This window comes from Aulonocara stuartgranti (genome assembly GCF_965226115.1).
Source record: "Aulonocara stuartgranti genome assembly, chromosome: 12".
In the NCBI taxonomy this organism is placed as follows: Eukaryota; Metazoa; Chordata; class Actinopteri; order Cichliformes; family Cichlidae; genus Aulonocara; species Aulonocara stuartgranti.
In genome coordinates, this window is record NC_138948.1 from 38976123 (window position 1) to 39047521 (window position 71399).

The following is a 71399-nucleotide window of genomic DNA, read 5'->3' on the forward strand; positions in this document are numbered from 1 at the left end:
CCTAATTATAGATTTTTTGATAAACAACAATTTGACAGATATTTGGAGAGTAAGAAATCCAGGATTTAAGAACTTTTCCTGGTTTAACCTCCTAGGACCTGTCGTCCACATATGTGGACATCATATTTTGGGTTATTTAGACCAAAATACTCAATTTTGCTCTACATGGGCCTGATATCCACTTACGAGTACATTATACTGCTACTGTTCTATCAAAATTTTAAATGAATATCCTCATATATGGCTCTTATTTTTCTTAAAAATAAAAATAAGGTTAAAAAAAATCTGGTAATTCTTTGTTTTTTACATTCATCGGGCCCCAATGTGCCCAAATATCAAAGAGAAATTAAAAATGCTGCCGTGGAAGAGTTTGGGTCTTAGGAGGTTAAACCAAATGGAGCTTGTAAGTCTAGAATAGACTATTGGCTAGGAAGTTTCTTTTTTTTCCTGTCCCGTTTGGCTCTTTTGCATCAGAATTGTTGTCTAAAGGCAAAGAAAGATGCCCAACGGATTTACTTTACCAAACTGACCATCCTAGCCTTGCCGTAATGGTCCATTTGATTCACCTTTTATTGTTTATTTTATTTTCACTTACTGAATACGGGACAGACTTGACTGGGGGAAAGAAGGGGAGAAAGAAAGAGGGAAAGAGAAACAGCTGAGAAGAGGGACGGGGGAGAAGGGCAAAAGACAAAAACCAACAGAATGAGCAGAGAAAAAAAAATGCATACATCAATCACCTGGATCACCTGCTGAGAAAGAAAAAAGAAAACAAGCAGAAGAGAACAAGAGTAATAGAATAAACAACATCACAATGATATATGGGAATATGACAGTAAATACTAAATGTTAAACATTATTGTGCAGCACATAAGATCAACAGAACACAGTGTGCTTATGGTAGGAGCCAAAAAGGGTGTAGTTTGTGGGTGTGATCACCCGTGTGTACACCTGTGAGCATGGACGCGCTTGTTTTTAAAAGGTTCCTTCATGTAATGATCTGCTAGAGGGTGTGGGGGGGCCACAGCCCCGTCCTCCAGGGCATGAAGCAGGTGTGGAGGAGATCAAAACTCCAGACATCCAGAGGCCCCCAGAACACAAGAGACCAAGGAAGACCAACAGAGGGGCAGCCGCGCCACTGTCCCAGAAAGAGCTGAGGAGAGTCCCAGATGAGGGCTCACTCAGCAGCCGCGGAGCAGAAGCCAGGGGGAGTTGCAGTGACGCGCCCGTGAGCTCCACCGGCAGCCAGCTGCGCCTGAGTGACCGAGCCCCAGGCTGAGAGGCCGGGGGCACCCCACCTCCGAAGTGGCCCGAGCGAGCCCCAGGCTCCAGGCCCCGATAAGCGGCCGCCAAGGAGTGAGCCGGTGTGTACCTGGACGCCCATCCCCGGACACAAAGAACCACCAACGCACCGATGTCTGAGGGGGTCTGCCACTGGCAGGGGAAGTGGTGGTGGGTGGAGATAGGCCTCCAAACCTTGGAGGGCCTGAGATGTCCCCAGAGAGGTGGCGCCTGACACCCAACCTGACATATAGACACAGACATACAGGCACACACAGATACAAACATCCATTCCCACCCTCATGCTCTCATATGCACTTACTCCACACTCAACCAACGTGGAGACAGACATAAAGAGACGCTGTACACACGATCACACTCCCCAAGCGTACTCTACAAACCGGGTCTAGGTACCCTTGCCCCTGGAGGGGGGAACTGCACCCAGACCCAGGTGGTGTTTCCCTTTTCCCTGCGGTGGGGGGAGGCAGACCGCCCCGACTCCGCAGCAGTAGGAAGGCTCCACACTCCAGACCGCAGTCGGACGGCCAACTCCTCCTCCTAGCCCCCCTGCTCCAGCAGGCCGCAGAGAATGGGGGTGAGAGAAGACTCCAAACCTCCCTCCACCCGCTCATTGTAGTGTTGATGCATGTGTGTTCTAAGGTGCATTTAAAACCCAGGAGGGCATGGAGCTACCTGCCAGAGAGCAGCAGGTAAGCGCATGGTCCCTCCTGCTAGCCCTCAATGTCTACGTGTATTTAACATTGAGAGGTGGGCAACGACGCCAGGGGTGAGGTGTACACCCTGATGGTAATTTGGACTCCGTGTATCGTGCCCACCCCCAAGATCCTATATGTATGTGTAATGAGAGTGTGAGTAATGTGAATGTCTAAGTTGTGGGATAAAATTGAGGCAGAGGCAGCCAGAAGGGGACAGAGGGGGGGGGGGGGGGGGGGGGGTAGCCTCCTCTGCACCCTGGTGACATACCCCTACTCCAAGGCCCTGCATGTGTGGGTGGTTGTGGTGGAGCGGGAAGAGGGAGGCAGCTGGAGATGGGGAGGGAAGGAAGGGAGGGGCAAGTGACCCCTCCCTGGGGCCAGCTCCCCCGCTGACCCCAGTAGGCACGCCCATACTCCGCGACCCGCCAGGGAAAGGGGGCCCAGGCCCATCCAGACCGGGGCCCAGTGCAGCAGCGCCGCCCGGCCCCACAGAGCCCGGGACAGTCCACCCAACCCCACCACAGAGAAAACTGCACCCACCCCACCATCCACTCATCTTCCAGACTACATAAGACAATAAACACCCAGGCTGAGATCTTCCTCCACCTCTCCTGTATCTCCCCCTCCTGCAGAGGGAGCTCCTGAGGAGAGGACAACATTCTTAACCGCACTGTAAACGTTGTGATGTCAAATGCACCTCTTTCTGATCATTGCTTTATTGAACGATGCTTAGAATTGGAAATTAGACAATCAAATAAAAGAACTTATTGGAAGTTCAATGCCAAACTTTTACAAAATGAAGACTACTGCAACATAGTCAAAAAAATTATAAAAGATATTATGGCTGATCATTTAATTGTAGGATATATCAGTAAATGGGAATTCATTAAATTCAAAATTAGAGAATTTAGTATTCAGTTCAGTAAAAACATAAGTCAAAAGCAAAGAGAATATGAATGTAAATTATTCCAAGAAATTACTTATTGCTGTAGTAAAGATGATCTAAATATCCTTTTGTGCGTTCACAGGCCAAGTGGATTGAGGAGGGGGAAAGAAATTCTTCATATTTTTTTAATTTAGAAAAGAGCAGACAGAAAAGAAATTTTATATCTTCCCTGTTAATTGATGGCATTGAATGTGACGACCCTAAAATTGTCATGGTCCTGAGTCTGAGGACTCAGTGTTTTGTGTTTCCTTATGCTTTTGTTCATTCCGAGTGTGTATTCTGTTGTGATTTTGCCATTTGTTAGGTTTCTGTTCTTTGCCTGCCTGCTCCCACTTCTCTGTGTTCCCTCTGTCTGTCCATGGTGTTATTGTGTCTGCTCATGAGTCTGCCTGTCATGTTCAGTGTCCTGTCTGATTCTCTGTGTCAGTTTCCTGTTTTATTCTGAAAGTTCATGTCTCATGTCAGTGTGTTCAGTTTTACCTCTCCCCTGTCTCGTTAGCCTTATTGCTCCCAGCTGTGTCTCCCTCCTGTGGCCCATTCCCTGATTACTCCCCGTGTACTTAAGCCCTGTGTTTTCCTGTGCTCTCTGTTGCGTCGTACCCTCAACTAGCTGTGTGTTCTGCTTCTATGTTCCCAGTGTTTGGTCTCCTGCTCCAGTTTAGTGTTTCTTTCCAGTGTTTCAGTCCTTGGTTCCTCTGTTCTGACTTTTGGTTTTCTTTTGGTGAGTTTAGTTTGTATGAGGTTTTTTCCAGCAATAAAGCTGCGCCTTAAGTTTCACTTCCGTGTCTGAGTTCTGCATTTTGGGTCCACCACTCCTGCTTGCCTGCCACACAGCGATTCATGACAGAACGACGCGACCAGTAATGGATCCAGCGGACTCACCGTGGAAGCGCAGCTCCCGTTTTGACGGGACTCGGCTAGCGCTTGGAGGGCCTCCGTGCTGCCGCTCCTCACTAGCTGCTTACCCTTCGGTCCACTCACCTGCTTCCTCTCCGCGGACGCCCAGGTCTCGCAGAAAACGCTCCAGCCGGTCCCGGGAGGATTACTACGAGCCTGCAAGCAATCAGCTCACGCCTGCACAAGCCTTCTACAAGATGTTAGGGATTATTATCGTGCCGCCCGACTCACCCAGCGTTTCCACTTCACAGCAGGAGCCTGGGACTCTTCTCGACCAACCGCCTAGGGTGAGTGACAAAGTCCCCCTACATTCGCCTTCTGTGTCGAGGGATAAACGTACCGTTTCCCCCAAGGCCGCTAACGTCGGCTTCATGAACTCTAGATCTTCTGTTCCTCCTGTTCCAGAAAATGACAGTATTCATTTTGAGAGCGATCGTTTCCGCTTTGGTTCAAAAGACTGTGCTTCTGATGCTCCTTCGGACCCAGGAGTTAAGACTGTTTCATCTGGAACTGTTTATTCTGGAGCTATGTTTATTCAGTCAGCTGCCCGTCCGCTTTCAGCTCAGTCCCCTGCTCAGCAGCCGTCTGTAGCTCAGTCTCCAGTGTCACCTGCTCAGCAGCCACCTGTAGCTCAGTGTCCTGTGTTTCCTGCTCAGAAGCCGCCTGTAGCCCAGACACCAACTCCACCACCACCATTTTCGCCCCAAGCTCTGTTAGCCGCCCGGCCCGAAGCTCTGTTAGCCGCCCGGCCCGAAGCTCTGTTAGCCGCCCGGCCCGAAGCTCAGTCGCCACCTCCACCACATTCAGCCTCGCTTCCCATAGCACAGTCACATCCACAGCCTGACTTACTACAAACCTTATTTCAATCCTTAGCCCAGTCAATAGCTCAGTTGGTAGAGGAATCATCAGCCTTATCGTCAGCTCGGTTTCAAACTTCACAACCATCATTTTCCCGACCTTTTCCTCAGTTGCCCTCAGCTCAGCCACCTATACAGCCATCATCTTCACCTACACCTCCGGTACAGCAAGCTATGTCTATCCAACCCTTACAGAACTGTTCCACAACCTTGAATTCTAATCAGAGAGACAAACCAAACAATATTGTTATCAGTCCTCAAAAGCTGGCCAGCTCTGAGACTGAGATTCACTCCAGGGCCTCCCCAGAGGCTGGGTTTCAGCCCCCAGCAGACTCTGGACCCCTGGCGGTTAAGAAGCCAGCTGAGGACCGCACCCGGCCGTTGCTGCCTGAGCAGACTCAATGCTCTGTGCAGCTGCAGTCTGCCATGTGTTTGCCAGAGGCCCGTGTGCCTGCTGGTCCTGTTCTGTCCCTGCCAGAGGCCCGTGTGCCTGCTGGTCCTGTTCTGTCCCTGCCAGAGGCCCCCGCGCCTGCTGGTCCTGTTGCGTTCCTGCCAGAGGCCCCCGCGCCTGCTGGTCCTGTTGCGTTCCTGCCAGAGGCCCCCGCGCCTGCTGGTCCTGTTGCGTTCCTGCCAGAGGCCCCCGCGCCTGCTGGTCCTGTTGCGTTCCTGCCAGAAGTCTCCGCACCTGCTGGTTCTGTTCTGTGTGTGCCAGGGGCTCCAGTGCCCACTGGTTCTGAGACTGTTTTTGCTGGGGGGCCCGAGGAGCCCGTCCAGCCTCCTTTCTCGTCAGCTGGGGGGCCCGAGGAGCCCATCCAGCCTCCAGCTGCTCCACCAGCAGCCTCATCCACGCTTGCAGCAGCAGTTTCATCCATGCCGCCACCTGCTGCAGCGCCTCCGTCTGCATCCTCCACGCCGTTGCCTGGCCCGGCCTCTGCTGCATCCTCCACGCCGTCGCCTGGTCCGGATTCAGCATCCTCAGCGTCGCCTGGTCCAGCGCATGCTTCGGCTTCATCCGCTTCACCTGGTCCAGCCCCCGTGTCTTCATCCTCGCCTGGTCCAGCCCCCGTGTCTTCATCCTCGCCTGGTCCAGCCCCCGTGTCTTCATCCTCGCCTGGTCCAGCCCCCGCATCACCTGCAGTGGCCTCCTCGTCAGCTGCTTTGCCTGGTCCAGCTTCAGCATCCTCGTCAGCTGCTTTGCCTGGTCCAGCTTCAGCATCCTCGTCAGCTGCTTTGCCTGGTCCAGCTTCAGCATCCTCGTCAGCTGCTTTGCCTGGTCCGGCTTCAGCATCCTCGTCAGCTGCTTTGCCTGGTCCGGCTTCAGCATCCTCGTCAGCTGCTTTGCCTGGTCCGGCCTCTGCTTCTGCTTCAGCCTCGCCTGGTCCGGCCTCTGCTTCTGCTTCAGCCTCGCCTGGTCCGGCCTCTGCTTCTGCTTCAGCCTCGCCTGGTCCGGCCTCTGCTTCTGCTTCAGCCTCCCCTGGTCCGGCCTCTGCTTCTGCTTCAGCCTCCCCTGGTCCGGCCTCTGCTTCTGCTTCAGCCTCCCCTGGTCCGGCCTCTGCTTGCGCCTCCCCTGGTCCGGCCTCTGCTTGCGCCTCCCCTGGTCCGGCCTCTGCTTGCGCCTCCCCTGGTCCGGCCTCTGCTTGCGCCTCCCCTGGTCCGGCCTCAGCTTGCGCCTCGTCTGGTCCGGCCTCAGCTTGCGCCTCGTCTGGTCCGGCCTCAGCTTGCGCCTCGCCTGGGGCTGCAGGGGCCACGCAGCCTTCAGGTCCCCTACTACCACCTCCACATCGTCGGTCATCTGCCAGGCCGCTTGTTGGGCATCTCCGCCACAGTGGACGCCCTCCTGAACGCCGCCACTGCCTTCCGCGTGGCCGGCCTCCGGACTTGTTTCCACGCCGCCGTGGCCGTCCGCACGGTCGGCCCCCAGAGCTGTTTCCACGCCGCCGTTGCCGTCCGCACGGTCGGCCCCCAGAGCTGTTTCCACGCCGTTGTTGCCGTCTGCACGGTCGGCCCCCAGAACTGTTTCCACACCACTGCCTACTGCGTGGCCGGCCTCCGGACCTGCCCCACTGCCGCTGCCTTTCACACGGTCGGCCCCCGGAACTGAACTGTTTTGGCCTCCGGGTCGGCCCCCTGACCTTGTCCGTCTGGGCCTTTTCGGACTGTGTCCCTCCGTCCTGGACCCCCACCGCCCGCCCTGGTCGGGTCGTTTTCTGTTTTTTGGTTCGTGGGGGGGTTTTTTGGTTTTGGTCCGTTTTTGTGTTTCTGTTGGGCTGTCTGGTGCCAGCCCTTGAGGGGGGGGTACTGTCATGGTCCTGAGTCTGAGGACTCAGTGTTTTGTGTTTCCTTATGCTTTTGTTCATTCCGAGTGTGTATTCTGTTGTGATTTTGCCATTTGTTAGGTTTCTGTTCTTTGCCTGCCTGCTCCCACTTCTCTGTGTTCCCTCTGTCTGTCCATGGTGTTATTGTGTCTGCTCATGAGTCTGCCTGTCATGTTCAGTGTCCTGTCTGATTCTCTGTGTCAGTTTCCTGTTTTATTCTGAAAGTTCATGTCTCATGTCAGTGTGTTCAGTTTTACCTCTCCCCTGTCTCGTTAGCCTTATTGCTCCCAGCTGTGTCTCCCTCCTGTGGCCCATTCCCTGATTACTCCCCGTGTACTTAAGCCCTGTGTTTTCCTGTGCTCTCTGTCGCGTCGTACCCTCAACTAGCTGTGTGTTCTGCTTCTATGTTCCCAGTGTTTGGTCTCCTGCTCCAGTTTAGTGTTTCTTTCCAGTGTTTCAGTCCTTGGTTCCTCTGTTCTGACTTTTGGTTTTCTTTTGGTGAGTTTAGTTTGTATGAGGTTTTTTCCAGCAATAAAGCTGCGCCTTAAGTTTCACTTCCGTGTCTGAGTTCTGCATTTTGGGTCCACCACTCCTGCTTACCTGCCACACAGCGATTCATGACAAAAATTTTGGAGAATGAAATTTATACATTCTATTCCAATTTATACTCCTCACAGTTCTCCCGAGCAGATTGTGATGTCTTTTTTGATCAAATAGATAATCTGATCCCTAAAATTGATGAATCATTTAAGGAATTTTGTGAATCTGACTTTAGAATTGAAGAGTTAGATGCATCTGTTAAGAAAATGGCGCTTAATAAATCCCCTGGTCCAGATGGGCTTATAGTTAATTTCTTCCAATTTTTTGGGGAAGACTCTTGATAGATTCAGAATAGAAACTGGTAATTGTGTATTTTGTGAAACAGAAGAGGATTTGAACCATCGATTCTTTTTGTGCAATTTTATACAAATATTCTGGTTGGATTTTCATACCTGGCTTTATTCCATTGGGATTCAAATTACCCCATTTACCTTAAATATGATATTGTTTGGAGTGTTTTTGAAAGAAAAGAAAGCTAATTATGGTGTTAATGTGTTATTAATCTTGTGCAAGCAATTTATACATAAATGTGGGTTTTTTAAGACCAAGCCAACACTAGCTTATTGGAGAAACCACCTAAACCTGTTGGTTAAATCTTTGACTTTAGTTAAAAAGAAAAAGGCTGCTTTTTTGTTTCCTTTTTGGAAGATTTTGATTTAGTGAGTTAATAATCTGTTAAATTATATGACCCCATCTTTATATCTTCTTTTTCCTAGGAATGAAAGTTGCTAATATGTAAGCAATGTCTATTCTCTGAATGTGTAATATATGGTGCATTTTGTTTGTATGTTGATTTTGCTAATAAAACAAAAAAAAAAACAAAAAAAGCTTCGTGGTGGTCCCATATATCCCAGACTTCATAGCGCGGCGGTGGGTGTGGATAATTTTGCCGCAGACGGCAGAAGCGGAGCAGCCAAAGAGTGAACTTTTTAAAGTAAGTACTGAATATTATGTCACTTATTTATGTGCGAATGTTTAATAATGAAGAACATTAAAACATTAATGTTGGCCACATGTCGGCAAAGTTACAAACATTAGTGATGTTTGTACTTACTTGGTTTTAAAGCCTTTACTTTCAAATATACGCCATTCAATAGTCGACCTTAATCCTACAGAGAATGTGATGATTTTATGGATAATTAAAGTCAGTCATATATCCACAAACACAACAAGCTGAAAGTCAGTGATGCTGCTCGGTTTGCAGTCCTGAATATCACGGCACAAGCAGGATCCACTGCACTGTTAATGTTAGAATAGAATAGAATTCAACTTTATTGTCACTGCACATGTCACAGGTACAGGGCAACTGTTATGGCCCTGGCCATAATCTGTTTTGGTGACTGTTTCTTTGTCCATGTCTTTAAGTCTTTGCAGGTCCCTGAGTGGATGAGCTGACGGCTGCTGATTGGTCCCCTGGTCATGTGGTCTCTGTCACGGCGAGTGAGGAGAGCTGTGTGAAAATAATAAATGAGGATCCAATCGCAGGCAGTAGTGGAGAAGTGAAGGTGGTTTATTGAACACGAAATAAATATGGACAAACAGCAAATGGAGCACGAACTAAACTAGACTGGAAACAACTAAACTACAGAGCACAAACCTGGACAAGAATGAGAACGAGCAGAGGAGATGGACAGCAGGGAGAACACACGAGCGAGACACGGTGGTTACACAGACAGACCAGCAACTACAATGACGGAGGACACGACTTAAATACACACAGAGAAACACGGGAATTACACACAGGTGGTGGACACAGCTGGGAACAATCAATAAGACGAGACAGAGGTAAAACTGAACACACTCACATGAGACGCAGACCTTCACAATAAAACATCACACGCAGGCTCGACATCGAGAGACAGACAGGAAATGACATATGAAACTAAACCCGCATCTTAAACCCAGATAAACAGAAACATGGAACTCTAATAATAAACATCATAATCATCATCATAAACACAACAAGAGAACAAGAAAACAATCCCCGATGCAAACTAAAACCAAAACATAATAAAACTCAAAATACTGGGTCCAACCTGACCCCGGCCTCCAAAACCTGTGACATTGGTGCCTGTGACTTTTGCGACTTTCTGAGTTCTGTATATAGTGTGTACATTAGTTTTCATTGTAAATAGCACTGGAACAGAAGGGGTGAGCTGCCTTATTGTTTTCCCTTGCACTGTTTTTCTCCTGTTTATCTCAGTAGGGAGTTAGGTGTAGCGCTTGTCTTTTGTTTGGTTTTTGATTTCACATAGGGTTTTAGATAGCACCTCCTCCTGACTTAGCTTGTTTTGTTTGTTATTTTGGCCTTTGTTCACCCCGGAGCTTCATTTTGCAGTGTAGAAAAATAAACCACCGTTCACTAAGAAATTGGTTTTCCCTCTGTGTATGGTTTTGGGGACCAGGGCGGGGCAATCTTTTCAAACTTATGTTGCGTTCCTGTACCCCTAGACTGGGGCGTAAAGTGGGGGCTCGTCCGCTCTTTTCTTTTTGGTCATTGTGTTTTTGGGTTGTCTGCAGTTTTTGGTTGGCAGTTTTCTTGTAGTGTTGGGGGTGATCTAGTCACAATGACTTTTGACGTGGATGATTTTGCACTGCAACCCACCATAGATAAGTTGGATCAATGCTCAAAGGCAGATTTGTTGTTGGTGGCAAAGTTGTTTAATGTTAGTGTGCCTTTACATGCTAAAAAGGCAGAAATTAAGCAGTGCCTAACAGCACAGCTGGTGGATAAGGGGGTATTTGCAAAGTCGAAACCTCGGCCGGTTGAGGCGACTGGAGGTTTGGTGGTGGATGCGGGGGCAGAAGCTGCTGCAACCATCCCACAAGCTGCCAGTGGACGGATGACGCCAGGGGCGGAGGCTCTTGCTGCCATTCAGATCCCAAACGTTAGCCCAGCCGGACAATTAACAGGATTGGTTAGTGAGGATCTTAGGCTCGCCCTTCGCCTGAAAGAGGTGGAGCTTGAGGCTAAAGCCAAAGAAGTTGAGCTTATGCATCTCCGCATAAGGGCTATGGAGCTGGATCCTTCCCGACAACGCAATGTTACCTCTACCCCGGTGAGTAAAATTGTGAGTAAACCTTCTGATTCATTCTCCTCTGACCAATTTGATGCAAGCAGGCAAATTGCTTTAGTGCCACCTTTCAGAGAAAGTGAGGTTGACTCTTACTTTAATGCCTTTGAACGCATCGCAACCACTTTGAAATGGCCCAAGGATGTGTGGAGTTTGTTGCTGCAGTGTAAATTGGTGGGGAAAGCACAGGAAGTGTGTGCAAGCTTATCCACTGATGACAGCCTGGATTATGAAATTGTGAAATCCACTATTTTAAGGGCTTATGAGCTAGTTCCAGAGGCATATCGCCAGAGGTTTCGGTCGTGTGAAAAGTCTGACAACCAAACACATGTAGAGTTTGCCAGGGAGAAGACTCTTGTTTGATAAGTGGATAGTTGCAAGTAAAGTGAAGGACTTTGCTCAGCTGAGAGAATTGGTCCTACTGGAGGAATTCAAAACGTGTCTTCCAGAGAATGTTGTTGTATATCTCAATGAGCAAAAGGTGGATTCGTTGTCTAAAGCTGCTGTTCTCGCAGATGAGTTTGTGTTGACCCATCGCGTTACGTTTCCAGCTGTGTGCCGTGAATGTGCTCCATTGTCTAAACCTGCGAGGAGTTTGAGGGTTTCTCCTAAGCGTCAAACACGCCCTGATCAGGTCCCCATGACTGTCCGAGAATGCTTTTATTGCCATGATACTGGCCATCTCATTGCCAATTGTCCGTCGCTCCAGAGCAAACTCACACATGGAAAAAGCCAAAAAGCATTGGTTTTGTTCAGTCGGTTTCTACTCCTAATCCCGTCAGTGATGAACCAGGAAATGACAGTCTTGACAGCAGTTACCGACCTTTCATTTCACAAGGGTTCGCCTCACTGACTGGAATAGAGGAGGATCGCGTGCCGATTGTAATTTTGCGCGACACTGGGGCTGCCCAGTCTCTCATTTTGGAAAGTGCGTTGCCTTTTTCAAGTAACTCGTTTTGTGGTGCTGATGCTCTCGTGTGGGGAGTGAAAATGAGTGTGTTACGAGCTCCGCTGCACAGAGTTTTCCTACAGTCGCCTCTCGTTTCGGGCCCGGTAACAGTTGGGGTGCGCGCTCGCTTGCCCGTGCAGGGGGTTACTATGATTCTGGGGAATGATCTAGCCAATGGAAAAGTTTTCCCAATCCTTGAAGTAATTGAAAACCCCATCGATGATTTTGTTTTTGTTTCTGAGCCTGCTGCTGACAGTCTGCCCTCTGTTTTTCCTGCCTGTGTTGTCACGTGCGCCCACAAGCGCAAATATGGTGATGTTGACTTGTCTGACTCTTTACTATGTTCTGAAGCTGTTCCTGAGAAAGCTGAACTGCCTGTGGAAAAAGCTGAAAAATGTGTGTCTGATAAAATGCTACCCGCTACACCTGACCTATCTTTTGAGGTAAACAAAACAGATTTTATTCATGCGCAACAGAATGACCCGACTTTGGCCAAATGTTTACTCGCCGCAAATTCCAGCAATCAGAATCCCCGTGTCTACAGCATTGAAAATGATGTGTTAATGCGCAAATGGCATCCTCCCTCATCTAGTGATCTTGGCTGGAACGTATTTCAACAAGTGGTTGTACCGCAAAAATTCCGACCCCAAGTACTCAGCCTCGCACATGACAGTTTCTCTGGACATTTAGGAATTAGGAAAACTTACCATCGTATTCTGCGTCACTTTTTTTTGGCCAGGTTTGAAGTCTGATGTGACCAAGTACTGCTGTTCTTGCCACATTTGCCAGGTCAGTGGAAAACCCAACCAGGTTATTCCTCCCGCTCCATTGCATCCAATCCCGGCTTTAGGGGAACCATCTGAGCACATAATCATTGATTGTGTAGGTCCACTTCCAAAAACAAAGTCAGGACATCAGTACATCTTGACTTTGATGTGCGCCGCCACACGCTTCCCTGAGGCTATTCCGTTACGCACTATCAAAGTCAAATCCATCGTCAGAGCATTAGTAAACTTTTTCTCCACTTTCGGTTTGCCTAAATCAGTTCAAACGGACCAAGGGTCTAACTTCATGTCCAAGATTTTCGCTCAGGTCTTAAAATCGCTGTACATCAAGCATCAAAAATCCAGTGCGTATCATCCCGAATCACAGGGTGCGCTTGAGCGTTTCCACCAAACTTTAAAAGCCATGCTATGAAGAAGCCATGAGGAAGTTCTGCCTCGAGTCAGGAAGAGAGTGGGACGAAGGTCCGCCACTTCTCCTTCTAGCGGTGAGAGAGAGTGTGCAGGAGTCCACGGGTTTCAGTCCCGCAGAGCTGGTGTTTGGACACACAGTGCGTGGTCCCCTGCGGCTGCTTAAAGAGAAATATCTGTCCGACACAGCTACCCCCGAGCAGAACGTATTAGATTACGTAAGTTGATTTAGGGAGTGTCTGCATAAAGCATGCGAAATTGCATGCGAGGGTCTTTCCGCGTCTCAGGAAAAAATGAAAAGAAAATTTGATAAAAAGTCCGTGCAGAGAAAATTTGAAGTGGGTGACAAAGTGTTGACTCTCCTACCCGTTCCTGGATTCTCTCTCCAGGCAAAGTTCTGTGGGCCCTATGCTGTTCAAGAGAAACTGAGTGACACAGATTATGTTATAGGTACCCCAGACCGTAGGAGAAAGCGTCGTGTGTGTCATGTTAATCTGATGAAGCCTTATTTTGTTCGTGATGCAGGTGTAAACTCCTCCTCATCCCCCGCTGCGCTGTCTGCCGTGCCGGTAGTTGTGCCGGCATCCCCGTCTCAGTATAGCCCAGAAAGTGATGGCTTAGTTTTCATTTGTGCTGAGGGTTGCTCCCGACTCAGAAATGCAGTTTGCATCCATCCAGAAGTGCTTTAGCCATGATATAGATATATTACAATATATATTAGCAATAATATAGATATGTAAGTATATTACAGAAATGGGTCTATTACGGTATGTTATAATGTACACGGTATGAAGGTATGTTATGAATATGCTATAACTATAAGTATGTACAGGCTATGAACAGGATATAAACATGAAAACTATACAGAAATATGAAATATGCAAGTTGTAAACAGTTGTAGAATTAAAAATTATCGTATGATTATTTACACAGAACTATACAGTAGTGCAGTTAAGATAAGTGAGGGTGTAGATAGTTTCTACAGAGGCTATATAAAGTGCTAGTGGTTGTGAGTGGTGGTTCAGTCCATGTTATTATTGCGTGTTTGAGGGTACAGTTGTCCATTGTGGGGGTGTGTATGTCCAGTCCATGTGTTAACGTGGGTCAGATGTCAGGAGGCAGAGTTCAGGAGTCTGACAGCTGTGGGGAAGAAGCTGTTCCGGTACCTGGTGGTCTTAGTCCGGAGGCTCCTGTAGCGCCTCCCAGAGGGCAGGAGGGTGAAGAGTCCATGTGATGGGTGACTGGGGTCTTTGATGATTTTCCCAGCCCTTTTCAGACACCGCTTCCTGTAGATGTCCTTTATGGCAGGAAGTGGTGCTCCGGCGATGCGCTGGGCAGTTTTCACGACCCTCTGCAACGCCTTCCGGTCCGAGGCAGAGCAGTTCCCGTACCAGACTGTTATACAGTTGGTCAGGATGCTCTCGATGGTGCAGCGATAGAAGTTCAACAGGATGTCTGAGGACAGGTGGTTCTTCCTCAGAGTCCTCAAGAAGAAGAGGCGCTGGTGAGCCTTCTTGACCAGCTTGGAGCAGTTGGTCGTCCAGGTGAGATCCTCGGAGATGTGGACTCCCAGGAACTTGAAGCTGCTCACACGCTCCACAGCCGTCCCCTTAATGTGGATGGGTGGATGTGGGTCAGCATTCCTCCTGTAGTCCACGATGAGCTCCTTGGTCTTCTCGGTGTTAAGCAGCAGGTTGTATTGAACGCTGAACTGAAGTCTATAAACAGCATTCTGGCGTAGGTGTTGTTGTTGTCCAGGTGTGAGAGGACAGAGTGCAGTGCGATGGAGACTGCATCCTCTGTGCTCCTGTTCTGACGGTATGCGAATTGGTGGGGGTCCAGGGTGGGGGGGAGACAGGATTTGAAGTGTGCTAGGACCAGCTGCTCTAAGCACTTAGTGATGATGGGGGTGAGTGCTACTGGGCGGTAGTCATTGAGGCAAGATGGGTTGGAGTTTTTGGGTATCGGGACGATGGAGGTGGATTTGAAGCAGGCCGGTACCACAGCGTGGGCCAAGGACAGGTTGAATATGTCTGTGAGCACTCCTGAAAGCTCCCCAGAACACGCTCTGAGAACACGCCCGGGGATGCCATCAGGACCTGCAGCCTTGTGGACATTGATCCTGCTCAGCACCGCTCCTACATCGGTGGGGGAGAGAGTCAGAGCTTGCTGGTCTGGCGTCACGTCTGCTTTGGTTGTGGTTGTGGGGTTCCCTCGCTCAAAACGAGCATAAAAGTTGTTGAGCTCGTTGAGGAAGGAGACATCAGAGGATGCGGGGGAGGGTTTGGTGGTCCTGTAGTCTGTAATGGTCTGGAGTCCTTGCCACATGCGTCGGGGGTTGGAGTTGGAGAAGTGTTCTTCTACCTTCTTTTTGTAATGGTGTTTGGCTTTTTTTTAGCTGTGTTATATTGCTGCCTCTGTTCAGTGGTGTCGAGCCAAACGGACTTTAACGTGTGTTTGAACGAGCTGACGGTTCACTCGTTAAGCTGAAAGAAAGATGCTTTAATCACAGCAGTCACACATGTGTCCACTGCACCATCTGGAACTCTTCTTGTTTACACTCGTAATAACACAAACACTAAATCCTGCTTCTCTGGTGCTGTTGTGTAGCAGTGTGTACACCTGAGACTGTCACCTGTCTGTCCTGCACTCTCTCTCTGTTTCTTTCTCTCTGATTGTGGAATAAAAGTATGAACATGTGTTTATAAGTTACACTTGTGTTTGAATCCTGCAGCTTATCACACATTTGATTTCCATGTGTGACGACTGCAAGTGTCCAGAGTGAGGACAGACTGAGGGACCCACTGCTGCACATCATCTGTGAGGCTTTGCACCCCTGATGATCCACCAGGACAAACTCAGCAGTGTGTGAGGAAGAGGAGGAGGAAGAGCCAGCAGCAGCTGACAGATGGAGAGAATAGACAGACTGTTCCCTGTTTGTGAAGGACTGCTAGGAAAGTTTAACAGAACTGTCTGTGCTGAATCAGTCTTATTAGGTAATGTTCAAATAATGTGATCATCCCAGTGTGTCAGTGTGGGAGAAAGTACTCAGGGCCTTCAAGTTACACACTATGAAAGGCAGCAACAAGTTTAATGTTCAGAAACCTAAAGTCTGTATCAGCAGCAGAATGGAGCTAAAATAAATGTTGGTTTCAGTTCTATGAAGCTTTGAGTATTTTGGATCAGTAGCTGCTGTGTGTGTTGCATCATATTGCTGTAACTGTTTATATGCTTTATATATTCTGAGCTAAGTTGATCTATAGTGTTACATCATATTCTATAAGGATGTTATGTGTTTGTGTACTTTCTGCCCAGTTTGACCCATTTAGCAGACGTCAGCCTGTTTAAGGCTCTGATATCTATTCTGTGTGACTTACAGCAGTTATGACATGGTCTGATTTTCTCACCCAATAAAGGAATATTTCATATATCAGTCTACTCTTCATTCTATCAGACACAGTTATCACAGCTCGTACATTTGCTTTTTACACATGTATGTAAGCATTGAGCCAAATTTAGTAATGACAACATGTTAAACGAACAATATTTGTCTCTTATGTATAATACATCTATATATGCACTGTCAAAGATACTCATCTTTGAGTGAAGATTTAAAGTGATAGGAAATATAAATAAATGCAACTTGAATCTTTGACACAGAGTTCAAGCTCACTGCTGCAATATATCCTGTAATACAGTGGTCCCCAACCCCCGGGCCTCGGACCGGTACCGGTCCGTGAGTTTTTTGGTACCGGGCCGCGAGAGTTGAGGCTCATGTGTGAAATGTATAGTTTTCAGGGTTTTTATCGGTTTTCAGCGTTATTTTGTTATCGTTTTTATCGTTTACCGGGTTTTTCTGGGTCTTTTCACGTGTGTTATGAAGGGTTAGGGTTAGGGTTAGAGTAAAGGAATACATGTACCGCCGTTACGTATTTAAAATACAAAATATGAGTAACTGTATTCCGTTACAGTTACCGTTCAAAAAGGTGGTATTTAGAATACAGTTACTTTGTTGAAATAAATGGATTACACTGCGGTACTTTCCTGTTTCATATTGTCGCGGGTCAGGACTGTTTGGGTTTTGTTTGACAGCTATGTGCTGCTGTTCCAGGCGGCAGCGTTACGGTTGCCATGGTTACAGGGCGACGCCCTCTCTCTCTCTCTGCGACTGTGTGTTTCCTGGGTGAGAGAGGCCTTTTCGTTGTTGTTGTTGTTGTGCTAAGCTAACAGGCAGAATGCTACAGGCATGGCCCTAAAGAATGTAGCATCATGGGCAGTGTAGTCCGTGCTGCAGGGAGAATGGACTGCCATACACGTTAATGTGTCTGTGAGCGAGGGAGGGAGAAAAAGGGGAGTGGAAAAGTATGAGTTGTGATCGAACTGGAAGCATGTAAATATAATAATAACCACTGCAGCCAAGAAGAGTGCCTGACGAGCCCAGTTGTAAGTAAGCTATTAAGACTCGACTGTACACCGTGTTCGTGTTTTCCTCCGAAAACAATAAGTTCCGTTGGAGCAGCCTTTCAACGCCTCTCTCTGTCTCTCGCAAGAAAAGTTGACCCACACAACAAAGTAAAGCTATTTTTGGGCTACGAGCCGACAGGGACCCCGCCGTATTAGTCAGAGGTCCCTTTACTACAGTTCGGAGTCGCGGACCTTCACTTACAGTAATAAATCACAGCAATAGTACATTCAAGTACTGTAGTTGTAAAAAGCATGATAACATATTAAGTAATCAGAAGTATTCCGTTACGTTACTCTCATCGAGTAACGTAACGTAATACGTTACAGAATACATATTGGGGCATGTATTCTGTAATCTGTAATGGAATACATTTTAAAAGTAACCTTCCCAACACTGGTTATGAATAAATCTTCTTTTTTTCGGTACCAGTACTAGTTTTATTTTGTTGTATTTATCCGCGACACCTTAAAGGCCGGTCCGTGAAAATATTGTTGGGCATAAACCGGTCCGTGGTGCAAAAAGGTTGGACACCGCTGCTGTAATATATCCTGTAATATATATATATATCATTATAATCTGACAACACATATAATATTGGCCATATTATATTTACATTACCACAGAGAGATGATTTTAGTCTCATGAACAACATTAACTAATTGTTATTTACGAATGTGGCAGGATGAATGTTATCCTTCGGTCCAACCCACTTTCAGCCTGGCCCATTAGGGGGCGCTGGTATAAATAGTGGCCATTTGAGTGTCTCTGCGTCGCTTGCCTGTGATCTCCTTTTTGGTCACCTGACTTCCCCTCGGTGTGGTGGAGATCATTTGCGGGTTATTCTTCTGAAGCCTCCATCGCGGTTGGTCGTAGCTATAGAAGCCTCCTCTGAGCTATTCTGCTTACGTTCTGTGACCCGGCTTACTTGGTACGTAATCAACTTTTGTTACGCTCTCTGCCTTCTATTGTTCTTTTATAGTAATTATTTATTATGTTTCGCAGGAAGTGTGGACCTTAGTTTTGCGCCAAGCTACGCGAACTGAAGTGCTGCTGTTTTGCCTTGCTGTGCTTTTACCGTCTGTTCCCGTTGTGAGAATTCTTTCCCTGCTGCTGTCAGCTTTTACAGTGGACGTCGGCGTGGACAACGGCCATATGCATGCCGGTTATCGGAGTCAGCTGGCGTGCATATTGATTGACTGTTAACTTATCGTCGTGTGGACGGCAAGTTGGAGCAGTACGGCGATTCCGTTTGCTCCAGATTTTAGAGTTTTATTCAGATTGTATGTTGTTTTATTGCTTTTTGATTTGTAGTTTGGATTTTCTGTTACATCACTGGTGGGAGGCCCTTTTTCTAGCTGTGGATCACCAGTGTGGTCCTGCAGTTGGGTTATCCCCCGGTGCTACACATTAGTTTGTTGTAATATATTAACATTTTCTTTGTTTCTTTTATTCAGATGCGGAGTGCCGACGTGGAGGAGACTAGGGTGCCTTGGTGGTGGGGTCCCTTGAGTGTACACACCTGCCTTGTCTAGTTTATTAGTGTGAGTGTGTGATAGTGTGTTGCACTTGTGTTTTGGTGTGTTTTCTTTCTTTAGTTGTGTGTGGCATCCCTGCCCCTCCACTGGTAAGCCTCAGCTCTGAATACCTTTTTAAGCATATTTGTATTTGAATATTTATGATTATGTTTTTATTTGGTGTTTTAAATAATTACCAATAAATTGTCAATTTGTTTATTATTGAACCTCGTCTCTGGATTGAGTATAGCGAACCTAAGTGCCTTTTTGGTGATTTAGTGTCATTTCCAGTATTCTCTGGGTGAAATTCCCAGGGTGGCGTTGTCGTTCTTTAAAACTGAAGAGTATTTACTTTATATCCCAACCTCGTCTCGCCACAAACTTGGCGTTGTTGTTGACAGGATATACTCTTTAAAACAGAGACGTGTGTTCTTCTTTTTTTGTTTGGTGTAACGTAAATTGTTTTTTTATATTATTTTGTACAGAATAAAGGCAAAGCAGCAGCTACTTTGGTGTGGGATTTCACAGCTGTGTTACAGAGATGGAGGAAGAGTTACAGGAACTCAGGGACTTGATCGCGCAGCTGAAAGCAGACAATGAGAGGCTGCGTCAGGAGAGGGCTGTTGGGTCAGGTACTAGTGCTACACCTTCTACTTCAACTGCATCATCTGTGAACCCCCCAACGGCTGGTGTCTCTGTAGCAGAGAGACTAGTTTTTGTGCCCCGTGACAGAAAATGCCCTATGTTTAGAGGAAAATCAGGTATAGGGTTGAATGAATGGTTGGAGGAATTAGAAGGTTGTGCTAGAGCACGTCATTTGTCTTTGGCTGATAAAGCATTTTTCCTGTTTGACCACCTAGAAGGAGAAGCACGTGAGGAGATTAAATATCGCTCTAGTGCAGAGAGGACTGATCCTGCTAAGATAATTACTATATTGCAAGAACTTTATGGCTGGATGTGGTGCTAGGTCGGCTTCAGCAGGAAGGTTTAAAAGCCAAGCTTGCCAAATGTGCCTTTTTCCAGCGGGAGGTTCGCTACCTAGGCCATGTCATCTCCGATCAAGGTGTCTCTACGGACCCTAGCAAGGTGGAAGTGGTGGCTAACTGGCAGCCTCCTAAGACTGTTTCGGAACTACGCTCCTTCCTTGGGTTTGCCAGCTATTATCGCCGTTTTGTAGAGGGTTTTGCCAAGTTGGCGGCACCTCTGCATAGACTGGTGGCAGAGTGGGGAGGCAGAAAATCAAAGAAGAGGTCAGAGCATGGTGTCGTGGAGAACTGGACTGCAGAGTGTGCTCAAAGTTTTGAGGCATTAAAGACTAAACTGACAACAGCACCAGTGCTCGCTTATGCAGATTTCTCTTTGCCTTTTATTTTAGAAGTGGATGCCAGCCATGCCGGCCTAGGGGCAGTGCTTTCCCAGGAGCAGGGAGGTAAGGTGAGGCCAATAGCCTATGCCAGTCGGGGTTTGAGGCCCACTGAGCGCAATATGCTAAATTATAGCTCAATGAAGCTGGAGTTTTTGGCACTTAAGTGGGCCATGACTGAGAAATTTAGAGAGTACTTGTTGGGCCATAAGTGTATTGTTTACACCGACAACAATCCTCTTAGTCACTTGTCTTCTGCTAAACTTGGGGCTACTGAACAGCGCTGGGCAGCTCAGCTCGCTTCGTTCGACTTCGACTTAAAGTACAGGTCAGGAAGGAGTAATAAGAACGCAGACGCTTTATCTCGCCAGCATCCACCTGATCCTCAGGAGATTAAAGCCATGGTTCCTGGTACAGCCTTGCCTGGACCTCTTCAACAAGCCTTGCGGCTGGGACCAGCTGAGGTATCACAAGCTGCCATTACGGTTTTGCCCCATCTCACTACTCCTGATCTTCATGCCCTCCAACAGGTCGACCCAGTGATAAAGGAGATCTTGGTGTTCTGGAGACGGAAGCAGCGACCCAGCTTTGAGGAGCGGCAGCAGCTTGCTCCACTTGCTCTGGTGCTGCTACGACAATGGGATCGTCTGATTGAAAGGGATGGAGTTCTGTATCGTCAGGTTCATCTCCCTGACGGTGCCGAGGTGGTACTTCAGCTTTTGCTGCCTAGTGCACTAATTGAGCAGGTGTTGACTCATGTTCATCAGGAGCACGGCCATCAAGGTGTGGAAAGGACCCTAGCGCTTCTCCGCTCACGGTGCTACTGGCCAGGTATGTCTGCTGAGGTAGCTCGTTGGTGTCAGAGATGCGAACGTTGCCAAGTTGCAAAAGACACCCAACCAGCAGCTCAAAGTTTCATGGGACATTTGTTGGCTTCTCGACCAAATGAAATCTTGGCCATTGATTACACCTTGCTCGAACCTTCCCGGAATGGGCTGGAGAACGTTTTGGTGATGACTGATGTTTTCAGCAAGTATACATTGGCTGTCCCCACTCGTGACCAATGTGCTGCTACAGTGGCCCAGGTTCTCGTGACTGAGTGGTTTTCGAAGTTTGGTGTACCAGCGCGTATCCATTCCGATCAGGGTCGTAACTTTGAAAGCTCCCTGATCCAGCAGCTCTGCAGGTTTTATGGTATCGAGAAGTCCCACACTACTCCTTATCATCCGGCTGGAAATGGTCAGTGTGAACGTTTTAATAGGACTTTGCACAATTTGTTGCGGACCCTGCCAGTGTCCAGAAAAAGAGACTGGAATGTATGTTTGCCCCAGTTACTCTACTGTTATAATACCACTCCCCATCAGGCTACTGGGGAAACTCCATTTTTATTGATGTTTGGGCAAGAACCCAGGTTGCCAGTGGACTTTCTGTTGGGCAGAGTACCGGACCCCATCAGTGGAGATGTGCACGAGTGGATTCAGGAGCATCAAGCCCGGCTACAGGTTGTACATGAAGGAGCCAAGGAATGATTGCAATTGGCTGCCGACCGCAGAAAGAGGCACCATGACAAAAAGGTGAAAGAGGCACCATTGAACGACGGCCAGTTGGTGTTCCTGCGCGATTTGAGTGGAAGAGGGAGATGTAAAATCCAAGATCGATGGAAACCAGCGGTATATAGAATCCTGAAGGCACCTAAAGGAGGTGGGGTAGTTTAAACCATCGCACCTGCAGATGATCCCAGCAGCGTGAAGCATGTTCATCGTACCTTGTTGAAGGCTGTGATAACGGCAGCCATACCATCAGAAGGGCCTGCTCCAAGCAGTAGCCCACGTGGCCCAGAAATATCCTCCCCAGAACCAGGACATGACTCATCAAGTGACAGTGACCTGTTATTCCTGAGCGTAGGAGCTCCTCAAGTAAATGTTTCACCATCTTACAGCCCAGTGGCAGTGATTCCAAGTAGCCCTGAGTTGTTGCTCCGGCCAGAAGACCGAACTTCCGATGTCCCAGCCACTTGTACAGTTACTCCGAGTGTAGCACCAGTTCCATCTAGCTCTCTTCCTGCTCCCTCTACGAGTTCTGATACAAGAAATGTGGTGGTGCGAAAAACAACCCGGTCCACAGCTGGCCAGCATTCAAACATCCATCATCTCCCAAGACCAACAGGGGAGGTGGCACAAGGGGCTGCTGATTCTATTTCTGAGCTTAGGGTACATGCTGTCTCTGCATTTTTTAGTCCTTGGGACTAATCTGGGTGTCTTTTCATCGTCGGGGCGACGATGCAAGAAGGAGGGGTAGAATGTGGCAGGATGAATGTTATCCTTCGGTCCAACCCACTTTCAGCCTGGCCCATTAGGGGGCGCTGGTATAAATAGTGGCCATTTGAGTGTCTCTGCGTCGCTTGCCTGTGATCTCCTTTTTGGTCACCTGACTTCCCCTCGATGTGGTGGAGATCATTTGCGGGTTATTCTTCTGAAGCCTCCATCGCGGTTGGTCGTAGCTATAGAAGCCTCCTCTGAGCTATTCTGCTTACGTTCTGTGACCCGGCTTACTTGGTACGTAATCAACTTTTGTTACGCTCTCTGCCTTCTATTGTTCTTTTATAGTAATTATTTATTATGTTTCGCAGGAAGTGTGGACCTTAGTTTTGCGCCAAGCTACGCGAACTGAAGTGCTGCTGTTTTGCCTTGCTGTGCTTTTACCGTCTGTTCCCGTTGTGAGAATTCTTTCCCTGCTGCTGTCAGCTTTTACAGTGGACGTCGGCGTGGACAACGGCCATATGCATGCCGGTTATCGGAGTCAGCTGGCGTGCATATTGATTGACTGTTAACTTATCGTCGTGTGGACGGCAAGTTGGAGCAGTACGGCGATTCCGTTTGCTCCAGATTTTAGAGTTTTATCCAGATTGTATGTTGTTTTATTGCTTTTTGATTTGTAGTTTGGATTTTCTGTTACATCACTGGTGGGAGGCCCTTTTTCTAGCTGTAGATCACCAGTGTGGTCCTGCAGTTGGGTTATCCCCCGGTGCTACACATTAGTTTGTTGTAATATATTAACATTTTCTTTGTTTCTTTTATTCAGATGCGGAGTGCCGACGTGGAGGAGACTAGGGTGCCTTGGTGGTGGGGTCCCTTGAGTGTACACACCTGCCTTGTCTAGTTTATTAGTGTGAGTGTGTGATAGTGTGTTGCACTTGTGTTTTGGTGTGTTTTCTTTCTTTAGTTGTGTGTGGCATCCCTGCCCCTCCACTGGTAAGCCTCAGCTCTGAATACCTTTTTAAGCATATTTGTATTTGAATATTTATGATTATGTTTTTATTCGGTGTTTTAAATAATTACCAATAAATTGTCAATTTGTTTATTATTGAACCTCGTCTCTGGATTGAGTATAGCGAACCTAAGTGCCTTTTTGGTGATTTAGTGTCATTTCCAGTATTCTCTGGGTGAAATTCCCAGGGTGGCGTTGTCGTTCTTTAAAACTGAAGAGTATTTACTTTATATCCCAACCTCGTCTCGCCACACTAGCTAATGTTGAAATGACTGTTCAGTGCAGAAATGAAGCCCAACAGTCATGTTTTACAGTCCCGTGGTCTCAGCCTCAGATACTCAACTAATCAAAGCGATGTCATGAAAAAAATGAATGACCAAAAAAACATTTTTCTCCTTCATTTCTGTCACACAAAGCCGTATGAAACGTTTCTCGCGGTTCGTGTCATGGTTGCTAGGCAACCTGAACAGCGCAACGACGGGTAGACCGTCCCATTTCACAGGCCTCGCACTTCCGCACTTCCCGCACTTATAGTACGCACCGTCCGTAATACGCGTACTGCACGTACTCCAAGCGTGCGGTCTCTTAATTGGGACACAGCCATTGGTTCGTACAGTGCTCTTAGAAAGCCTCACCTTTACACACCTGTAGTTATTGTGGTCAAACAGCCTTTGTCTCACCTGGCCATAAAACTTCTCCAGAAAGTGTTTGGCAGGACATTTCAGCCAAGCTTGAAGGAAAACAAAGACTGACTGTGTGCATATATGAGGCATCTCAGGAGCCTGATGTGTTTGTGGGCGTTGGCGTTTCCTCCTGGACTGTGGCTCTGACACTCATCTTCTGTCTAATCTTATGGACATATTTGTTTTGAGCTTGTTTTGTCTGCACTGGCCTGCATATTGTTAAATGTTGGTTTCCTTTTTTCAGATCTTTCTACACTGTATATATTATTCTGCTGCGTGCACTCTTGTATGCCTCTGCTTCTGATATCCACGGTTCACTTGTGTCATACAACACAACAGAATGTCCTCCTGTTGCATGATGTAACCCACATAAAAACAAAAAGAACTGCATCTATAACTAAATCGGAATCTTAAATTCCAACCGGAGCGTGTCCGTGAAGGCATCGAGACGCGTCACGATGCACGCCACGCCGCGAGGCTGCACGTGCCTGTTGTGACCAATCCTATTCGCGAGGCACTATTATATGCCTTCCGGGTTGTCGCCTCGAAACGACGCGGGGGAGAGGCGTTAGCGGATGGAAGGGGCGATATGGGGCGATCATGGCTCAAGAGTTGGGAGTTCGCCTTGTAATCGGAAGGTTGCCGGTTCGAGCCCCGGCTTGGACAGTCTCGGTCGTGTGTCCTTGGGCAAGACACTTCACCCGTTGCCTACTGGTGGTGGTCAGAGGGCCCGGTGGCGCCAGTGTCCGGCAGCCTCGCCTCTGTCAGTGCGCCCCAGGGTGGCTGTGGCTACAATGTAGCTGCCATCACCAGTGTGTGAATGTGTGTGTGAATGGGTGGATGACTGGATATGTAAAGCGCTTTGGGGTCCTTAGGGACTAGAAAAGCGCTATATAAATACAGGCCATTTACCAATACAGGCCATGGAAGCAACAATATTTTGATACCGCCGCGGGTAGATGCGTGGGGTTCGTATGTGACATCGCACGTAGTGAATGTGCAGGCTAGTGGTGCCCTGGAGAGACCACAGCGACACCACTACTTTGGATGGCGAGCTAGGCCCAACGAGCCAGAACCCCAGCTACAACTTCCTGCGGTCTGGTAGGAGGCTGCTGCGGCCTACACTCTCCCCTCTTGGTTTTCAGTCCCCTAAATCTCACTTCCAAGATTTCAGTCTTGGAATCTTAGTGCTGATCATCATACTTCCAATTTCAACCTGTCTAGACTGTCATACGCGTTGGACTTATATCAATCATGAAATAAACTTTATGGACATTGTTTGCCAGAGGTTGGACGAGGTTGCTGCACCGCTGTGCAGCGGATATTTTACAAGCTTGAATTATGTTTTATCTTTTCCTGTCTGCAGAATTTGTAAATATTGGTATTTGGTAATTGCACTTTATTTTCACTATAAATAATAACTGTAATCACAATATCTGTGGTTGTATGTTTATTGTACTTCACTCACCTCCTAGAGCCGAATCTGATATCTTCTGAATTAGCCCAACTACTCATAACCAACTTAAATTATTTTAGCTTATGTACTTGCTACAATGATATGCACTTATCCATGTGTTTTACTTAATAATATTCTCTTTATTATATTTATGTGAACTCAATCGAAATTTTATTAAAACCCTTTGAAGTTATAAAGAGAGCAGCTTATAGAAGAAAGAAAAGTCTGACACATTTTAACCCACAGCCCTGGAGAACACTGAGGCTGCTTAGCTAATGCATAGCAATCAATAACACTGCACAATGTTTAAGCTCACTATGATAATGCATGTAAGTCAATATGATTGTTTGAGAGAAACTGCACCTCAGAGAGCAGCAGTAGGGGGGCATCAACAAAAAGCTCGAGTCCAGAGAGTTTCCATTAAAACAAAAGAAAAGAGCAGGATTTTAATTCCCCCCAGAATTCTTCAAACCTCATGAATAAAGATGTGAAGAAGAAAAATGTTCACTGAGGAAATTCTGCCTTCTGTTTGAGATCATCAGTTGATCTGTTCTAAGGTAATTAAGTGAAGATTAAATCCTCAAGAATCTATGTTTTACTTAAAAAATATATTTCACTATGTTATGTACTCCAAGTATTAAGAGGAAATCTAAATGGTAAATGGTAAATGGCCTGTATTTATATAGCGCTTTTCTAGTCCCTAAGGACCCCAAAGCGCTTTACATATCCAGTCATCCACCCATTCACGCACACATTCACACACTGGTGATGGTAAGCTACATTGTAGCCACAGCCACCCAGCCACAATCTAGAACCGGAGCAGTTTGCAGCCGAGTGTGAAGCAGCAGAAATGAGAATCAGCACCTCCAAATCTGACACTATGGTCCTCAGCCGGAAAAGGGTGGAGAGGCCACTCTGGGTCAGGGACGAGTTCCTGACTATACGCATAGATATAGTCAGCTGTGGAACCTGTGTTTGCTGAATCTCCCACAGCATAGTAACGAGGATGTAAGAAAAGAGGTGATGGATATAATCGCCCTGATCATCCCAGAGGAAAAAAACAAATTCGAGTCCATGATAGAGACTGTTCACAAAGTTGGTCGAACAACAGATGAAAACAGCTCACGCCCCATCATCATACAGTGCACCATGCGCACCTTCCCACACAAAGTGTGGAATGGCCATCATTGATGGTGTAAGACACACGGCATAAAGAAGAGATTACTACAAGAATCGCAAGATGTACCTTAAGTTCCCTTTGTAAGTTCCCTAACATTAACAGGTATTTCAACTACCTCAGGCTCACAATGTTACTGTTCAGTGTTTAATAATTTTGTGACACATGTACATTATGATTCTTTTTTTATTTGAAATACCTCAGGTTCATTCGGTAATATGTTTACAACCAACAATAACCTCTTTATATTTTCTATAAAACTTTTCATACCTCCAAGTTAGTCGTACGAATATTTGACAAACATTATTATGGTAATGTTTGGACTTGTTTGCGTTTTACGTTGTGAGTAGTTAAACACAAACTTTTATAGGAGTATAAATGTTAATTTGCTTCAGCGTTTGGGTCACTTCATTGGAAAGGAAAAAAAACAAAGAAAAAAAGTCTGAAGAATTTTACGTAGGTACTCAAAACTTAGTGTTCCCTTTTGAGAGTATCTTCTTTAGGTGTTTATACCTTAGCACCTTATAAGTTTCTAGTTAATTTAATAGACATCCAGTTCACTTTATTCGTTCCCTTCTTCCCTTATGGCAGGCTTAAAAATGCTATCCCTTAAAGCTCAAGGTATTCATGACAGTACCAAAAGAAAGTCCATTTTCATCTTCTGTAGACAGAAAAATTCTGATTTGATTTTCTACAAGAAACTCATTCGTGTGATAATGATGTAAAATTTTGGAAAGCAGGGTGGGGTGATCACTGTTATTTGTGCTATACCTCTCAACATTCGGCAGGCGTAGCTGTTAGGTTTAAATTGTTAAATGTTATCATTGTGTTACTTAAATTTTTAAGTCTTAGTTCAAACAGCATGATCAAAGACATTCCTTTGTTTCTATTGCCCTCCCCAGCCTGTTGGTGGGGGAGGCTGTAGTGTTTATTATAGGCACATCCTATGTGAGGGTTCTGTTTTCTTGCTTAGTAAGTTTCCTGCTTTTATGATCCTTTTGGTGAGCAGGAGGTCACACAAACACACACGTGCTTACACGTGCACACACATACACACGGTACCTTATCTTTTATAACCATAGGGGGGTTTACAATGGGTGGTGCTTGTGTGTACTCTAACTGTTTTCAATAAAAGGCGGCAAGCGGAGGCCAGTTCTTCGAAGTGGTCTAAGACGGAGGGCAGAAGGGCTGCTCTGAGATCCTCCCTTGCGCAAGTAAAATCGCTGTTCGTCTTGCTTCCTTGTCATTAAGGGGAATAAGTGTCTAAACCAGCGGGGCCTGTGGAAGCACAGACCCAACAGTAGCCATTCTGCTTAACAACTTTAAAGGTAACATTATTGAGTCATTGTCTTCAGATGAATGCAGATGCATTATTCTGGTTTTCAAATTGGACAACACCTTCTTTATAATCTGTAATTTATACAGTCATAAAAACACAAATCAGGCCAAATCTATGTGCATACAATTATCTGAGAAACTTGATTCTTAAAATCAAAATACAAGGGAGCCCACATGATTCTTGGAGGAGATTATAATGATGCTCCAGACGATCTTATAGATAGAGTACCAATAAGAACATCTCAACACTCACAATTTAAAAGCACTGCGTTTTTCTGTGAACAACTTGCAGATATAGACGTATGGAGATTCTCTGATACAGAAGATTTTACCTGGAGCAATGCAAATAGATCTCTACAATCCAGAACTGACTTGTGGTTAATATCTTCTTCATGTTTGCATTCTGTTTCAGAATCTTCTCATGATTTTGCTCCATAAACTGATCACAATTCACGTAGTTGGCAATAAACAAAGTCAAAGTAATCTACGTGGTTTTTGGAAGCTAAATAATTATTTATTGAGTGATGATACATTTTGTAATATAGTGGAAAAAACTGCAGAATATTTGGGGATACCAATATGAATCACACACTAAAATGGGTATTTTTCAAATCAAGGTAAGAGAAGCAGCAGTAAGGCGCAGCAAAGAAATAAAACAAACAAACAAATGACTCTAAAGAAATCAGTATTATGAATGAATTAAACATATTCATGAAGAAAGATGCTCTTTCAGATTATTAAGAAATTAAATTGAAAAGACTAAAGGAAGAAATAGATAATGCATATATTAACATGCACATGAACTCTCACCCCCGTTCTCTGCGACCTGCTGGAGCGGGGGGGGGGGGGGGGGGGGGGGGGCTAGGAGGAGGAGTTGGCCGTCCGACTGCGGTCTGGAGGGTGGGGCCTCCCTGCTGCTGCGGAGTCGGGGCGGTCTGCCTCCCCCCACTGCAGGGAAAAGGGTAACACCACCTGGGTCTGGGTGCAGTTCCCCCCTCCAGGGGCAAGGGTACCTAGACCCGGTTTGTAGAGTACGCTTGGGGAGTGTGATCGTGTGTACAGCGTCTCTTTATGTCTGTCTCCACGTTGGTTGAGTGTGGAGTAAGTGCATATGAGAGCATGAGGGTGGGAATGGATGTTTGTATCTGTGTGTGCCTGTATGTCTGTGTCTATATTAGAGATGGACCGATCCGATATTACGTATCGGTATCGGTCCGATACTGACCTAAATTACTGGATCGGATATCGGAGAAAAATAAAAAATGTAATCCGATCCATTAAATATCACGAAAGCACCTCACAAAACTTGCAACACGCCGTAACTCACCTCAGAACGTTAGCACGTCGGAGCAGTATGCATCACGTGATAGAGCGGCTGTGGCATGTGGGACCTGTCGGTGGTCTGGATAGCATTTGGAGCTTCGCTAGCAACCCGGCATTTCATCTCCGACAAAGTTATCCCCGAGAGAAGTAAAGCAAGTGTGTAAGTCCATCTCTGAATGTTTGTAAAGCATTCCTGCGTTAAGCTTAACAACCGATATATGGAGCGACTGCCTCTTCTTGCTGCTACTTCAATCATGAAACTGCTTAATGATCAGCTGATCGTCTCTTGTTTGTTTTTGGCCCACTTTGCACCAGAAAGAGGAAACCAGCGGCTGAACAACAGCAGCACGTTTAAGCTTGATCAGCTGTTGTTAGAATGTATTTATTATTACTTTCTACTCGAGGATCTTTTTCTACGTAGCTGACGCTGGTAACTGTGCAGGGGCGCATCTAGCAAAGTTTAGCCAGGGGGGCCGATAGGGCATGAACAGGGAAAAGGGGGCACAAAGACATACTTTTCTTTCTTATTCTCATTTAAAATGTCGAGCTTTTAATAAATAATTATCTGACACCCAAAGTTTTAATTTGATGTAAAATGTATAGAAGTCAATTACTGTATATAGTGACTATTAAGTCTAATATACCCTAGTAAGCTGTAGTACTTTGGGAAGGTACCATCTGTGCAGTCTGCAATTTTGTTGAAGAAAGATGTTGAATCTATTTAATATTTCTTGAAAAATAATTGATTTCTGTGCATTTTTTTTTCACACTGCATCAAATTAAGGTTGATTACGTCGATTAAGCATCATGAGGTGGAGCGTGAGGGGTGGTTCCCTATTTTTTATTTATTTATTTTTGTTGTTGCTGGGAGTTGGAACCCTATTAGTTAGGTTGCTTAATATTTACGCTAAGTACTCTTTAAAATACCAGAATAGGGAGGATGGTGTAGGTTTAAGTTTATTAGATTGATCAGTATTGCTGAACTATAAAAAATTTTTTTGCATACAGGTATAACAGAATAGCTTTAGTGTAGTTGTTGTTTTAAACTTGAGTATGAACTTATACAAAATGCAGCAAGATATTTAAAAAACTGTTTTGTTGATTAAAAAACACTATATCGGATTCATATCGGTATCGGCAGATATCCAAATTTATGGTATCGGTATCGGACATAAAAAAGTGGTATCGTGCCATCTCTAGTCTATATGTCAGGTTGGGTATCAGACGCCACCTCTCTGGGGACATCTCAGGCCCTCCAAGGTTTGGAGGCCTATCTCCCCCTACCACCACTTCCCCTGCCAGTGGCGGACTCCCTCAGACATCGGTGCGTTGGTGGTTCTTTGTGTCTGGGGATGGCGTCCAGGTACACACCGGCTCACTCCTTGGCGGCCGCTTATCGGGGCCTGGAGCCTGGGGCTCGCTCGGGCCACTTCGGAGGTGGGGTGCCCCCGGCCTCTCTGCCTGGGGCTCGGTCACTCAGGCACGGCTGGCTGCCGGCGGAGCTCACGGGCGCGTCACTGCAACTCCCCCTGGCTTCTGCTCCGCGGCTGCTGGGCGAGCCCTCATCTGGGACTCTCCTCAGCTCTTTCTGGGACAGTGGCGCGGCTGCCCCTCTGTTGGTCTTCCTTGGTCTCTTGTGTTCTGGGGCCCTCTGGATGTCTGGAGTTTTGATCTCCTCCATACCTGCTTCATGCCCTGGAGGACGGGGCTGTGGCCCCCCCACACCCTCTAGCAGATCATTACATGAAGGAAACTTTTAAAAACAAGCGCGTCCATGCTCACAGGTGTACACACGGGTGATCACACCCACAAACTACACCCTTTTTGGCTCCTACCTCAAAGCACACTGTGTTCTGTTGATCTTATGTGCTGCACAATAATGTTTAACATTTAGTATTTACTGTCATATTCCCATATATCATTGTGATGTTGTTTATTCTATTACTCTTGTTCTCTTCTGCTTGTTTTCTTTTTTCTTTCTCAGCAGGTGATCCAGGTGATTGATATATGCATTTTTTTTCTCTGCTCATTCTGTTGGTTTTTGTTTTTTGCCCTTCTCCCCCGTCCCTCTTCTCAGCTGTTTCTCTTTCCCTCTTTCTTTCTCCTCTTCTTTCCTCCAGTCAAGTCTGTCCCGTATTCAACAAGTGAAAATAAAATAAACAATAAAAGGTGAATCAAATGGACCATTACGGCAAGGCTGGGATGGTCAATTTGGTAAAGTAAATCCGTTGGGCATCTTTCTTTGCCTTTAGACAACAATTCTGATGCAAAAGAGCCAAACGGGACAGGCCAAAAAAAAAAAAAAAAAAGGAAATGTGAAGCTCACACTGGAGGTAATGGTGCTGACCTAATTGCGTGAGGTACGAGTTTAGATTACGTCCAGTGATTAGAAATATGAGCTGTGTGTTTGTGGGTCCATTTGTGAGCATGAAAGAAAATGGCTACAGCTATACCCTGCAGACAGTAGCATAGCAGTATGGAAGAGTTTAAATTAATAACTTTAATAAATGATGTCATTCTAATATTTATCATTTCATTTCAAACTGTGCAAAAAATATGATCTCATTATTTAAAAAAAAAAAAGAAAGAAAGGAAAAACAAAGTTCTGTAGCAAGGCCAGTTTTGCTTAGTATGGTTGGCATTGTTTTACTGAAAAGATCAGAGTTCCATGAAAACGTTGTCAGAATGGAAGCAGATGTTGCTCTAAAACCTGAATTATGCGGTATTAGCAGCGCTGATGCCAAGTAACAGTCTGTTTACGACTTATATTTACTGGGACATCTTATTTAGCACTAGCTAAACAGTTAGCCAAACAGTTAGCTATAAGTTAGCTAGAGGTTCAATGTTTGAAGCTAGTTAAACTAATAGTCTAAAAAATTACTTTTTCTTCTTAAGAAAAAAAAAGAAAAGAAAAGAAAAACATGCACTGTTCCAAAAAATAGTAATGTCAAAGTATCTTACTGTATATTTTACAGTTTTGTACTGTCTTTCTAGAATATCATTAAATTTACATAAGTAGAATGTGATTTTACATGTCAAAGGTAAAATAACATAACATCACTGTAAATATAGTAAAACACAATTTACTTGTTTTTTAAATATATTGTTTTGTACATGTGCATATTTAGATTGTAAAAATACATTCAGAAATGTATCATAATTTCACAAATATTTGTCTGTTATGTGAGAGAATGATCTGTTAAATTCAAATGTAATACTATGGAAAAATATATAAAATGATCAAAAATTAATGAGAATAATCAATAATTAAAGGAGTATTTGAATTATAATTTTGCTGAAAATTTCATGTCATCCAGGTCTGATTCAATAATTCAGAGGTAACAAGTGAAAATATAATTAATAGGAATAAAAACATAAAAAACATATAAAACATTGCACGGCCACGCTGTGCTAATTATATATTTTAAAAAATAAATGTAGAGGTAGGAATTGCAATTAATATAAATCTCAAAGTATTCACAACATTCCTGAAAAGAAATAGGCCTCTGCACCTGGGGTGAGGGTGTGGCCATGAAAACAATGTGACATGCCATTGGATGTTGGGACACATAATAACATGACGCTAAGCATCGGCCAATGAATGTGAACTAACAACCACAAGGTCGCGGGTATGGCAGCACTGTAGGAAAACATCCTAATATAAAAGTATTGTACTGTGCATTTTACAGTTTTGTTCTGTTCTTCTAGAATATCATTAAAGTTACGTAAATAGACTGATTTCACATTTCAAATGTAAATTAACGTTAAATCACTGTAATGCAATAAAACATAATTTTCATAATTATTATATGTATCTGTCTGTACATATGCATATTTAGATTGTGTGAGATTATAATATTATTTTATGCCACGTTAGACCCCTAATTAAAGATTGTGAATTATTATGTAGTTTTAGTTTGCATTATTCTCCTGAATTAGAAGAAGGTGATAACTATTACATTTGTTAAACTGATTTGCATTATATTAGACTGCTGATTTATTGTGAATGAATGATATTGTTTTATGATGCATTATACTGCTGAGTTATAAGAAATACTGTTCGCAGAGAGTTATTGTCTTATTTGTCTGATTAGAAGAGAACAGAACATGCTGGAGTTTTCTGCCCCATCTCAGCAGGAGCAGATAAACAGGGAGCCAAGGTCGTAGCTTAGGCGCCGTGTGAGAGAAAGCATGTGAATGTTTAGGCTTTTATGATTAGGTGGGGGCCACTAGAGGCTATAAGAGTTTGATCAATGCTCCACCATTTTGAGATCTGAGGCTGTCTGCGTACGGTGTCCATCTCCCACGCATGTGATCATTAAAATCATCGTTTGACTCAACCCGACCGGACCAGTGTTGTTATTGTGGTTTTTCCTCTTGTGTCCATCCCCAATATTTGAATCCGTAACAGTTGTTAAAATACATTCACAAATGTATCATGATTTCACAAATATCTGTCCGTTATTTGAAAGATTGAACTGTTGAATTCAAATGTAATGCTATGGAAAAGTATATAACATGATTCCTATAAGCGTGTGTTACATCACATAAGTATTATTATCATTGCTATTTAGGGCGATCGTGGCTCAAGAGTTGGTAGTTTGCCTTGTGATTAGAAGGTTGCCGGTTCGAGCCCCAGCTCGGGCACTCTTGGTATTGTGTCCGTGGTCAACACTCTTCACCACCTACTGGTGATGGCCAGAGGGGCCAATGGTGCCATATGGCAGCCTCGCCTCTGTCAGTCTGTCCCAGGGCATGCAATCCATTATCATTTAAACCAACTGTATATTTCTGTACATTTACGTATTATGATTCATATTGCCACATTCATTGACCTTGTTTATAGGTAATTTCATTGTTTGATCACGTTAAAATGTTTCCGAATTTGATGTCTAAACGCACTTTGAAAAGGTCTAATCCCATGTAAAATTAGCGCAACAAACTCTATTTTCATTACTGAAACTAACTGTATTTTCATGAGAAAGTTATTTTCTGTTATTTTACGGTAGTATTTTGGCGCCTCAGCTGCTGGAATATTACTGTTTTTTTAGGATTTGTTTTTTTTCCTATTTATAGATAATTTCATTGTCTAATCACATTAACATGTTCCTAATTTAATGTTTAAGATTACTTGAAAAGGCAAGATCCCATGTAAAATTAGCGCAACAAACTGTATTGTCATTACTGGAAATAACCGTATTTTTATGAGGAAGTTATTTTCTGTTATTTTACGGTAGTAAAATAGCTGCCGGAATATTACCGTTTTTTTTAAGATGTTTTTTGTAACAGTGTGGCTACAGGGGCTTTTATAAAGTCCAAAGCAAAATGGCTAGAACAAGGTGAAAGAAATTCTTGTTACTTTTGTGCTCTTGAGAAACGAAACCAAAGAAGAAACAATATATCTGCCCTTAAGATTGATAATAACATAACCACTAATCATTTAGATATCTCAAAACATGTTGGTTCATTCTACAATGATATATACAAATCAAATTGTAATATCAATGATTGCGATAGATTTATCGAGTCAGTTAAAAATTTTGCACCAACAATCTCAGAAAACTTTAAAACTAATTGTGAACGTCCCATAACAAAATCAGAAATTTCAGAGGCACTTCGATCAATGAAAAAGGGCAAATCTCCAGGCAAAGATGGTTTATCAGTGGAATTTTATTTACATTTCTCGGATATCATTGTTGATCCTTTATTAGAATTATTTAAGGAATGCCGTGATAGAAAAGAAATGTCCACAAGCATGAAACAGGGTATTATAACTTTAATTCCTAAACCTGATAAAGATCTTCTATAGAAAATTGGAGGCGTATCACACTTTTGAACATAGATTTTAAGATCATCTCATTGGTCTATGCCAAAAGATTTAAAAAAAAAATCTTGATGAGATCATAGCTGAAACGCAAACCGGATTTATGACTAACCGCCATATCAGTTCAAACATAAGGCTTATTTTTGACCTATTACACTACCCTGACAATATAAATAATGGTTCCCTTATTGTGTTTCTTGATTTTTATAAAGCTTTCGATACGGTAGAACATTATTTCTTATTTAAAGCACTGAAAACTTTTGGTTTTGGTCCACACTTTGTGTCAACTATCAAAATGTTTTATAAAAATATTGACAGTTGTGTTATACTATATCCAAATACTACTAAGATTTCCAGTCATGAGATCTGTTCGCCAGGGTTGCCCAATTTCACCCTTTTTATTTTTGATTGTGGCTGAACTACTTTCATTACACATTTTGAATAGCCCAGTAATTAGGTTTATCTGTTATGGGTAAAGAAATCAGACTGACTCAACTAGCAGATGACACTGTTTTATTCTTAAAAAACAAAGATCAGATTGAAAAGGCTATTTCATTAATAGACAAATTCTCAACTGCCTCTGGATTAAAAATAAGTCTAAATGTGAAATTTTATTTTTGTACCAATCAAATGTCAAATCTTTATACGATATTCCTGTCAAAAACTGTGTTAGATACCTTGGTATTCATGTCTGTAAGAATGACACGGAGCGTCAACAACTCAATTTCTCTCCCAGGATGGAAAAAACTAAAACTATGTTGAACTTATGGCTCCAAAGAGACCTATCAATTTTTGGTAGAATCCTTTTGACTGGAGGTGTTTCCAGATTTGTGTATCCAGCCCTTTCCGTTAATGTGTATGATTCCATGTGTAAAAATATTTTGTTAACTTTGTATGGAAGAATAAGCACCATCATCTGAAAAATCATTGCTTTGTGGAACTAAAAATAAAGGTGGTTTTGGCCTTCTGGACTTCATGGACCTGAACTATACATTTAAGGTGAAATGGCTAAAAGAATGCTTAAAATCTCCTGGATCATTATGGCATTTCATGCCACATAACATTTTTAGGAATGTTGGAGGTCTACAGTTCTTATTGTCTTGTAATTACAGTATATCAAAGTTACCAGTTAAAAACAGCTTGGAAACGATGTTGTTCACATAACTTTTCTCCACATAGATCTATTATCTGGAATAATGAATGTATCACTAAAAGGAACAAATCACTTTATTTGCAGAATTGGATTGATAAAAAGATAATCTATTTAAAAGACTTATTTGACGTTGAAGGCCAACTACTTAGTTATAATGACTTTATTACTGAAAAAAACATTCCCTATCAAATTTAAAGATTTTAGTTCAGTAATAAAGTCCGTTCCTAGTGGACTGATTGATTTAATGAAAGGCTACAAAAAACAGAACACACCACATGCATCCGTTAACACTCTTTATATAAATGGTATTGATCTCTTAAGCAAGAAATGCACCAATAAACATATTAGAGAATGTTTGTATAATGCGAAGAAAATAACTCCAAGAAGGAAGTTTTTTTGGAATGCTATTTTTGAAAATATCAACTGGGATAAGGCAAGGCTTATTCCTTTTAGATTTTGTATCACAAACAAAATAAGAGAATTACATTTACAACAGGAAAATACTACATAACATTTTAAAACATAACATATACACAACATTTTTTTTGTGCTCAGTTGCAGTATCCAGATGAAATTCATAATCATGCCACACGATTCTCAACCAACCACAATTTAGTAATTCCTCGTGTTAAAAGTAACTTTTTGAAAAACTCTGTTATATTCAGAGCATCGTTTCAGTGGAATAAGTTGCCTGAGGCAATAAGAGAATTGGCTTCAATTCATAATTTTAAAAATCACCTAAAAGCCTATTTAGGCAGTTTTTAATGTATTTGTAAAAATTGTAGAGGGTAATATCACTTGTAATGGAAATTGTGTATTTTGTTTGAGTGTTTTGTTTTGGTTTTCTGCTTTTATATAATTTTTAATATTCACATGTTTACATTTCAGTATTGTAAAACTTTACTGTAGATCTAATTGTTGTAACATTTTATTTGGAGATATTTGATGGCTTGGGCCCCAGGAAGACTAGCAACCACTGTTGTAGAAGCTAATGGGGTTCCTTATAAATAAACAAATAAACAAACAACATTTCAAGATTCTGTGACACTGATAGAAAATTTACCTTTCGTAAAACTAAACCTGAAAGTGTAACTCATTTGTTTAATTTCAAAACTCAACCCATTTGTTTTTGATTGAAATGGAATATTACTTAAACTCTCTTAAATCAACTTCAAATAAATTGATTGAAATTCATTCCGAAATTTTCAACAAATGAGCTGTCACAGATACAATTTTCAAGTACAAAGCTATTATGAAGTCTGTCACGTCCCTCTTTTTTCCCTGTATTTATTTATTTACCCTTCTTATTTTCAGTGTACTGCTTATTGTTGCGCTGATTTGTCCTGTATCTCGACTGTACAAACTGAACTGGAATGACTGACTGTTCACGTTACAGTTTCAAATAAAGTTTTGAAAAAAAAATTCAAGGTTAAAAAAAGTTGTTTCCAGTTTGATCACGTGATGAACAAAGGCTGAAAGTGAAAGCAGGCGAGGGTCGGGTCTGCGCCGAGTCCACAGACAGCTGCAATGTCCGCGATCAGCAGAGCAGAGGTAGGTGCTTCTGTTCTCATGTACAGCTAAGGAAGCACAACAACGTTTTTACGGCGGTCCGGTTTGCGCAGTGTAGCCTGCACCGTATCTGCGCAGTTGCTCTGGCAGCACGTAGGGTTAGAGTGCGCTGCTTTCTCTTCTTTAGTTCATCGCAAAAGCAGCTTATACAAAACAGCGTTAACAGAGTTAACTGCGATACGGCGCTCACACCGCTGTTTAATACGACTTCCGGTGTTCTGACAAAACACCCTACCTATCAAGCTGTGAATCTCTGATTAATACGAGCACATTTCTGCTCTGAGCTCTTCCACTCGTGCTACGGTACTTTGGCTGTATCCCAGTTCAGGGTCTGCAGCCTTAAAGGCCGCATTTTAAGGCCGATTACGTCACAGCGACGCGACGAAGGTTGCTCGAAATGCGGCCGTCAAATGCGTCCTACATTTCCCTGAATTTAAGGAGACTTCGGCTGAATCCCCATTCAGGGTCTGCAGCCTTAAAGTATGCAGCCTCAACGGTCCTCAAGGGCCGCGTACTCAAAGACCGCTAAGGCCGGAAGTGTGAGGCTTGTGAAGTGGGACGGTCTAGCCTCCGTCGCGCTGCCCAGGTTGCCTAGCAACCATGATAGCTGGAAACCTGTGGTTGACAGAAAAGAAGGAGAAAATGTTTTGTTCGTTTGTTTGTTTGTTTCTACATGAGCTTTGTGTGATTTAATAAGTATCTGAGGCTGAGACCACAGGACTGTAAAACATGATTGTTGGGCTTCATATCTGTACTGAACAAAGATTAGCTAGTAAATAACAATTAGTTAATGTTGTTCATGAGACTAAAGTCAGTGTAAATGTGATATGGCCAATATTATAGTTATTATACTAATCATTATTAGTTATTACAGCAGTGAGTTTGAACTCTCAAATCAAATCATTTCTATTGTACCTGCACATCACATGTGTAGGTACACTGGTGCAGCACATGTGAGTGAACTCTGTGTCAAACACTGAGCTTCAGTAAAGATTCGAGTTGCAGCTATTTATATGTCCTATCACCTTAAATCTTCACTCAAAGACACTCAAGTATTTTTGACAGTGTATATACAGATGTATTATATATAAGAGACAAATGTTGTTCCTTCAGTATGTTGTCATTACTAAATTTGGCTCAATGCTTACTTATATGTGTAAAAAGCAAATGTACGAGCTGTGATAACTGTGTCTGATAGAATGAAGAGTAGACTGATATATGAAATATTCCTTTATTGGGTGAGAAAATCAGACCATGTCATAACTGCTGTAAGTCACACAGAATAGATATCAGAGCCTTAAACAGGCTGACTTCTGCTAAATGGGTCAAACTGGGCAGAAAGTCTACAAACACATAACATCCTTGTGCCGTGATATTCAGGACTGCAAACCGAGCAGCATCACTGACTTTCAGCTTGTTGTGTTTGTGGATATATGACTGACTTTAATTATCCACAAAATCATCACATTGGCCATCACAATGGTACAATACTGAACATGATGTTCTTTTTGATGGCACTATTCTTCATAACATGAATCATAATCATCATCATCATTAATGATAATACTTAGAGATCTTCCTGACCCTAACGCAGTGGAATATTCCTCTTGTTTGTTATGTAGAATAGAATAAAGTAGAGTAGATTAGAATAGAATAGAATAGAATAGAATGCCTTTATTGTCACTATACAGTTGTACAATGAGATACAGAGCATCTCCTACTCAGTGCAAACATGGGGGCGGGGTGCACAGTTCTGCAGCAGTATTAAAAATATATATAAAATGTACAAATATACAATCCGGTGTAAAAAAAAAAAAAGTAAATATGTAAATAAATAATGTTTGTATATACAGTTCAGGTTGTTGCACATAGAATTTAATATTGCACATTCATACTATCATTATATCTCTCGGCTGGCCTGGGAACGCCTTGGTATTCCCCCGGATAAGCTGGAGGAGGTGGCTGGGGAGAGGGAGGTCTGGGCCTCTTTGCTTAGGCTGCTGCCCCCGCGACCCGGCCCCGGACAAAGCGGATGAAGATGGATGGATGGATGGACATTCATAGAGGAGAATGGGGGGTGGGACTGTGTTATCAGTGCATGTGTGGGTTAAGGGTGGTTATGGTTATTCCTGTTGTCCTATATGTCGTGCACAGCTGGTGTGGAGCACCAAGAATTTTGTGACAATAACAGGCTATTCTATTCTATTGTGTTTCTATTTGTTTGTCTAACGTGGCAGCTCTGGTATGGACACAGTTCTTGACTCAATATTCTGAGCTTTATTATAATGTAGTGCATTTTAATGGCATTGATGATCAAATAACTAAAGCTGTCCTGTCTCGTTGCAGTTTTTCACAGACATCATTCTCAGCATTGATGAAACTCCTTTTAAAGATAAGGGAACATTAAAGAACATTGTTGAAAGCAGGAAGGATTGTTACTCCTATGAGAAGAAGGGTTCCTGTTACAGAGTGAAAGGAACCTTTGAACAGCTGCACAAACTTGTAAGAAGATGCCAAAGAGCGACCGATCATCACAGTACTGCTACACATGGACGGACAGGTCAGCACAGTCATCACGCTTCCACTCGTGTCAAATCTGTGGAAGTGTCTCGGGTTGTTATGGACTACATTAATAAAAAATGTGACGAAAAACTTGGAAAAATTCTTGGAAACTGTTCACTGGTCCCTGTACCACAGTCTGACATCACTGCACAGATTACTTTCAGACCACAGAGCGACTCGTTCCGCCAAGCTGCCTTTGTCAGGCAGAGGTTCATCACATTTTACCAGAGAGTTGCGTCTGACCTGCACATCATATCTGTCCCTGGGGATCTACACGAGCAGAACAAGCTGCAGAGAAAATTCCCAACTCTCATCTTTGAACCAAGCAACAATAAACTAACAGTCATGGGACCTTTTCCACACATAGCTGAATTTAAGGAGTTTCTTTGGAAAAATCGTTCAACCAAGCGTCTGGTCAGCAAAACTCCAACAGACAGTCTGAGCAACAGAATCTCAGCGTCTTCATCGGCACACAAAGATCCTGATGATGAATCCTGCCCCATCTGTATGGAAACAATAGTCAGAAATAAGAAAAAGACACTGCGGTGCAAGCACTCTTTCTGCAGCGACTGTCTGGAGAAAGCTTTTGTATACAAGCCAGTCTGTCCCACCTGTGGGGAGTTATATGGCACTCTAAAGGGGACACAGCCTGATGGAGGCACTATGGAGGTCACCAAAAACACTTCACCTTTGCCTGGTTATGAGAAGTATGGAACAATAGTCATCCACTATTATATTCCACGTGGCATTCAAAAGGTAAGAGTGCAGATACAAGGTCATTTTCTCTGTGATCTGCTTCCTGGTTTCAGGCAGACATGTTTGACCCGGTCAGACTCATAATTATTAAACACAGAAATAAGACTAAGGCATAGGCTAAAACTTAACTTTTAGTGTGTGTGTGTTTTTGTTACCCTTTCATGACCCCAGTCTGCAGCATCTAGGTTTCACATCATCATCATCATGTTCCATCTGCTCACCTCACTACCACAAAACTCTGGGCTGCACTTCCACCAGAGCACCACACCACTTCTCCTTTAAATCACATGTCAACATTCATCTGTTCAGAACTGCATACCCGCCATTATAACTTGGTCCTAGTCTCTTGGTACCTTGATTAGTTTTAGAGTTGTGACTCTGTTTACTTTATTTAATCGTCTGTTTTTATTTTGCTGTACTAATGTCAGGTGACCTTGAAATCGTCTCACGGAGCAATCTGAATCTAAAACAAGATACCTGATAGATAGCTAGCCTGAGTCTAGCTCCTGTCACCACCTGGTCCTGGTGACCCTTCTACTACTCTTATCAGTACCTGCACCAGATTTGATCCTGTGTGACTCTTGCAGTGGGCGTGTTTGTCCAATTGCATGACCCTCTTGGTTGTGTTGTTGTGTTGTAGTGAGCAGTCAGTCATGTAGCTTTCCATTGCCCTAGTTCACGTGTCAGTGAATTATGGCTTTGGCTAGTTCACTGACAAAATGTAACTTGTTGTATTTAATTTTATTTATATAGAACCAAATCGCTACAAGAATCACCTGGAGGTGCTTTATATTGTACTGTAAAGAAAACCCTACAGCAGGCATGTCTGCTGCCATGAGCATCAGGCAGCATTGGTCACAGCGTCGGCCCCGTCTGATCCTGCAGGGGTGACAAACTCTGCAGCTTTTGAAGTTGTGTTGTTGACACCTCAGATACTGGTCTTATCGAGGTGTTATCACCTCGTCTGTGCGGCAAAGCTTGATTTATTGCCACTGTTATACGGTCAGTGTTGGGTGTAATGTGTCACAAAGTTCATGTTACTGGAATCACATTACATTTTTCAGTAAAACAGTGGTCTGTACTAAATTCAGTAATTACACGGTGAAAGATCAAAATCCAACACGGACTCGTGTCAACGTGAACTCTTTGATCAGAGCAGGACCCAGTGTGCTCCTGATGTCACCAGCCTGGAGACCTGGGAGGGCTGTGTTAGGAAGGGCGCGCAATATTAAATATTTGTCACATCAAACAAAAACTCAAAGAGGTGTTTTGGAGGTCGTACTCCTGTGTCCTAGCTGAGTGTACATGAAGCACACGGGTGGGTTCATTCGTGTGAGACTCACAACTTCTGTCTTGTGTGCATAATTTTAAGAATTTCTCAGCACATATAAGCTTTACTTTTATAAAGAGTAATAAAGAAAGCAACTGCAAACTACAGCTACCTGAGAGCCAAATCCACATTGAGTCTAGGCAAGTTAGATAAAGCAGAGAAACCTTTTCTGTCTGTCTGCAGGAGGAGCATCCCAGCCCAGGTCAACCATATGAAGGAGCATCCCGGACCGCCTACCTTCCAGACTCCCCGGAGGGCAGGATGGTGCTGGGCCTGCTGAGGCGAGCCTTCGATCAGAGACTCATTTTCACCATCGGACGCTCCACTACCAGTGGCAGAAACAATACAGTCACATGGAACGATATCCACCACAAAACCTCAACACATGGAGGACCGACTCAGTAAGGACAATGGCAACACTGCAGCTCATTGATCGATCATTTTGGATTGATTGTACCCTCAGTCTCTTCTATATTTAACCCTTGTGTGGTGTTCGTATTTTTGTTACTCAGCCAGTGTTCATGGGTCTGGTGGACCCGCTAGAGTTTTGGCTTTCCAATTAACACTATCAAACAATTTTATGTTAAATTACTCAACAGATGTTTACTTCATCCCAATTACAAGACATATGAACAGCAAACATGGTTAATTTTTTCCCTTTACCTTTGTTAGATCACATTTATGAATTAATGTGCTTCTCGTTTTTCTTTTATATAAAATGTTATAAATAAATCAGTTATAATCAAGTGGAGTGAGTGGAAAGACACAACACATTTACACGTGAAAAAATAATTAATTGTTAAATTTTTCTTTTGAAAAAAACTGAACACGGGTCTCACAGACCCGAACACCATACAAGGGTTAAGGGGCGTCCACACAGGAAGCATCGCTAGTGAACATTTCAAGCACCGGTTGCAGAGATCACACTTTATTTACCACATCGGTGGTTCTTTTGTTCACTGTTGCTTGAAGTCGCTTACTTTCATGTCCATGCTGCGGTCTCTGGACGGCACCTGCGGTGTGGACGTCCCCTTACAAATGTACTGATGAGTGCATGTCAGCAGGTTTTTGCCTCCGAACAGTTCTTCCCTTGCAAAGAGAACTAGCGTGTATCGATTCCTTTATTTTACATCAGTCTGTGTTAATGTCTCAGGCTCATTATTAGTTTTCATCACAGGTGAAACTGGCTGTAGTTCAGTTTGGTTTGTTAGTGCTAGTTTACCAGGTGCTATGTCATTTAAGTTAGACACCTTACATATTAGCCCACCTTACAGCCAGACAGCCTTATGAACAACATGCTGGACGTTTCAGACACCAGCAGAACCAGGCAGCCATCTGCTGCTGGGTGGTGAGAGGATAGAGGCGAGCGTACCACAATCAAGGACAAGAGTAGACAGCAGTTAATGACGTGCAACAGTAAGAATATAAGGCAGCACTTATTTTCCTGTGACTGTGTTACAGCTACGGATACCCCGACCCCGAGTATCTCAGCCGAGTTCGAGATGAGCTGAAGGTCAAAGGAATTGAGTAAGTTTAAGGTTTGTGTCTGCACAAAGAACACTTACGATTCCTTTTCTACGTTTTGTCCCTGTTTCATGATTCGACGTTTTGAACATAAACTGTATTTAATATAACCTGTAATGTTGGAAGCAGCTAATATCTGCAAAAGAAGTAACAGTAGTAACACAAAAGGTCAAACACAGTTATGTCCCATTTCAAAAAAAGTCACAAACAGTGCATACGAGTGGATGTAAGGAGCTATGACGTGTGTTTCTGTTCACTTTGTCACAGGTAAAAGACGCAGCCGTCCCAGACTGACCGCTGCTCATCACCAGCTGAAGCCACACGAAGCGTTTCCTCTCGCTGTGCTTTCATGAGTCGTGATTTTTGACAAGAAGCCAGTTTAAGTTGATTCTCCATTAACTCCCCCCCCATTAAATATCAGCTACGTTGTATAAATGCACTTTGGTAACACTAACCAGAGGTCTTAATAAGGAGGATGGCTAACATCCCCAGGGTCACTCAGTTGTGTTGTTGGACCTGCAGTGACTACGTTGTTTCACTCAGTGTCGACTAACAAACATGCAAAGTGCTGGGATGATGCTGATTTTTGTGTTGTTCTTTCATTATATGTATTTAGATGTTTGTACACTGATTAGGAGGCATGTTTGTGACTGTCCAGAACTCCAATTTCCTTTTTTTCAAATTATAAGCCACATGAAGCTAAATGAAGGTAATGTTGATTTCCTCTTCTGAGCACAGGCAGCCACAGCATGGCTCCTCCAGGACTGGTGGTGCTATTCTCCAGGCTGATTGGTCAGTGAGCTGTGATTGTATACCTGTTCAATCACACCTGTAACCTTGAACAGTTTAGAGTCGATGTACGAGGTGAGAAGTGAATCATCACTAAACAAACTAAAGTAACATTCAGCCCACATCACACTTTGAGCTAAAACGTTGCTCTCCAGAGCGTCCGTGAGTGTACAAAGTGTGTGACGTTTAACACACACAGAAAGAGCAAATAGTGCTTGTATGAATGAGTGTGAAGCGCTTTGAAAGAACTGTTCCATTTACTATTCAGGTTTGTGGTGACAGAGTGCTGAATGCAGGGTAGTGTATCAGTGTGTCGACCCACCGACAGGGTGACACAGCTCACTCTACCTGGTGTTTACGTTCAAACCTAAACGTCCCTGTAAGACTTCACTAGTGTTTGGTGAAGCTGTGTTTATCAGTACGCTACAGCAGGCTGCACCACACATCTGTGCCCAGCTGTGTCATCCATCATTTGGTGGACTTTGTATAAAAGTTGCATTTATTCTGACTGAATTCACTGTGTTGCAAACAAATAACAACAAAAACCATGAGTGGGTGTGTCTGTGACTTCTGTTCAGTCATTTTCATTGGAATTGAAGCTGGCCTGACAGATTAGTGCTACACAGCTCACACAAGCACAGAGTTTGGTTTAAACATCGAAGTCACACGTTATGATCTGGCTGTTCTTGGATCTGTTTTCAGGACAGTACACAGACTGGAGGTCCCTTTATTTAGAGAGCACACATCACTTTGCTGCAACATGTCATGCCTTATGCACAAGCCTCCTGATGTCTCTTCTCTTGTTAGATATGGAAAAGAAGAAGGCCATCCTAATTAAGCAACATCCTTCATCACGTTCATGGGGAAAAGGCTTTGTACATTTTGACAGTGAACCATAAACTTATGCCTAATTCAAACACATCAATAGGAGAATGTGAGGTTCGATTCTTCTGACAGCCTGACGTGTACCCAGCTATCCAACAGACGGATCAATCTGAGGAGTTCAGCTAAAACGTAGAGACAACGGCTACATCGGCTCCACTGAGAACCACAGTGGGCAAAGATGTAAACACAGAGCTTCTGATTTACATACTGTAGGTTACACTTTACTGATTAACCCTCTGACTTCACAATGGGATTAGTCGACCAAGTTAAAATAACCTCAGAACTCCTGGGCACATCTTGAGTGGGTTCACTGAGATCACAGACCCACACTCTTTCCACTGATAGTGGTACGGTTCATACTCATTTAAACTGAAAACTGCTTCCAAGAAGAAATAATGGCATTAAAGATACACATCGATGAACATGATGCAATCAGTTTGTGCAGTTCTTAAGGCCTTTTGTTTTTGGTGTGCCGTGGTTGTTACTGGTGAAGGAACCTGCTTACGTTTCAGATGACGTTCTCGATTAGACGGAGTGTCCAGGTTCCCAGACTGAGCTTGTGTGGTGCAGACAGTACATCGCATCAGAGTAACGTAAACAGTCAGTTTGGGACTTTGCTGTGTTTGGAGGTTCCTGGAGTTTCCCTGTACTGGAGAAGAGGTGGATTATGAGTCATCAGACGGAGCTCGTTTCACTCAGTGAACACTTTTATTTTATGCACCCAAGACCAGGCAGCGTGAGCACATTCTGGAGGAGGAGCCTGCATTCAGCACCATGTCTCACTGAAATGTGTCATTGTAGTTGGGAACGTACCAACTGTAGCTGTCACTGATGCTGAGTTTGTTCTCTATCAAAGTGGAACATTTGATCCTTAGTAAACAGAGTAAAAAGGCGCTGTCCCACCACCTGCTGCTTTAACCCTGGCGTGCTAACATTAGCCGGTGTGTGTCTGTGAAGGTCATCAGCTCTTTCCAAACTCCTTATAGGGCTGATATTAGTCCTGCACCAAAATCTGTTTTCATTGCAAATAATTCAGAACTGTTTTTGTTCAACTACTTTTGAGAACATTTCTCCTTTGATCAGCACAGAAACGACAGAAGCTCAAATCCAAAGCACCTTCTGCAGGAGCGTACCCTGGTCCACGATCGGCCGTGTTAATCCCACAGGAACTCCTCCACGAACAGCGAGACCGCTCACAGCTGTATAGCTCTAGTCTTTACCAACCACACATACACACAGGACTTTATTCTGTACACTTCATGCACATCATCTCCATGACCACCTTAGAATGACCATTTACCCAAGCATGCATGTCTTGACTGTGGGAGGACTAGCTGGAGCAAACCCATGCAGCACAGGGAGAGCATGCAAAGTCCACACAAAAGGCCTCAGCCAACCACGAGACACCACAGCGCTAACGACGACACGGGCGCGCCGCCCCAGGCCGACAGCACTTAGCTGCTTTTATGGTGTCTGATGTTGTTCTGCGTTGAACTGGAAACTGCCACAGCCTGATGGGAAATGACTTTTGGCTTCTCAACACTTGATGCCAGCGTTTTTGCAAACCAGAGAGGAACTTGGTTTATTATCATCATGGGTTCTCAAAGTTGTTCAAAATTGGAGCTGAAATTGCACTTCTCTAGTCAAAAGCCTGGTCCAAGTGTGAGCGAGCTATACATCAAGTTTTACTTCTTCATTCCCAACATGTAAACGACCATACAAACCAGTGACGTTACAGAGCTACAGACTGGTGTCAAATGAAAACAAAACCCTGTGGGTTAGTAAGAACATGGAGCCAGGATAGCTTCAGTGCTACAGCATCGTCCGTCACTGGGTGCGTTGATGATGCAAGGCTCGCTCCATCATGTACGGGTCCGTGCTCGTGCCTCGACGGTGGCCACACTGGTATTGTAGGAGAGGTTTCATCATCACGATCAAATTTATACCGGTTTTCAGTGACTCACTTCTAACTATGCCAGCAGCACAACAGAGCCAAACCAAACAGGAGTTAGTGTCCCAACAACTGAGCAAACATCTGGAACTCAATCTGATGGTGGCCCACAGTCACAGAGTGGACCAGTACAGATGTTACTCCCAATAAATTAGACTCCAGCTCATCTAACCTTTTACTTTCCTGCTGCTGTGCACATGTACATCATTGTTGATAACCTGTGACATCTGTACCACACTCTTAAAAAAAGAAAAACAGGATATGAATCAGTGATTTCAGGCCTACCCATACCATCAGCAAGCACTTCATGTGACGTGGCATTTAACCACAGCTAGTTTTTATGAAAGTGAACACATAACTGATGCAGGGTAGAGACAGGGTCATGGAGCATCATCAAAGAGAATCATCAGGAAGGAAAAGAAACAGAAAGAGGAAACAGGGCAGCCCATGCCACAAAATCCAGGCGTCTGGTACCAGAAGTCACTAAAGTCAAAATGTCAGGGTCAGGAGTAATTTTCACCCCCACTGTCACGTCAACGCCACTGCCTGCTGTTCCCTCATTTAGTGAAAGCAGCCACCACAGCCCATAGCAGCTCGTTGGTGTTGGCCTTCATGCTCTCCCCTTCTGGCTCCAGTTCCAGCAGCTGCCGCACTCTCTTCATGGCGAGGTCATACTGATCATCTAACAAGGGGGCAAAGGCATTTTCCAGAACATCAGAGGAATGGGCTAAGAAGATGAGAGCCAGGAGCCGCTTGTCCATTCGATGAGGATCATTCACCCACTTGTCCAGCACAGCCTCCTGCACCTTCTTAATGAGGCGCTGTTTGATGTTGTTGTTGGTCAGGGGATGTGTCGTCATGTCAAACAGCAAAAAGTTCTGCTTCTCCGTAGTCAGGACACCTTTTTCCACCAAGTTTTTGGCCAGCCGTTCACGGACGTTCCTCAGCTGGTAATGAAGCTTCAACGGGTTCCACGTCTCTCCTACAAGGAGCCAACAGAACAGAGAGCGTTAGTGCCGTCACACGCCAGCATAACCAGCTCAGCTACGCCTACACCACAGACAACAGGAAAACCGCATCAGCGCCAGTACAGCAAAGGCCTCAATGAACCTTTAGCTCAATAAACTGTAGACAGTTTGGTGTGATTGGAGATGCCGGTTCTTTAAAGTTGTCGGTGGACTGGTTGTTACAACAACATGCCTGTCAACCTATTCAGGAAGACTGTTATTTACCTGCTTCACAGTGCACACATCACAGCACTCACACTCTAACTACACTTTACCTGCAGACACAGTGTTTTGCTAAGAGTCACTTGGAAACACAGTGAGGAAGCACACAGTGCAGTGGGAGAGCCCACAGCAGCAGGACAGCTGAACTCACCGCTGAGCAGCTCGATCCAGCTCTGCACAGTCTCTGGTGGCTGAGTGTCTTTGATGTGTTTGAGAGCTTCGTCCAGGAGCACATCACCTGTAGGAGCATCTGACTTGCAAATCACCTGCAAATGCATCCAGAATCAGAGCAGGCAGAGCGTGGAAATGTTCTTAACCCTGAAAGAATCCTGAAGTTAATCCAGGCTTTGCTGAACCATGAAAAAGTCCTTACCAACAAAGTGGGAGCAGATTATTATAGTAAAGACTGACACGACGTGAAACAGCACCGAGTGAACTAACCCATATGGAAAAGAAATAGTAAAAACATATGATTTACTCATGAAAGTGGCCACTTTCTCATTACTTTCATATAATTTTTTTAGGAAGTATACAAAACATACAAGTTTCATTATATAATTTTTCAAGGGATCTTATATCTGTTTTCTACGGAAGCGTAGAGCTGCCACCCAGGCAAAAGAAAAATACAAGTGTATCACGTTATAACGTGAAAGGTTATTATTGTTCTAACAAGATACTTTTCCTGTTTGTACAATATAATATTTATATTGTACGAACGTGATATTATGTTGTACAAACGTGAAAAGTATCTTGTTAGAACAATAAACCTTTCACGTTATAACGTGATACACTTGTATTTTTCTTTTGCCTGGGTGGCAGCTCTACGCTTCCGTAGTTTTCACTCTTGTATGCTTTTCATACAAGTTTCATACAAGACCGAACAAACTTTATAAGATTTATAAATATCTTTTCCATATGGGAAAATACAAACAACTAGGCATGTGTGGGACTAGTCATCGTCGCTGCTGTCACTAGTCAGTACCAGACTTACTAGTCAGTTAATCTGTTAAAATTTTATTCTCAATTATGATAAATGGTTGTGTCCTAAGCAGCCACCAGATGGAGCATCGTTGTTGAGAAACACATCAAATCTCAGCTTGATGTTTTGTTATCAAAAATTAACATCAAAATAAAATAAAACGATGCTCAGTTTTAGTATTTGCTAGTTTGGTGAAACCTTTTATTAGCGCATTATTAGTAAAACTTTAAGTTGTGGTTTATTGTAATACCTAGGGCTGTGCCATATGACCAAAATGTTATATCCCGAAATAGGACATTCATCGTCCCGACAACCACATATATCACAAAACGCTTACATTTTCTGTCAGTTCGGTGAATCTCGGGCAGCTCGACCTGTGTGAAGTGTTTCAGCCGGGCGCCGTGTAGCTGGAGTCGAGTGTTTTGACCGATGCATGAAACTGTAACAGCCGCATTTGCTTTGTATTCATTACACGGCGTGCTGCGGGGAAAAGCCTGTTCTAATGTTTGAGTCGAAGGTTTATGTTTTAGCACCTGACGGCTCTTTCACTTCTCATCCGTAAACACTCTGCGTACTCTTTCACGTGATTCAGTTTATTTTGAAAAATCTCAACAGGATCTTCAGCTTTACCGTAAAAGGTTTATGTGGAAAACAAACAAGTGGACGTCAGAGCTGTCACTACCCGATCCGTACCGGAAACCTGATCGGTACTACGCATGTGTGAAAGGTGTCTCCTCCCGGCTGAAGCATTTTACGCTAGTTACGGGTCAGAGTATCTGTTAAGAATAATAAGTATCTCTTAAATTGTTTGCAGTAATGAAACATTTCAATGTAATGTAGACAAAAACGAAAAATAAAACAATAGTTACAGATCAGGACTCCCCGATCCGTACCGCGCATGTGCAGATTTTTCTTCTTCTTCTCTTCGTTTAATGGCAGTTTACTCCCCAGTGTACAAAGATACCGCCACCTGCTGACCGAGCGAATGAACCCTATTGTAAAATGAACTAGCGTCATTACAAACGCGTGTTAAATTTGATTTAGTGATAGTAGAGTGCGTTTATGCTCGTCTGTGTAGAGAGGATTGATGGAACAGCGATGATTATGTCCGCTATCACTGTCAATTGTCAGTAAACACTTAATCGGGCTGCTGAATCTTCACGTGTCATATTACTAAGTCAGTATTAGTAAGTCTGTAATTAGGCGCCATTCTTCTTATTTTACAGCGCTGTTGTTTAATCGGGGGACGAGAAAAGCATGAATTTGTTTGTAAACGGATTATCCATAGTTTAAATGTCCCGGCAGTCGAAAAGGAGGCAGAGCTGTTGAGAAATGCTAGGAGCTAACTGGGCGCTAACCGTGTCACTCTTAACTGTCGCAATGTTGGCAAAGAGAGGAAGTGACGTAAGATTTGCATATGCGTGGTACGGATCGGGTAGCGACAGTAGCCACGTGCTTCCCTCGGGTCCTCAATTGTTGTGACACGTGTTCAAAATGCAGAGAGGTGCGCTCGATTTGCCACACGGAGCAGCGCGAGAGTAAAGCATGAGGGAGGGGCTAATAATCAGTCATTTTTAATGATCGTTGAAAGCCCAGATCGTAATCGAGATTAAAATTCGATTAATTGAGCAGCCCTAACCGTAAATACAAAAAAGTTGCACAAAATTATTTCCAACTAGGGCTGGGCGATTTATCGAGTTTTTTTTAAAATATCGATATATTTTCATACGAGATATAAGATGTGACAATATCGTTTATATCGATATAGTCTATGTTACGTTATAATTATACTTGTGGAGCCGCAGGTTTGCCTCTCTTTCGTCCACTTTTGTCTCTACGCAAGGTTACTCGGCCTCGCCTCTCCTTCACTGAACACAACTCCGCCTCCCCCATAGCTTCACCTACAGGCAATGACAAGATGAAAGCGGAAAATCTCCGTTAGCGAGTTACCGTGCGTGGGGCTGGGCGGCGTCAACGTGTTAGCGAGCTAACCGCGCTAACGAGCTAACTGCGCTAACGACATGCAGCCCGGAGGGGCTGCACGGCCTAAAATCCTTTCATTTTCTCAAAAATCGACAGCGCGCCTTATGTATGAATTCTGGTTGTGCTTACTGACCGCGAACCGATTTTATGTGATACACAGCGCTCAGCAATCTGTCAAAAAATGTTTTAATATGACTTTGCTAAGCTACGGAGCTGCACCGCTTGATGGATTGTCGGAGGATTACGGCTACCGAGGAGGAGCCTCGCGGAGTGATACGTACTGTGTGTGTATAAGGACCACAAATGTCTCCTGTTCAGAGACGTGGTGCAGCTGTGAAATCTGTCTCTTTGTTATTACACTCAGCGTCTATTAGTTTACATTTTGACTGCACAATTGTGAGCTTTTTGTTATGCACAAAAACAACATTGTTTTCTTTTATTTATGGACCATGATTATTTAATAAATGCTGATAATTTATTTTTGAGTAATTTCTTCATGTACATCTACGCTGTATGTAAATAAAAGTGCCCGTGTGACATCTGGGACACAGTGTGACTAAGAACTCTCTTTTTGTTCTTAACTTATGGCTTTAAAAAAATTAATAAATAAATAAATCGAGATATATATCTTATATCGCCATCCAGCTAAAAAAATATCGAGATATGAATTTTGGGTCATATCGCCCAGCCCTATTTCCAACCACAGGAAATTTATTTTGAGTGTCTTCATAGTTTTGTTTTTGAAATACACCAATTTTTATATACTGCAGGAAAACCAAAAATAAATATTATCATGCAAATTTGCAAAGAAAATGGCATATGCATCAAAATAAACTATTTCCAGCAGTGCAATCTGAGTCCTAAGCATCCCAGAAACGACACAGAAAGTCATAAAGTCAAACATAACTTTTAAAAACACCAGTATAGGCTCATGAGGCCCTGAAGGTAAAAAAACGACATTTCCGCGAAAAATGACGTCACTTCCGGTTCCGGGCAGGTGATGGCGGACATGTGATAGTTCGCGCTGACGTCTATTCCAATGTAGGAAGTGCTATGAACAGCTGATCGGATCGGCAAAGCGCGTTTCTGGAATATTATGTTTTTGTTCCTGCAAGTGTTTTTTATGAAATTTTTGCAAAGCTTTATGTGGAAGGAAACCGTGACCGAGGACAAGCTGATGGCATAAGATGTCAGTACAACTCCTCCGGTTTCTTATGAAAAAAATTATTGCGCTAGCTTGCGTGGTTGCAGTTCTACTGGGATTAAAAATAGTTACGCAAAACGGAGCGTGCTGCTCTGACCGGCTTTAAAGGGTTAAAAAGACTAATAACTAATAAAAACTAAACATTTTGAATGAATCCAAACTGAACTGAAATGAAACTGAATTAAAAACAAAGAACATCTTCAATGCAATAAAAACTGATTAGAAGATACAAAACTGTAACAACATGAGATTTTAGGTGTGTGCTTGGACATGAACAGCTGATATTACACGTCTGTTAAAGATGATTGTTCCTGTGCAGGCCTTCACTACACGCCGTGACACCATGACACTAATACACCAGCAGGGTGACGATGTCTAAACGGGAAACAGCTTGTGTACACAGTGAAAGCTTAAACATAACCGTGTCGTACCTTCCTGGCCAGCAGACCTTTCCTCCTCATGCCACAGGCCTCCAGCTGAAGGCGTCCTCGCAGGGCCAGCTCGATCAGCATGCACCCTCGCAGCCCTGATGAAATGCAGTCATTCCAGAATGAGGTGTAGCCCTGTGCAATGGGACACATCGTCACAATCCAGGTTGTCAAAGAGTGCCAGAAGCCGACGAGCTCAGTACCAAATCATTGCAGGTACTTGGGGCGCCTTGAGGCGACTTTTGTTGTGATTTGGCGCTATATAAATAAAACTGAATTGTATGAGTGTGTCACAGGGCTAACACACAGAGACAGACAACCATTCACACTCACATCCACACCTAAGGGCACCAACTAACTCAACCCCACTAACTGCATGTCTTTGGATGGAGGGCGGAGCTGGAGAGCCTGGAGAGAACCCACGCAACCACGGGAGAACATGCAAACTCCCCATAAAGGGAGGTGGGAGAATCGAACTGCATCCTGTTTGTGGTAAATTCAGTTGACTGTACATGATTGGGAAAGGCACACAGCTGTCTACATAAGCTCCCATAGGTAACAGCACAAGTCAGAGCACAAACCCAGCCATCAAGTCCAAGAACGTGTGTAAACCAGGACTGTATCGAGGCACAGATCAGGGGAAGGGTACAAAAAAAGACTTCTGGCACTGAAGGTCCCAGAGTACAGTAACATCATCTATAAACAGGAGTTTGGAAACACTTCTTAGAGCTGGCTAATCTGAGCAGCACATGACAGGCGCTTGCAGTTTGTCACCTGAGGGACTCTCAGACCATGAGAAACAAAAGTCTGATGAAACACAGATTGAACTCTTTGGCCTGAAAGACAAGCGTCATGTCTGGAGGAAACCAGGCGTCCCTCATCACTTCCTTACAGGTGCTGCCCATGGTGGTGGCAGCATCATGCTGTGGAGATGCTTTCTAGCAGCAAGAACTGGAAGACCAATCAGAGTCGAGGGAAAGAGGAACGCAGCGACATACAGAGACGTGATAACGTGCTCCAAAGAGCTCTGGATCTGGAGGGGAGTAAGCTGTGCGCTTACTTTTGCTTTGACGATCAAAAATGTCTTGTTCCTCACCTCCCACAGAGTTACTCACCGATCCTGACAGAACATATATGCATGTGTCCGTACTGACAGCAGTGTAAGCTGAGTGAGCTCTGGGAGACACTTTGACACTTCTGAGGCAGAATATGGACCACAAATGTCATCGTTGTTCACTGTTAGCATCACAGTGGAATCATGTTTTGGCCACCAGGGTTGTGAGTCGGTCACACGACTGAAAACTGAGTAAATGGCTCATTTTAATGTGTGCACCACCCAGGCTAACTTTTATGATCATTATTTAACAGTTGTTGTTGCAGCGGAGCTTTTCTGACCTCTGACATTCCTCCTGAAGTTGTTCAGTGCTGTGAATGTAAACTACTTCAGTCAGTGAGGGAGGGACTGAGTGCTGGTCTGTCTGTCAGCTGGAGGAGGCAAACACAGCACCGTTTGTCTCAATATTGTTGACAATTTCAATTCTAGATGACCTGAATATCAGATTATCAGTTCTGTTAACAACCAATCAGCAGCAACTTGTCATCAAAGCAGAGTCCCACAGCCGTGGCATGGGTGAGAGAGGACCACGCTCTACTTTATCTACATGGATCTGAAGGAATAATGTTTGGTCACCCACTGAAACTCATCCGTCTTCATTTCTCAGCCAAATTTGTGATAAACTGGAGTCTTGTTGTGTACCTGAAACTCTCCATCAGCCATTTGGCTACTGAAGCTGCTGCATTTACTCTCTACAGAAGAAAAAACAGTTGTTTGTGTTGCTGACGTCAAAGTTAAAACGAGCAAACATGGTTTGTAATTTTGTTTAAACTGACACAAGTTTCCTGTTAAATTTGGAGGTTGAATGACTCCGTTTTAGTTGCATTCCTAATGTTATGTGAACGGGACTGAATCCGTACTCGAGGATTTTAGATTTATCGGTGGATTTCACTTTGCTTGCTGTTCGTAGTTCAGTGACAGCAAATCATCGATACATCTAAACACACCTTTCACTGGTACTGTAGCACTTTGTATTAGTTATAATCAAACACTCCTGTAAACAGTTTTTTACTTTGACTCCATTCCGTTTATTCTTCTTACTCATTGTGTTAGCTTGGAGCTACTAACATCAACGCCAGGATCGCCGCACTTATTCTCCGACCATTACTGCTGAACTACTGGAAAATATCATTTCTTCTCATAATCGTGTAGCACCAGACATTAGCTATCTCGCTGCAGACTGAAGACAGCAACTGTTGTTAGCTACAGCTAGCATTGTAGCAAGCAGGGATGCTAACTTACATAGAGCTGTTTGGAGACTACAGCTAACGTTAGCCGAGCGATAACATTTAGCTTATTTGCTACAGCGTTAAGGCGCAGTTTATCTGCCATTACCTCTCGGTCCTTCAGTCCTAACAGCAACACTTCTTCCATCAGTGTAAGACGTGTTTCTTTGGAGTCTCCGGTATCATCATCGTCCTGATCCTCCGCTCGCCGGGGCCCGTGGTCTTCTTGGCCGGACGGTCGGTCTTTCTCAGCGGCGTTACGCGAGGCTTCGGTCCGCCTCTGCACGAGGCCCGAACTCCTCTGAGTCAACGAAGTCATTTCTGCCGGCGAGTGTGCTCAACAACTACGAAAGCAGCAAGTCTGGGACTACGTTCACCCAAGTACTTGTCAACCATAAGTATTTTGCGTATAGGTTAGTACCCTTATCAGGAGGAGTCCTCCTCCCCTTCCCCACCTTCCGCACCAGCGTCTGTCTAATATGGCGCCGAGCGGAGACTGTGGTACCAAACCTGCTGGATGGGTTTGGTACCACAGTCCTGCTGGATACCAAGCGACCCACCTTTAACTTAGTCTGAACGCCACACCAGCTGGCTAAAAGGCTCATGCTTGGACAGACCCACTGGACTCCTCCATATAATAACAAAATCTAAATATTCATGAAAACATGAAAACAAATAAGTACATTAAAAATACATTAAAAATACACTTGTTCCCAAGTGGAACCACAAGATAAACATGATTAAAGAACCAAATTAGTTATTCTGGACCTGTTCCTCTCGTGCTCTGTGTCCATTAATCATCTTAACTAACAGGGAAGGAATGAGTGCTTGTACTGGTCGTGCTGACATAGAAAAGCTGTGTACCGTTGCCCGAACTTTAATAAAACATACTCAGAATGCAGAGCATGCAGATCTGTTATAATGCCGTCTGCCTGTGTGAGGATGGTCTGCTAGTAATTCTTGAGAGTTTCACAACATATTGATTTGGCTGGGAGCTAGTACAGTCATGAGTGTAAAGGTGCTAAACGCCGTGTCAGAGAAGACAGAGTTCATCTTCACCTGCTGTGGCCCGTCTGACATGAAAGAGCGATACCAGTTCATCATCATCGTTTATTTGTATAGCACTTTAAAAAAACACACCAGGCAGACCAAAGTGCTGAACAACACAAATCAAAACAACAAAGTTAAAATACAATAAATTAATAAGAAAGGTGTCAGTTTCCTAAAAGCCAGGGAATAAAAGTAGGTTTTCAATCTGGACTTAAAGACCTGCACTGATGACACTTGTCTAATATGGAGGGGAGGGTTATTCCAAAGCATCGGTCTCCTCTGCATTTCAGCCGCGACTTAGGAACCGACAGCAACAGCTGCTCAGCTGAACGGAGCGAGCGAGTAGGAACATGTGACTTCAGCAAATCAGATAAGCATACAGGAGCCAGACAATTTAAAGATTTAAAAACCAATAAAAGGACTTTAAAACGAACCCTAAATTAAATGGGAAGCCAATGTAAAGAAGCCAGGACCGGAGTGATGTGATCGAATTTTCTACTACCGGTTAAAAATCGTGCTGCTGCATTTTGCACTAACTGCAGGCTTGACAAAGTGCCCAACCCAAGCCCAATTAAAAGGAAATCACAATAGTCCAGACGTGAGGTGATAAAAGCATGAATAAGAGTTTCCAAATTGCTTTTGAAAAGAAAAGGCTTGACCTTCGACAGGCGTCTGAGGTGATAAAAAGCTGATTTTAACATTTACATGACCATCGAAGGTAAGTGCGGAATCAAATTTAACACCAAGATCAGTGATTGAACTTTTCAAATGGGAGGTCAAATCACCAAAATCAACATCTGGAGAATCAGTAGAACGATGCGGGCCAAATAAAATTCTGTTTTTGATCATTAAAATTTAGAAAGTTATTTGCCATCCATGATTTGACATCGCTAAGACAGTCAAGCAGAGATTGACATGGGGAGGTATCCAAATGACTAAAAGGTAAGTAAAGCTGGCAGTCATCGGCATACAAATGAAATGACACTCCGTGTTTACGAAAAATCGCACCAAGAGCGAGTAAATACAGCGAGAAAAATAAGGGCCCGAGGATAGATCCCTGGGGGACACCCCAAAGCAGAGGGGCCACAGAGGACGCGGCCAACCCCAGCTTAACACAAAAACTCCTTTCGGAAAGTTATGATTTTATTCATGACAATGCCAAATCAGAAATTCCCACACAGTGGTGTAAGCGGGAGATCAGCAGGTCGTGGTCCACTGTGTCAAATGCAGCTGTCATGTCCAATAAGACAAGCGCAGCATATTTACCACAATCAGTCGCAACAAGAATGTCATTCATAGCTTTAACAAGAGCTGTCTCCGTACTGTGAAAGGGCTTAAAACCGGGTTGAAAGATTTCAGACAGCTGCGAGTCATTCAAGTAGTCTAACAGCTGGGTATGTACAATCCTCTCCAAGATCTTGCTTAAAAAGGGAAGCTTGGAGAAAGGTCTAAAATTCGACATAACAGAACTATCAAGGCCAGGTTTCTTAAGTAAGGGATGTATGACTGCATGTTTAAAGGTCCATTAGACATGGATCCACATTCAGCTGGATCAGTTTTTCAGAAGGACCTGAGGTGAATTAAGAGCAGAGCTAAAATCAATCCCACATATGGTAAATGGACTGGATACACTTTTCTGCTCTATCTGAGCACTCACAGCGCTCTACACTAGTTGTCACTTTTTCCTACACACTTCCTGTCTAACATCCACACTCTGATTGATACATCAGAGATGCAACATGGGGTTAATGTCTTTGCCCAAGGATATTTGGCAGCAGACTAGGATCAAACCACCAACCTTCCAGTTAGTAGGTGACCACCCCACATGCAGAGGGACATGAATTATCAGCAAACATTCATAAAAAATAAACAACAGTCTGGTCTTATATAACCTACTGTTCCCACCTAAACTATTCAGCCTCTTCTCTCAAGAACTTCTGCCGAGATTTTTGTCAGTTGGCACCCGCCCGGCTATAGCTGGGTTTAATTTATTCTGGTGCTAGGATTTAAAAACTACAAATAAAATAAAATTATAACCCTTACCTTTTGACTGGCAACTGTCTCAGGTTGGACTGATGACAGCTGGGTTAAGGTCCAAACCCCTGCCACTATTTTAGACAAGAAGAGTGTTTGAAGAGAATGGATGGAATTAAAATCAGCAGATGTTGAAGTTTCCTATGAAGCAGTACCCTAAAAAGACCAATAAATGGCGCTATTGTACCATTTGCCCTGTAGAGTAGCTCTGTTATACCTATTCTTCATACTGTTTGTGAGGGAGTTCGCCTGTCTTTCCCAGGGTACAAAAGTTGACCAAAAATGGACTGAAGAAAAAAAATCTATAAGAAAACTTAGATGGAGGTATGCCTTCACGCACGCTCAATCATCCGGGTAAGGAAATCCCAGAAAGTTGATTCTGTTCATCTGTTTTCAGTGGGAGAAACGCTTCGTCATCATCAGGTGACTTCTTCAGTCTCAGCTGACTGCAGGTTTCCAACCTTATAAACAGGACATTTGTAAAATGACCTAAACTAGGACCACTGACTAACTATTGGCCATAAGGTCACTGATATGTCACATGGAGGATGTGGACATGTAAGAGAGAGAAAAACTGTCAACAACTCACTCAAGCAGAGAAAAATATCCTTGCAAAAGGGCTGAACTTTGCTATGATGCTGAGATTGTGTAACTGATCACAGCCACAGAGTCAGAAATTCAAAACAACAACACCGCAGATGTGAAAGCAGAGCAACTGTGGATGAAAATGTCGGCCTGTCTCAGCAAAGAAAAGTCCCCAGCATCCAATATCAGCATGGAGGAGAGGAAGGTACTTACACCACTTAGTAAGGACAACAACAGCACCATCCAGCAGTCTACAGCAGGTGTTGGTTTGCTAAACCACACAGACCTTCATGAGAAAATTTAGCTCAGTGACAAAAATACTATAAAATACTAAAATATGAACCCTTGAAACAAGACCCAGGTAGTGGTCACAGGAAAAGGGTGATAGATTGTCTTAAGCAGTTGACTTTACTGACCAGACCTCAGACCACAAGTCACACCCAGGGGAATCTACACCAAGTCTGTATAGTTAACTAAAAAAACATAAACAGGGTGCACCTTTAAGACCTCCTTTAAAGCCTGTATGATCAGCTCTGTCACTTGTAACATCTCTTAGTTTCTGGCTTCGATCCTGACCCATTGATAGGCAGCTCTGAACACCACATCCAGAACACTTTGGATTTTGTTGAGAAGGTGAGAGATGTCATCATGGAGGCAGATGAAACCATGGTCTCGTACGACGTTACATCTCTCTTCATTTGCATCCCAGTCACGGAAGCATTGGAGGTAGTCCGTAAGAGATTAGACCCCAACCTCAGCAACAGGACCGCTCTCAGCATCCACCAAGTGTGTTTGAACTGTGTCTTCATTACACCTGTTTCACATACAAGGGTCAGTTCTACAGACGGAAACATGGGTGTGCCGTGGGCTCCCAGTTTCACCCATCGTGGCCAATTTGAACATGGAAGAAGTGGAAAAGAGAGCTCTGCTAATCTACCCTGGAACACCTCCAAGCCATTGGTTCAGATATGTGGATGACACCCGGCTGAAAATCAAATCTCAGGACGTACCACATTTCACAGATCACATTAACTCTGTGGACCGACACATCAGATTCACCAGGGAGGATATGAAAAGGGGCAGGTTAGCCTTCTTAGACTGTGAGATTTCCATCAGTAATGGGGGACATCTAAAAGCTGACGTGTACCGTAAACCTACACATACGGATCAGTATCTAAGGTTTGACTCACATCAAACGTCATTATATACTCTCTATTGTTCTATTATACTACCTTACAGGACATACTGTGTGGAAGTGTGGGGAAACGTATAAAACACATCCAATATACATTCTGCAAAAAAGAGCATGTAGTTTGTTGTTGCTGTGGTTTACGTGCTGGAAATGGTTTTATTTGTGTATGCTCATGTGTTAGTGTGTATCTATACATCCATCCATCCACTGGAGCACAAACTGGGGGTCATCAGGACACTACAACACAGAGCGAACACCATCCGCACAGACACAGCAGCCAGGGAGGCAGAAGAACATCAAGAAGGCCCTGAGTAAATGTGGCTATCCTAGCTGGATGTTTGTCAAAGCTGGAAAGGCTCCTAAAAAAAGCTCCAGCCGATCCAGGAGTACGTGTCAGGAGTATCAGAATAGTTGAGACAAAATCTCATCTCTTTGACTTTCAAACCCCAAAACGTGCTGCGATAAGGATCCAGAGTATCAAACAGAGTAACATAGTGTACGCTGTTAAGTGCAGGAGGATTGCCAGGATTTATACATCGGGGAAACCAAAGAACCTCTGGCTAAGAGGACGGCACAACACAGCAGAGCCACCTCGTCGGGCCAGGACTCTGCAGTCTATGCACACCTACAGGCCAGTGGACACTCTTTCAATGATGAGGATGTATCATCCTGGACAGGGAGGAACGCTGGTTTGAGGGCGGAGTCAAGGAGGCCATTTACGTGAAAAGGGAAAGACCATCTCTGAATGGAGGAGGGGCCTAAAGGTACATCTGTCACCATCTTACATGCTGTGATTGCAGCCATTCCCCAACTCTCTGTGAATTCTTGAATGTGTTGTCTGTCACTTCTTTTCACCCACTTGTCCACATCATCTGTGTGGGTGTGGCATATCAGTGGCCCTGGTACTGACCTCCCAGTCCATTGTTCATCAGTGGTGCTAGTTTCAGTCAATAACCAAATGTACTGTTGTGTAAACCTGCAGTCAGCTGAGAGTCACCTGGATGAGTCATGAAAACTCTTCATCCAGATGAACAGCTGCAGTCTTTAACCCCATTTTTCAAATACATTTAATAGCAAACACTCATAAAGCAGTTTCCATCTGAAGAGGACATACCATGTTCAGACATCAGAGACTAAAACAGCTCTGCTATCACTTCAGACATAAATAAAGACAGAGTGTTTGAAGGGTTAGTGAAGTCTGGCTAGCTGAAACATAGTGTGCTACCTGGTGGTGCTAACATAGTGTAATGAAGACCGAGGAATAGTGGTAACTAATAATAATGAAAGTAAATGTGATTGGATGAATGCAGTCCGACAGTGACCAGTGATTATTTTCAGGGGCTTGTTTGTGCCAAAAAAAGGAAAATGCAAAGCACTGCAACATGTTAAAAAGATGGCCGCCTTAATAAACTCAGTAGGAGCTTGGAACCAGAGGCAGGGTTGATACGTCACCATATATGACCTATTGTTCTACATGTTGGAACAGCAGGTCCTACTAAATAATGATGACGTGCACCAGACACGTCTTAGTATCAATAAGCATAAAACAAGAAAGGCACTGCTAAGTGAAATGAAAGGGCACAACTGGTAGAACTCATGGGGCTCAATCTAGGCTGACTGCTGCAGAGCCATGTGTTTACCTGAGGACACCAATCACCCACCTTGATGGCCCGGTGGAAGCACCTTCAGTTGAACTAATCATTTACTGTATGACTTTATCAGTCCCCAACATTTTGGCTTTCTTTATAACATTGCCCCAGTTCAGTGCTCTGTGTGGGTATTCAGTTATGGACATTTGTGCTCTCTCTGAAGGTCCCACCAAAGTGTTTCAGTGGGGCTGAGGTCTGGAATGGGCCTTTGCAGCAGCTTGACTCTTTTCTTTTTCAGCTGTGCTTGGGATCATCGTCCTGTTGCACGACCCAATTAGAGCCAAGCTTTAACTGTCAGACAGATGGACGCACATTTGACAGATGGTCCACACTTCATGCTCCACTCAGTGATTGAAAGGTGCCCAGATCACCACGCCTCCACCACTGTGCTTCACAGTTTGTGGTGATATTTAAAAGTGGTCCTCTGCACGCCGCCAGACGTCTTCACTTTGGTATCGTCTGTCTGAAGGATATTGTTCTAAGTGTTTTGTTGTTCATTTTGCAGCTTTGCAAACCTAAGCTGTGCTACCACACTGACTTTAGACAGAAGAGGCTTCGCCTGGCAACCCTTCCAACAACTCGTATGATTTCAAGTCTTTTTTCTAATTGTACTGACATGAAATGCATCATTTGAGATGCAACACAGGCCACCTATATCGCCTTATCCCAAGAATGCATTAAGGTGTTTTTTGTACTTTTCTGTACTCTGTAGGGTCCTGTAAATGATTTTAACATGGTTGTATGTTGAATATATATGTGAGAGTGTGCTGTTTGAGAAGAAGAAAGCCCAGGTCTACCAGTGCACTAAAGGAGGTGAAGAACAAAGGTTACAATGTTAGAGAGATGTCCATGTGTGTGGCATCATAGTAACCAGGATGAATAAGCACAGTCACGTATACAGTACGGCTGGTTCCATTTGAACTTGGAGACAGCCAGAGTGGAAACACCGAGCAGCATGCTAACATCTGCTAATTCCTGCTTCATGTTGTAACAAGTTCAAGTTGGGAGAGTTGGGAGGTCAGTTTGACAGACCATAGTATTATTACTACTGTAGAGTTATCACACGATGTGATGGACAGCACATCACAACACGTAGTGTTGGGGAGCCCACGGGGGGAGGAGCTGGGCGCAAAAGAACCACCTCAACAAATCTGGACGTGACTCCACCCTCCGTGTGCAGTGGGGAGTGGGGCGGCCGAGTGACAGTTCAACCCGAACCCAAACCACCCGTGACTGTGGCTCAGCAGGCTGAAGTTTGACTTTGTCTCTGTGTTTTTTTTTCCTCGGTGTTCCCGGAGAGGATATCGGGACTTCTGAAGTTTGGAGCCGCTTTTCTTCAGAAGCTTTGCGCCACTTTATTCCTGCACACAGGCGCTCTGTGAAGCGCGCCTTTCATCTCTCTTTAAAAAGGAAAAAACCCGCTGAAAACACGGAGGATTGTTCGAGCTGGAAGTGGAAGCCTTAGAGGAACACGGTGTAGCCCGCAGGTACAGTAGCTCTGCGTTATCTTCGCACTGAGTACGCGTTTAGAGACGTGGACGGTAACACAGCAGTGACTGAGCCTTTGCGAGTGTGTCGCTTTCACAGAATAGGGACACGCTGGAAAACAGCGAGCATCAGCAGTATCCGCTTGGCTGCACAGCTCTGGACCGTCTGAGCGCTTCACTTTATTACGCATTATACGGACAGCTGTGAACTAAATAAGTCACGTTACTGAAGACTTTCAGATACTAACTAATCATAACCAACCAATCTGACCAGCAACGTTTTCTTTAGAAAAAGTTTGGTGTTAATGCATTATTATTGTTATTGTTATTATTATTATTATTATTATTATTATTATTATTAGTAGTAGTAGTAGTAGTAGTGTATCTAGATACATGTCAGCAGAAGGTTAAACTATATAACCTCAACAACAGCACCGTGTGTGTGTGTGTGTGTTGTTTTTCTTCTTCTTGAACTTATAATTTAAAAGCACAAAGCGTGAATGTCTCTGATGTGTTTACCGACCATCAGTCTGTCAGACACACCGAGTGATTCCTTAAAGTTCTCTCTGCTCTCTCAGCTCCATTCACTGTTGCTTTCAAGCTCTTTTGGCTCCAGCTTTAAAATGACCTCATTAAGAAGTAATGTGATTTCTTTTCAGTGTAGACTGCCATCCAACATTCACAGCCTACCACCCTCACGAGCCACACAAGTACTTAGTTGAACAGAGCATGTGAAATATGTACAGTATGATTATGAACATGTTGTATACGAAACCATCCAAACACATTTCACTGCTACATGTCTCATGTCTCTGATGTCTCACTGATGTATGAGAGGAGACATCGTGGGCTTCACTAGGAAAAAAAACACAAATACTCTGCAATACCTGGTCCTGGTACTGATACTGCAGATAATATGGATGTTTTTCCCAGGTTCCAAATTAGAGTGACTTTGTGTGTGTCTGTATGTAAACGCCTTGAGACAGCTGTACTTGCTGTGAATTGAAATTGAACTGTGTCGTAACAGAGGTCGAAAGTAACAAAATACAAGTACTTGGTAACAGTGCATAGAATCTTCTGTTATTTTTATTGTTGTCCTTTATTTATCCAGATCAAAGTTTCCAAGAGGGCAGCACATAAATACGATACATAACAATATAACAAATGCAATATTCCACACAGACACAGGAATAATATGCAACAATGACATTATAAGCAGTCACACTAACCAGAGGAGCTTTTCTCTCACTCATATAAATACAACTAAAGTCCCACATTGTAACTATTTCTGACCATTTCAGTTTATTCTGTGGATTATTCCAGAAACACAGCCATATTTAAATGTTGTTGTTTTTTAATTGTGTTCTGACTCAGGGGACAAACATTTGTATATTGTTGGGAGAGCGTAGGCTAGACTGGATGTGGTTTTTACACATAAACACACAGATAAGAAGGAACCAGGCCAAGGAGACATCGATTTACCAAGAAACTGTGTATGCAGGTGAAAGTGGATATGTGAGGTCTGTGGATATATGAGGTCTGTGGATATATGCTGTCTGTGGACATGTGCAGTCTGTGGACATGTGCTGTCTGTGGACATGTGCTGTCTGTGGATATATGCGGTCTGTGGACATGTGCGGTCTGTGGATATATGAGATCTGTGGACATGTGCGGTCTGTGGATATATGCTGTCTGTGGACATGTGCGGTCTGTGGATATATGAGGTCTGTGGACATGTGAGGTCTGTGGATATATGCGGTCTGTGGACATGTGCGGTCTGTGGATATATGAGATCTGTGGACATGTGCGGTCTGTGGATATATGCTGTCTGTGGACATGTGCGGTCTGTGGATATATGAGATCTGTGGACATGTGCGGTCTGTGGATATATGAGATCTGTGGACATGTGCGGTCTGTGGATATATGCGGTCTGTGGACATGTGCGGTCTGTGGATATATGAGGTCTGTGGACATGTGAGGTCTGTGGATATATGCGGTCTGTGGACATGTGCGGTCTGTGGACATGTGCGGTCTGTGGATATATGCGGTCTGTGGACATGTGCGGTCTGTGGATATATGAGGTCTGTGGACATGTGAGGTCTGTGGATATATGCGGTCTGTGGACATGTGCGGTCTGTGGACATGTGCTGTCTGTGGACATGTGAGGTCTGTGGACATGTGCTGTCTGTGGACATGTGCGGTCTGTGGATATATGCGGTCTGTGGACATGTGCGGTCTGTGGATATATGCTGTCTGTGGACATGTGCGGTCTGTGGATATATGCTGTCTGTGGACATGTGCGGTCTGTGGTTATATGTGGTCTGTGGATATATGCGGTCTGTGGATATATGCGGTCTGTGGACATGTGCGGTCTGTGGATATATGCTGTCTGTGGACATGTGCGGTCTGTGGATATATGCTGTCTGTGGACATGTGCGGTCTGTGGATATATGCTGTCTGTGGACATGTGCGGTCTGTGGATATATGCGGTCTGTGGACATGTGCGGTCTGTGGATATATGTGGTCTGTGGATATATGAGGTCTGTGGATATATGCTGTCTGTGGACATGTGCGGTCTGTGGATATATGCTGTCTGTGGACATGTGCGGTCTGTGGATATATGCTGTCTGTGGACATGTGCGGTCTGTGGATATATGAGATCTGTGGACATGTGCGGTCTGTGGATATATGCGGTCTGTGGACATGTGCGGTCTGTGGACATGTGCTGTCTGTGGACATGTGAGGTCTGTGGATATATGCGGTCTGTGGACATGTGCGGTCTGTGGATATATGCGGTCTGTGGACATGTGCGGTCTGTGGATATATGCTGTCTGTGGACATGTGCGGTCTGTGGATATATGCTGTCTGTGGACATGTGCGGTCTGTGGATATATGCGGTCTGTGGACATGTGCGGTCTGTGGATATATGCGGTCTGTGGACATGTGCGGTCTGTAGATATATGCGGTCTGTGGACATGTGCGGTCTGTGGATATATGCGGTCTGTGGACATGTGCGGTCTGTAGATATATGTGGTCTGTGGACATGTGCGGTCTGTGGATATATGTGGTCTGTGGATATATGCTGTCTGTGGACATGTGCGGTCTGTGGATATATGTGGTCTGTGGATATATGCAGTCTGTGGACATGTGCGGTCTGTGGATATACAGAAAACATTATTTAGCAGTAGCAGAGAGAACAGTGACATACACGATTTCCACAGCCGGTAATAAAACATGGATCAGGAAACAGGATCTTTAAGTTCTGGTCTGATGCATCAATCAGCACATCAGCATAAAGACTCCAGTATCTGTTCTACGTCAGATTATCAAAACAAGCTTGTTATTTTTCTTTTAAGAAGTTTGAGGCAGGTTTTATTTCACATCAGTGCGTGCCGTCAAAATGATGAAAAAACATTTAATTTATGCATCATTTGTAGCGCTGTACTAAGAGTTAAAGTGGGGCAGAACAATCCAGAAGTGTTTTTGAAAGGAGAAATACAGGAAGGGGTGGGAGGGAGAGCGGTTCGGTTTGAAGGCGAGGGCTGTTCAATGCGATCTGAAATCTAAAGCTTACATGAGAGCGACCTTTAATATACTATATACTGGATCAGTATATGATGCAAAATGTCATATGAACCTGAAGTGTGTACAAACTGTGTGTTATTTACAGGGTGCATGAAAACACTGCAGGTTAGAGCAGGACGACGGCTCACAGTGAAGCTCACAGCAGAAACTGATTGATTCACTACAACTAATGTTGTACTAATGCACTAAATATATTATTTTGTTCTTATTATTAGTAGCACAAGGCTCAGTTAGCTTTGGACAAAGTAGTAGAAACATCTTCAGAAAAGCTGCTTTTCACTTTCTGACTGTGAGTACATTTCACAGCCTGCACGCTTGTTCAAGATTTCAGATTTTTTAACACAAGTACTGTACTTCTGCTGACCCTCCTGTTCTCAGGTACAACAATGATATGTGTGGGTCAGTTTGACACACGTCATTGTTAGTCGTCCAAAAGTGTCAGACACCCAAATATTCCCATAAACAGTGTTTATATGTCATGATTAATCCATTACTAACATTTCAATCAATATTTAATGCAATGTAGCTCACAGATCATGGTTCAATGCTGATATATAACTCGTTTTTTCATAAAAAAAAATGAGTATTTAAACATTTTTAATGTACATTGAAAAGTCCTGCATACAAAACAGAATGTTTTCCATGATATTGACTTTTCTAAAATGTAGTAATAATAGCTGTAAGCGTGTTGAACATTCATATCTCAATTTTCAAATCAGATTACTGAGAGAAAATACAAAGTCTCCAGAGACGTGTTCTGCATCCCACAGACTGGCTGCTGACTCACAGACCCAGCCAGGACTCGCAAACATGCATCCTGTCAGTTCTCCTTCAGATACACCGTCTCTTCAGATTAGCTGTTTTCAGAATGACTTTCTGTACCGAGCTCTGTCACACGAGTCACTGCCACACTAGTGGGACTTGGCACCGTTTGTTATTGTGTTTCGTGCACTTTTGGCTGATGTGTATCTCAGGATGAAGATCACAATATTTAACCATTTTTTGATAATATTGTTGTCCTTGGAGGGATATGAATAGGGATGGGTACCGGTGTCGCGTGCCATGATGGCACCGGTTCTGACATAAACAGTAGTAACCAGACCGAAAAGCAGCGCACATTTCGGTGCTTTATTTCAGTGCTTTTTTTTCCTGAGCTGTGATACACTTCTAGCCAATCATTTTACGTTTCCGAGGATAGTAGGCGGGGCCAGGTACGTACGTTCTTTTAGAGCAGAGCTACAGATTAAAAATGCCCAAGGTGAAGCGGTCAAAGTCTGGCTGTACTTCACAGCAAAAGATGCAAACTCAGCAGCAACAAGTGCTTTAAGCTGATACTGTGATACTGTCAAAGGAGGTAACACCTCGAATCTGATGAAACACCTGGCGACGCATAGCGTTTTTTTTAAATCCCAGAAATGCGCCGTATTTGATAGCTTGCTGCGAGACCTCACACCGAGCACATCTACTGCGGGTGGGTTGCCTGTTATGCAACATCCCCCAAAAACCCGAAGAGGAGAGTCCTGGCCCCTAGCCCTGCCAGTGTAGCAGAAATGATGAGGATGATGATGCAGCAGCAGCCGTTCTTCTCTGCGTGAGTAGCTTAATGTTGTTCATGTGTAATTTACGTTGAGTAGGCTAACCACGTTATTACGTTAATGCATGTAAGGTGAACTAGCAAACATCATCATAGCTACATGCGGCTGTCTTCTTGTTTGATGGCAGATGCTCCCTTCACCCTGGCCAAAAAGGCTAAAATGACCAAAGAAAAAGTGGAAAACAGCTGAACATGAGAGGTTTTTGGACAAAGTTTGTGTTTTTTCCATTGTTTAAGCACTGCTTCCAGCCAAGAGTGATACCATATATGCCCCATAGCTGCAGAAAAGGCTAACGTTGTTATCTTTTTACAAAAACAGCTGAACATGAGAGGTTTTTGGACCAATTTTGTGTTCTCCATTCTTTAAGCACCGGTTTGAGCACCGTTTGAGCACCGGCACCGTTTCAAAAGTACCGGTTTGGCACCGGTATCGGATAAAACCTAAACGATCCCCATCCCTAGATATGAACAGCAGTTTCCTCATTTGGTTCATAATCTGAATCCTGAGACTTCAAGATGTTCTTCAGCCACATCCTCCTCAGACGAATCTCCCACCCTGTGATCAAAGCTCCAGAGCCTGCTGGGCTCTCAGCTTTTTACTTCTGCTGCCCGTTTGGTAATAAACTGACAGGCTGCAGAGTCCTTATGTACTCTGCTCATTTCCTGCTGAGTGTACATTCAGTGTGGTTGGAGCTGGCCGGAGAGCAGAAAAGGTTCCCATCAAACGTCATAACATCACTTTACACATGAGGTCAGTAAGTCAGTTGTGTGTTTGAAGTGAAATATGGCTCACCCCGTTAGCCTCCACTTTGACTGCCAGGTCAAACTGACTCGAACCGTATCTATGTAATATGAACCTGCAGGGTTACAGATATGTCAGATGGACCATTTATATGTTGATCACACTTTTTTAGCAAAGCAAAATAAGTTTCATGTTAAAAAAGCAATTTGAACCATTTTTTAAAATGTTTTTCAAATATCAAAACAGTCAGTTGGACCCACAACATAACAGAAGGGTTAAATAAAGCCTGTCTGTACCTCAGCTGCTTCCCTGTCACGGTGTAGAGGAAACAGCCTGAGCTGCATTGGTAATGAGAGCTCAGCACAGAAGCAGCAGAACCAGAAATCAAGTAAGACGAGCCTCAAATTCCTAACAGCAGGGTCAGCTGCTCTCCTGATCTCAAGTCATTTTTTGGTATCAGAATTGACCATAATGGATCAGTTGGGGTGACTCTGGGTTAACAGGCTCTAAAACTCATCCTGACAACCATCAAAAGGCTAAACTTGAAGTTTACATACATGACTTCACACAGTGCGCTGCTTACTGTACTTCTTTCAGAGTTAGTAGTTCTGTGCCCTGTGGTCTCAGTTACACTGCTGTAATTCAATTCAGTTCAATTGTATTTATACAGCGCCAAATCACAACAACAGTCGCCTCAAGGAGCTTTACATTGTAAGGTCGACCCTACAATAATACACACAGACATAAACCCAACAATCACATGACCCCCTATGAGCAAGCACTTTGGTGACAGTGGGAAGGAAAAACTCCCTTTTAACAGGAAGAAACCTCCGGTAGAACCAGGCTCAGGGAGGGGCGGGGCCATCTGCTGTGATTGGTTGGGGTGAGAGAAGGAAGACAGGATAAAGACATGCTGTGGAAGAGAGACAGAGATTAATAACAGATATGATTCAATGCAGAGAGGTCTGTTAACACATAGTGAGTGAGAAAGGTGACTGGAAAGGAAAAACTCAATGCATCATGGGAATCCCCGGCAGCCTACGTCTATTGCAGCATAACTAAGGGAGGATTCAGGGTCACCTGGTCCAGCCCTAACTATATGCTTTAGCAAAAAGGAAAGTTTGAAGCCTAATCTTGAAAGTAGAGATAGTGTCTGTCTCCTGAATCCAAACTGGAAGCTGGTTCCACAGAAGAGGGGCCTGAAAACTGAAGGCTCTGCCTCCCATTCTACTTTTAAATACTCTAGGACAGGGGTCAGCATTTGGACCCGGTTTCCACGCAAAGGTAAACACTGGGAGCCGCAAATACTTTTTGACATCTAAAATGAAGATAACACTGTATCAAGGGCGTAGACTTGGCGTGGACGGAAGGGACATGTCCCCACCAATATCCTGCGATTATTGAATTGTCCCCACCAATAATTTGATCTCTTCGAATAAAGAAAATCAAGAAAAAAACGATCTGTCAGCGTCTCATTCACCCAGCGGTGCAGAAAGAGTTAAATTACGTTCTCTACTGGAGTCCTACATCATGTGACAAATATGGCCAATGTGATTGGCTG

The 71399-nt window shown here is 43.9% G+C and overlaps 3 protein-coding genes and 2 long non-coding RNA genes across 12 annotated transcripts in view; 4 read left to right on the forward strand and 1 right to left on the reverse strand.

The window, feature by feature from the left end:
- Window positions 1-17972: 17972 nt before the first annotated feature.
- Window positions 17973-19034, forward strand: LOC309719317. The gene is made up of 3 exons (XR_014280219.1): window positions 17973-18221; window positions 18296-18573; window positions 18748-19034. It is a non-coding gene; the product is annotated as an uncharacterized lncRNA (long non-coding RNA).
- Window positions 19035-22634: 3600 nt separating this feature from the next.
- LOC309718195 lies at window positions 22635-23528 on the forward strand. Of its 2 annotated transcripts, none has more exons than XR_014279909.1 (3): window positions 22635-22725; window positions 22800-23077; window positions 23252-23528. It is a non-coding gene; the product is annotated as an uncharacterized lncRNA (long non-coding RNA). The 2 variants fall into 2 exon arrangements; XR_014279910.1 differs by having other exon boundaries at window positions 22800-23031.
- Window positions 23529-37836: 14308 nt separating this feature from the next.
- LOC309719305 (E3 ubiquitin-protein ligase DTX3L) lies at window positions 37837-45472 on the forward strand. 2 transcript variants are annotated; one of them, XM_082555338.1, is made up of 5 exons: window positions 37837-37942; window positions 40307-41278; window positions 42792-43009; window positions 44070-44146; window positions 44400-45472. In XM_082555338.1, exons 1-4 carry the CDS (start codon window positions 37919-37921, stop codon window positions 44137-44139), a joined length of 1284 nt encoding a protein of 427 aa, XP_082411464.1. In that variant the 5' UTR covers window positions 37837-37918; the 3' UTR covers window positions 44140-44146; window positions 44400-45472. The 2 variants fall into 2 exon arrangements, with proteins under 2 accessions (XP_082411464.1, XP_082411465.1); XM_082555339.1 differs by having other exon boundaries at window positions 44070-44135.
- Window positions 45473-46495: 1023 nt separating this feature from the next.
- On the reverse strand, window positions 46496-56456 carry golph3a (golgi phosphoprotein 3a). The gene is made up of 4 exons (XM_082555357.1): window positions 56030-56456; window positions 53584-53715; window positions 49138-49252; window positions 46496-48739 (listed from the first exon to the last, which is right to left on the reverse strand). The coding sequence occupies exons 1-4, from the start codon at window positions 56237-56239 to the stop codon at window positions 48315-48317; spliced, it is 882 nt and encodes a 293-aa protein (XP_082411483.1). The 5' UTR covers window positions 56240-56456; the 3' UTR covers window positions 46496-48314.
- Window positions 56457-63533: 7077 nt separating this feature from the next.
- pdzd2 (PDZ domain containing 2) overlaps window positions 63534-71399 on the forward strand; it is a 93370-nt gene continuing 85504 nt past the window's right edge. For 3 of the 6 annotated variants that reach the window (XM_082555305.1, XM_082555301.1, XM_082555308.1), the window contains exon 1: window positions 63534-63917. The gene's annotated coding sequence lies outside the window, so the exon portion shown is untranslated. Of the gene's footprint in view, window positions 63918-67934 lie in introns of those variants that run through there. The other 3 variants (XM_082555302.1, XM_082555304.1, XM_082555306.1) reach the window with 1 other exon arrangement.

Bases quoted from the DNA above. Each gene is read 5' to 3' on its own strand.
- LOC309719305 (XM_082555338.1), top strand. From the start codon at position 37,919: ATGTCCGCGATCAGCAGAGCAGAG. The intron at 37,943-40,306 runs GTAGGTGCTTCT...GTCTCGTTGCAG, and splicing joins CCGCGATCAGCAGAGCAGAG to TTTTTCACAGACATCATTCT. The intron at 43,010-44,069 runs GTAAGGACAATG...ACTGTGTTACAG, and splicing joins ACACATGGAGGACCGACTCA to CTACGGATACCCCGACCCCG.
- golph3a (XM_082555357.1), bottom strand. From the start codon at position 56,239: ATGACTTCGTTGACTCAGAGGAGTTCGGGCCTCGTGCAGAGGCGGACC. The intron at 53,716-56,029 runs GTAATGGCAGAT...CCCATTGCACAG, and splicing joins TAGGACTGAAGGACCGAGAG to GGCTACACCTCATTCTGGAA. The intron at 48,740-49,137 runs GTGAGTTCAGCT...GGCTCCTTGTAG, and splicing joins CTGGATCGAGCTGCTCAGCG to GAGAGACGTGGAACCCGTTG.